Source organism: Tarenaya hassleriana, unplaced genomic scaffold (genome assembly GCF_000463585.1).
Source record: "Tarenaya hassleriana unplaced genomic scaffold, ASM46358v1 Cleome416, whole genome shotgun sequence".
NCBI lineage: Eukaryota > Viridiplantae > Streptophyta > Magnoliopsida > Brassicales > Cleomaceae > Tarenaya > Tarenaya hassleriana.
Window position 1 is genome coordinate 5620 of NW_010966962.1, and position 70844 is coordinate 76463.

The 70844-nt window shown below is 39.1% G+C and overlaps 8 protein-coding genes across 10 annotated transcripts; 5 read left to right on the forward strand and 3 right to left on the reverse strand.

Annotated features, from left to right (window-relative positions):
• Window positions 1-8091: 8091 nt before the first annotated feature.
• Window positions 8092-11361, reverse strand: LOC104824957 (ribosomal RNA small subunit methyltransferase H). The gene is made up of 5 exons (XM_010557156.1): window positions 10922-11361; window positions 10215-10445; window positions 10068-10136; window positions 9144-9336; window positions 8092-8718 (listed from the first exon to the last, which is right to left on the reverse strand). Exons 1-5 carry the CDS (start codon window positions 11279-11281, stop codon window positions 8300-8302), a joined length of 1272 nt encoding a protein of 423 aa, XP_010555458.1. The 5' UTR covers window positions 11282-11361; the 3' UTR covers window positions 8092-8299.
• Window positions 11362-12903: 1542 nt separating this feature from the next.
• On the forward strand, window positions 12904-15507 carry LOC104824958 (chorismate mutase 2). Of its 2 annotated transcripts, XM_010557157.2 has the most exons (6): window positions 12904-13027; window positions 13139-13370; window positions 14163-14249; window positions 14338-14481; window positions 14583-14675; window positions 15056-15507. In XM_010557157.2, exons 2-6 carry the CDS (start codon window positions 13152-13154, stop codon window positions 15290-15292), a joined length of 780 nt encoding a protein of 259 aa, XP_010555459.1. In that variant the 5' UTR covers window positions 12904-13027; window positions 13139-13151; the 3' UTR covers window positions 15293-15507. The 2 variants fall into 2 exon arrangements, with proteins under 2 accessions (XP_010555459.1, XP_019059439.1); XM_019203894.1 differs by lacking the exon at window positions 12904-13027 and having other exon boundaries at window positions 13034-13370.
• A 9077-nt stretch (window positions 15508-24584) lies between these two features.
• On the reverse strand, window positions 24585-25801 carry LOC104824963. Its single transcript, XM_010557163.1, has 2 exons — window positions 24730-25801; window positions 24585-24592 (listed from the first exon to the last, which is right to left on the reverse strand). Exons 1-2 carry the CDS (start codon window positions 25799-25801, stop codon window positions 24585-24587), a joined length of 1080 nt encoding a protein of 359 aa, XP_010555465.1.
• Window positions 25802-30077: 4276 nt separating this feature from the next.
• Window positions 30078-32943, forward strand: LOC104824959 (enhancer of rudimentary homolog). Of its 2 annotated transcripts, XM_010557159.1 has the most exons (5): window positions 30078-30177; window positions 30677-30779; window positions 31396-31516; window positions 32481-32602; window positions 32756-32943. In XM_010557159.1, the coding sequence occupies exons 1-4, from the start codon at window positions 30175-30177 to the stop codon at window positions 32578-32580; spliced, it is 327 nt and encodes a 108-aa protein (XP_010555461.1). In that variant the 5' UTR covers window positions 30078-30174; the 3' UTR covers window positions 32581-32602; window positions 32756-32943. The 2 variants fall into 2 exon arrangements, with proteins under 2 accessions (XP_010555461.1, XP_010555460.1); XM_010557158.1 differs by lacking the exon at window positions 32756-32943 and having other exon boundaries at window positions 32481-32744.
• A 2332-nt stretch (window positions 32944-35275) lies between these two features.
• LOC104824960 (ER membrane protein complex subunit 4) lies at window positions 35276-37574 on the reverse strand. Its single transcript, XM_010557160.2, has 6 exons — window positions 37313-37574; window positions 37101-37157; window positions 36699-36852; window positions 35985-36082; window positions 35792-35857; window positions 35276-35592 (listed from the first exon to the last, which is right to left on the reverse strand). The coding sequence occupies exons 1-6, from the start codon at window positions 37439-37441 to the stop codon at window positions 35554-35556; spliced, it is 543 nt and encodes a 180-aa protein (XP_010555462.1). The 5' UTR covers window positions 37442-37574; the 3' UTR covers window positions 35276-35553.
• Window positions 37575-40905: 3331 nt separating this feature from the next.
• On the forward strand, window positions 40906-41448 carry LOC104824964. The gene has a single exon (XM_010557164.1). It carries the CDS (start codon window positions 40906-40908, stop codon window positions 41446-41448), a length of 543 nt encoding a protein of 180 aa, XP_010555466.1.
• Window positions 41449-51387: 9939 nt separating this feature from the next.
• LOC104824961 (aspartyl protease family protein At5g10770) lies at window positions 51388-53869 on the forward strand. The gene is made up of 3 exons (XM_010557161.2): window positions 51388-51619; window positions 51939-52391; window positions 52824-53869. The coding sequence occupies exons 1-3, from the start codon at window positions 51460-51462 to the stop codon at window positions 53645-53647; spliced, it is 1437 nt and encodes a 478-aa protein (XP_010555463.1). The 5' UTR covers window positions 51388-51459; the 3' UTR covers window positions 53648-53869.
• A 14057-nt stretch (window positions 53870-67926) lies between these two features.
• Window positions 67927-69286, forward strand: LOC104824965 (guanine deaminase-like; the record flags this gene model as incomplete). The annotated part of the gene is made up of 4 exons (XM_010557166.1): window positions 67927-68032; window positions 68409-68599; window positions 68714-68818; window positions 68931-69286. Coding segments are annotated over 4 exons (591 nt in total), but the record flags the coding sequence as incomplete, so codon positions are not given.
• Window positions 69287-70844: the final 1558 nt, after the last annotated feature.

Here is a 70844-nt window from a genome sequence, read left to right on the forward strand (position 1 = left end):
TATATATATATATTTATATATATATATATTTATATATATAAATTTAAATACATGTATTTTATATATTTATACGTATATATATACATATATACGTAAATACATATACATATATACGTATAAATATTCATATATGTATGTGTGTATATATATATGTATATGTGTATGTATATATAAATATTTATATGCATAAATATTTATATATGTATATATATTAATGTTATATGATATCAGAAGTTTAACTTAGAGTAGTTGGATGATTGCCAATTAAAACTCTAGGGTTAAGGAGGATTGACTTGGAGCAGTGGAATGATAGGTAACCTATTGGGAAGTGAGTTCGGGGATTAAATTTCATAATTCGGGATCGGGATCGGGGTCGGGGTGGAGGTCGGGATCGAGAATATGTTTTGAATATTTCTTTGAAATATTCTAACTGATTTCGGTTGGAAATTCCGTTGGAAAATTCCAATGGATTGCGGTTGGAAATTCCGTTGGAAAATTCTAACGGATTGCGGTTGGAAATTCTGTGGATTGCGGTTGGAATTTCCAACGGAAAAATTCGTTGGAATTCCGTTGAAAATTCCAACAGTTGTCCAACGGACACCGATTTCTAACGACGAAATTCCAATGAATTTATCCGTTGGAAATCCGTTGGAAACATTAATTTCCAACGAATTTACCCGTTGAAAATTACCATTTTTTGTAGTGTTTGAAATTAGCAATCTAGTAGAGAATTGTTAAAGTTAGATTGCAAATTCATTAGTTAATGCATGAAAGTTGTTTTGAATTTATTAAATGAAACATCTTTTCTTTATGTAAAAAGAAACTTCGTGTGTTTATCTAACACTTCTTTGAAATAATAAGTCGTTCAATTCATTTAAGTAATTTTTAAAAAAAATATGTCTATATAAACCCATCATTTGGTGAGTTTGTATTATCAAGCAATCTTTTATCCATTCTAAAAAAAGGAAAAGAGTAAGATTAAGGGGGTTTTTTTTTTCCGAGTTTGCTTCTCGAGGAAGAAGCACAAGTCTTGTTGTATCTCGAGATTACTTTACCTTAACACGAAGCAACTTTGTGTGGGGATAAATATACTTTTTGAAAAGCGTTTAACCCGTGTCTCGAGACTTCCCACAACTTCGTGTTCATCCGTCTGTATTAATGTTCTTTCTTTTCTTTCGTTACGAAGCTATTTTTCCCTTTTTTTCCTAAATTTTTTTTAGCTTATTCAGTTTATTTATTTTTACGTATTCTATATTTTAAAATACATATTTTACTATATGAAAATAAAATAATAAGTGTAGATAACTCGAAGAATAATTCATGTATGTAAATATATGTATTTGATCTTTTAAACATATGATATTGTGTTTTATATGATAAATATTATTTTTCATTTATTTAATTACTTTATAGTGTGAGAATAAATATAGTTAAAAATAATACTTTGAAAAATAACTATGAAGGTAGAGATATTTAACTAATAGTTTCCCCCAAAAAAAAATAACTGTTTAGACTTCAGTATGAATCTACTGTCTACACGGAAGATTACAGTATTCTTTCGGGAAGAAAATAAAATATCTTATTTCGTCTTAAAGACAATATCAAGGCCCATAATAGACCCAGTAAAATTTGGGCCGATTGAATTTAAAAATATATATATTTATTTTGGTCGGAAACTATTCAGTATTTCAACATTTTTTAAATTAAAAAAAATAGTAATAAATATCAAACCGATCCAACCACACAAATGTCCATGCGTTAAGACAAGAATAAAAGAAAATGATTAATAAAAGTAGCAGAATCTGACAATTAAACCATAATAATTGTCCTTTTCCATCTAAATCTGCTGACTTGGAGTCTAATGTTTACTCTTTTTTAATAAAAAAAATAATTTATATTTTCTCTCTTTTTTATAACCTAATCTTAAAAAGTTACATCAGCAAAATTGTCGACCGTACTCGTATAATATAATTACCTCGTCATGCCTTCTTTTTTACCAATCATTGACCTTAGAAATTTCAATAAACAATGTATAATTCTCTTAAATTTAAATCCTATAATCATTCAAAAAATATCCATCATTCATATGCGCATGTACGTAATAATAGGTTTCTTATTTATATTCAAAATGTATAGAATTGCACGTACTACTCGAAGTTCAACTTTAAAATTGTATAAAAGGTTACATCATTAAAATTATCGACCGTATTCATATAATATAATTACCTCGTCATGCCTTTCTTTTTTACCAATCATTGACCTAAGAAATTTCAATAACCAATGTAGTGCATAATTACTGTTAGATTTAAATCCTATAATTATTCAAAATATTCATAACTCCCATGCGCTCGTACATAACAATATATTTCTTATTTATATTCCGATTGTGTATAATTGCACGCTACTCGAAGTTCAACTTTAATAACGTTCTGCTCACAAACACAAACATTTTTTGTTAGGTTGGAAACGCTGCTACCCAACTTTTACCAACGGAATCGAATTTGTCACAAACTGCACCTAATGATCTCAGAGACCTGACCACCCGATGTGCGTAACGCTCGACCACCACGAGATGGGTATAAGACGTGTGGTGTACGAGTCTACAACACACATTTGGAAGGTAAATCAGTCGTAACTTGCAGACGACAGGTGAGTGGGTAAGGAATCGAGCCTCCAACCTCTCGACATGTTGACCATGCTCATTACCAACTCACTTGGGGTTTATATACTATATTTGTCACAGAAAAAAATAATATGTAGTTGATGATTTAAAAGAGTTCAAAATTATTTTACCATGATTATAATTGTTGATGATGATAAATATCTCGTTGAGGATATTGAAGGAAAAGAAGTATGCACATCTGATCTGACAATGAAGAAATCTTGGAGAAACCCCAACTACGTTGCATGACTTGCATGGGAATGCAATCAAGGAAAAGGAATATGATACAACATGAAAAGAGGATGGAGAATTATTCCGAAGGATACGCATGGAATACTTCCCACACTACTTGCATAATCTCTCAATCAAGACTATATATATTTCCATATTGATTTCTTCCTATATTCAAAAGTGTAATAGCCGTTTCATGTAGATACATACATATCCCTGTAAATAAGTCAACCCATAAAATATATATGTATGTAATAATATACAGAGCATTATTCAGTAAACTCTGTTCCATTTTCTATAGAGGATCCAGGATCAACAAAAAATGAAAGGGGGGAAGAAGAAAAAAATCAAACCAATGGCAGACGGAGTTTGTTGAACTCCGATATGATTTTGCAAATTGAATTTGAGAGAGAAATTAAAAACCCAGAGAATGAGGAAATGTTTCTCAAATTATATATATATATATATATATATATATATGTATATATATAGTATGGAATGTATTGCATTGGACCTCATATTCATTCAGTAATGAAAATATACATTTCCTTACAAGGAATATATCTCAATTTCATTATCCTTCCTCTTAACATATACGATGAAGCTCAATTGCGAAACCAAAATGATATATAAATTATTAAATATCGTATATGTACGTATAAGTATATCTTGATATCTATTAGAAATTCAAATAGTAAGTAATTTGAAATGATTCTGAAAGTAGACAAATTATGTGTACAAAAAAAAGAGACCAAATCTTTAAATTAAACAAAATTATAAAAGACAAAATGACATTTAATTGGAGAATAAAAAATATATTTAAAAGGACAATTAATTAATTTGATATTATTATGCAGACGAGGTTGAAAGGATAGGAGCGAGCGAGGGTCCCCGCCACTTGCATGCACTTCAGTTTCATTCCAGAGTTTAGTCAATCTAATTAAAATTATATATATAAAGTACATACACATATTTTCCGAAAAAATCCAATAAAATTTTGTCGTAATAAATGATTGACTTTTCTTAAAAAAATTTGAATTTGTATAATCCAAATTTAGCGCCATAGTTTTATAATGCTATTCCTTATACGGATATATATATAGATATGTATGTGTTTGTCGAAATTGTATTTTTGCATACTCCTTATCTTAGTTATATACACAAAATAAGACAACATGATATATATATATATATATATATATGCGCAGGCGGATATATAAATATATTGTATGTTGGTCTCCTTGATTGTTCAACTAAAGATATTATTTCATGGACTTTATGTACATACATATATGCAATCAGATCAATCAAAGGCAAAATTAAAGGTACAAAAACAGATAATATAAAAAATATTAAAAGGATAAGGAAATTAAAAAAAAATGAATAAAGAGAGATTGTCTCCTTAATGATGCAACGACTTGTAGTTGGGAGATGAGTTAGCCATAACAAAGGAGATGGAACTGATCATGACATATCTGACGGCTGAGAATTCATTCCAAGTCAAATCGACGACCAGAACTCCATCAGACAGTAAATGGCTTCTGATTGTGACACGTTACCCTCTCTGACAAATCTCAGCCACATGTTTCGCTTACGTAGCCAAGCACCTCTCTCTCTCTCGGCTTTCTTGTTTTTTCTTCTCCAGTTTTTCTTCCTTTGGTTTTTCCCCGACACTTCACATTCTATTTCTAATTAGGAGATTGTCGATTTTTGGCTTTCATTTCCATGGGTTTATTTCTTTTTCATAAATCGCCTCGAATTCTTTTTTTTTTTCTAGAGTGAGAGGGGACTCAGCCGACACCTGTTTGCTTTGCATGATAGAGAGAGAAAACCCGAATCGGGGAGAAGAAGATGAAGAAAAATCGAGCCTTTTCTCTTTTTCCTGTTCCAATTCCGAGTTTATCTCCATCTTCTTGTTTCTGGGTTTTCGTTTTTGACCTTTTTATTCGAGATCTGAAATGAAAAACAAAAACCCTAATTTGCTTTGCATTTTCTCTTGATCTCCGTACTTTTAAAAATAGGGTTTTACAAGCTACTTTCCTTTAATAGACGGTTGCTTGTTTTCTCAGATCTGATTTCCAGTACGTTTTTTTCCTGTTCTTGTGTCTTATAGTACTGGTTTTATGTTTTATATTCGTGTTCTGGACCAGAATTTCATGTTACACACACATGTACGGCAGGCGTTCTCGTACATACACATTCACATCTGGATATATATATATATATATATACATGTATGAGGTTTTATGTATTTCCAAACTTTTCATGGCCGGTTGAAGTTTTTCAGATCTCGTTTGACTTGGTCGTGGGTATTTTTTTCCTGTCCAGTTTTGTGGCCATAGTATCTGCACATCCATACATATTCTAGTTGTTAATTTATGTTTACATATATATACACACATATATTATATATATGTATGTGTATTCAGGGGGACAAAGAAGTTGACAGAAGAGAGCGAGCACACAGAGGGAAGTTGTATAATCTGTATACTGTTGCTTTTGCGTGCTCGCTTCTCTTTCTGTCACATCTTCTCCCCCATGGATTTTCATCATCGATACTACTCATATTGTGTTTTGTATCTACCAAAATTATGTATATATGTGTATAATCATATGTTTTTTTTATCTATATATTATTGTTATTATAGTTGACTTGTGAAGTTCATCGAGAATTTTCCTCGTTGAAGATGCTAGATTTTGTGTTTCATACGTATAGTACGCATGCCGTATATGTGGACTTGCACATAGACATAAAAGGATTTGTCATATATGAGAAAAAGTACACATATATACATGATATTGTGTAAGTTTGACTTTTATGATTGATAAAATCTGCCGATTTATTCGTTGATATTTGGAGTTTGTGACTTTGATGAAGTGTGATTTCATCGGTTTAGTGTTCTTCATTCTTGTCAGTGTTAATGATATATGTTCATATATATAGACATGTAGGCAAGAATATGTATATTTGCCATATGTTTAGTGTATTACTTAACTTACTAGGGTGATATAATTAGCTAGTTAAATAGACGTGTGATTAGAGATCGATGCCAATAGAGTGTAAACTATATATGTCATGGTCCCTTGCATCATCCTTGGGTGCGCATTTTTCATACTGATATATATGTACGTACACCCAATTGATTATATACATAAGGCGTATACACAAGTCTAGCTTCTCGTATTGATATGCATGTTTCTTTTGAACCATGATTCCACATCATCATCATCATCACCACATCACCATCAACATCGGCATCACTGTCATCTTCTTCGTTCTTTTTCGTATCAAATTGAAAGGGTAAGTTAGATCCAATTCAGTTATTGAATATCAGTGTATGCTTGATGATGACATGCTTCTGATAACATGCATAATGCAAGTTGATATCCAATATATATGTGTGAAAGATTATAGGTTTATATATTTGGTTTGAGTCCATTTATAACTTAATTATCAATTCCTGTTCTTGAGTATATACATATACACTTTTAGATGTTAGATAGCATATAGGACAAAAAGTATGTCTTTTGTCAAAGGCATAGTCGGAACGCATGATATATATAAATGTTACTTTAGTTGGTTAAATAGTTTTGACATGATATGCCCTCTGTCAAAAGGCAGTAATTAAGGCATTTTATTGCATATAATATATTGATTTGGCTTGTAGTGTTGTAGTGTGTATATATATGTACATGTATCTTAGTATATGCCCTTTAGGCTCTTAGTTTGTCTATTTTTTGTTTTCCTTAATTAGTTTTTGATGCAATCTGATTATTATAATAAATCAATATATATATATTGGTTACAATATAACATAGAACACTACCAAAAGATACAGGAGATGTACATAACACCCATACTAATTTGTTGGGAGAGCCATATATGCACGTAGATTTGTGTTTATTATAATATAATGTGATCCACATGGATTTGTACATGTATTGTCTGTTAGTAACTGATGAAGTTATGGTCGGTTCGATCTTACTCTAACATCTCATCGATCCATACACAATATATGGAAAAGCTGTTGATATTCATTATGCCATGTTTTGTTCTTGTCAGATGTGGCTGAAATTCGAAGGCAGATCGATCTATACGAAACATTTGTTGCACCCTTTAGCGGTACAAGAGAATGTGGTTGAATTGCATGAGGCTAAATACTTCTGCACATTTGGTTCTTCGTTTCAGGTGTGACGACGTTTAATGGAAATTCAGATGATGGATTACTACACATGGTTTCTTATGCACCGGGGTAAGAAGTTTCTTCAAAAAGGTTAGAAATCCTTCCTGTTCAATGCTAATCTTTTTACTATATATATGTTACGGTTGGAGCTTATAGAACAAATCTCGGCTTTGAATTGGAAAAGCTAACCGGTTATGGTATTGGAATATATTAGTCTCTCTTGCAATCGGAATCTCGGGGGTGGTCCAAAAATGTTCAGGCAGTCCAAACACCAAAACAAGAAGGACCACCCCGAGATTGCGTGCGTGTGTGGTGAAACTGGATGGAACCTCTTCAAGAGGGGGAGGTGTTCTTCGCTTTTAATAAAGATTATCGGAAGACACTTCTTATTATATAACTAACAGAAAAGGCTATCTAACCTGTGGATCCATACGCATATCCAGTGGTCCCTCCGGAAGAGTTTTGATCGAGAAGGAGATGATTCGAAGATTCCGGACTCGTTGAAGTGCAGGAAAACACTCCGATCGGACCCTAGATTCTGTCGGAGTGAGAGTGGTTATGCCACTTTGTTGGTGAACATATATGTTTCCGCAATGCCAAATGCATGGCTCCAAGAATTTTGTGTATTGTAACTTCATTTAAGTCGAAGTCCAAATTGAAATCCGCTTTCTGGGTCACTTTTCTTCTGGCCGGTGAGTTGATCGACGCGGAAGGACCAGAGGACAATGATTGTTTCTGTTCCTTCTCTTACCTGAAACCTAGGGCTCACACAAGTCAAAAGGCCCATTAGAGGTTGCCATTTTCATCTCCCAATGCCATTACATCTGCCATCTGCTGACACTGCCAATGATAAAACCAAATCGAGATGGAATTCCTTTACAAAATAATGCAGCTTTCCGAATCTGATACAAAACAAAAACCAATATAAAAGCCGAGTACGATATCATTGCATAGCCAAAATCAAGATAATGGAATTGAATTTGCATACCAAAATCCGAAGCATTCCACCGGGAGTGGTCAAAAGGGTATTTTCGATATTTCCTACGCGAATGGACAAAGGGCCATTGGCATGAGATCGAGATGCAAACCAAAAGGAGAGCATCATCAAGATATGAAGCGTTTTACTTCAGAATTTGAAATCAATAGTAGCTCTTATACAAAATACAGTCTGATCTCTCTCTCGTTTGGAGATCTTCAAAAGAAATTTTCACCTGAAAACCAATCATGACTTCTGAATCACTCTTAGCTTAGCGCTCCGAGACCGCCTATTCTGTCTCTCTTCTTCTTCCGAAGGCGTTATCGGTCTCTTGGTTAGGATAATCCCGTTCGAGCTTCTTACCGTTTGTTTAATCCACGACTCGTTTGCTCCAAAATCCTTATCGGATAACTCTTCTTCGACATGTTTTCTGGGTTCTTCCGGGTTCTTTTCCTCTCGTTGAAAGCCGAGAATGTCGAGAAATGTTTGTTTCACGATTCGATCCTCCAAACTATGAAAAGAGATGACTGCAAGTCGACCCCCCGGTGCAAGAACCTCGAAAGATGCATAGATAGATTGTTGTAGGGTCTTCAGCTCATCGTTCACCGCTATTCTTAGCCCTTGGAACACTCTTGTCGCTGTCTTGATCCAACCTTGCCTGCCTCCTGAATCATTTGAAGGATAAAAAAGAAAAAAGATGCATAAAAAAAATTAAACCCGGGTTAAAATGGGTTAGATCGATATCATCCTTCGATTTATCAACACATAACCTTAAACTAAAGTATTCATCTATGTTCGGAAAAAAAACGTAATTCAGTAAATGCACCTAACTGAAAATCAGAAAATTCCAGCTTTCACAGCTGTGTTTTAATCTCTTCATGATTTTATTTTTACGGCAAAGGTTTAATCATCTGTTCTCTTTACAAAAGGAACCCATCTAACATAGCCTTAACCAGAAACAGCATGGAGTTTGCATAAATAGAACTGAATAAAGTGACAGATTTGACTTTTACTAGTGACTGGGTAATCCACCGGTATTATGCATAAAAATCACGTCCAGGATAACAATACGATGGGAGGATGAACATACCTCTGTTACCAGGTGACATACTTCGAATAAGATCAACCAGTTCACCGGTGGAATGTAGTCCGCCACTTAGTCGAGCCTTGATAATCTTATTCTGGAGTGAATACCAGTTGCTTTCTTCGCTATAATCCCGAAGGACTCTACCCAGTTCAGATTCTGGCCATGAATTCACTATGTCTTCTGCTTTCAGACTTGCCTGTCACATATCAACAGCAAATAGGTTTGGGGAACTTTTGCAGTCATTCTAAGCGATTCAGAGGCAGAAACAAGGAAGCTTTACTTGCGAGTCCTGTTTACATTGCAGCTCTTGCGTTGGTATAGGATAAACCATAAGATATATAAAACGTAAGGGCTGAAATATATGCCACAAATCAGCAGGTAGAATAAAATCTTCAAATCCAGCTTGTAGGGAAACAGAACCACATGCTTACATCTCAATAACCAATATCACAGTTCGTTAATGTAGTATTTTAACACATCACTACGGTTTCAACTCTAATGTCTTCAGCAGCCTCTTTTCCAGGTTCTTCCCTTTCAGCATAGGCATCTGGCTAGCAAATGATAAGAACCCCGTCTATAGTAGGCCCAGATCATTTGCAAAGAACTCACTCCTAGGAACAGGGCTATAATCGAGTACATAAGCTACCAACAAATTTCATACTTAAACAGTTGCATGAGAAGCATGTCATAAAATGGCTACAAGGGGATTTAATTTGTATATTTGCAAAAAAAAAAAAAAAAAAAAAAAATATCATAAAATGGCATAGGACAAACCCCTATTCGATCAATTCATTAAATGGACCTTAAGACCTTTGTCCTCTATACTCTTACTAGCATATGTTCCAGACTAAGTTCCTCACAGCTCAGTTAGTCAGATCAAGTTTCATTCACTTCTTATTATATAACTAACAGAAAAGGCTATCTAACCTGTGGATCCATACGCATATCCAGTGGTCCCTCCTCAAGAACGCTAAACCCTCTTTCTGGATTGTTCACCTGCCAGATAAAGCTTTCTCATGCCTGGTGAGAGACGCTAACACTGCAAAGCAACAGTCACATTCGAGATCAACATACCTGCATAGATGACATCCCTAGGTCCATAAGAATGCCATCAACCCCGATGTCTAACATCTCAGGATCTGTATCTGCAATAACAGATCTGATGCACTTGAAGTTCTTCCTAACAATAGAAGACTTCAGAGATGGATGCAGGACAGAATGAAGATGAACATGCGCCAGCTTGTGTGCCACAGGATCAACATCCATTCCAATGAAATGCCTCAGTTCAGGATGGTTCTCAATAATCTGAGAGACAAAGTACAAATCAAACGAGAAACAGTTCATCCCCTGCACAACAAAAACTTGTTCTGCCATTGATATTAGATAAAAACCTAACCCATGCAATCCATCAGCCTATTATGACAGTAGGCTCGCAAAACAACTTTCTAGAGATTCAGAAGTGACCATTCGTGGATTGAATTGCTCAAGACCCAATAGGTTCAAGAGTGCAAACCACGAACAAACACCGCCTCAAACGAAAAAATTTGGTTGAATTTTGATCATTCAGGTCATTGGCAGAGTACCTGAGCTGGCGAATTAACAACCAGAAGCAAATACAGGTTAATTTCATCAAACTAAGAATCTATGAAAGTTCAGCTAATCCATATAACTCAAAACGATGTCAGGAACAAGAGAATTCAGCAAGTTTTCTAGCTTAATATTATGGAATCCAACATTAAGAAAGTTTCGGAGTAAAGTGGCTTCATAGTCGACAAGCTTACAGCGTAAGAATGACCAGCAGCGCCGAGGGTGCAATCAACGAAACTGCGCAAGCGAATGGAAGACAAAACATCGACAACCTCGCCGAGCATCACCGGCACATGCGAAGACGGAGACTCCCCGTCGCCTGCGAGCTCGTACTCTCTGCTCGAACGTGTCCTCCTCTTCTCCTTCTTCACCACTGCTTCTGCCGCTGCTCTTCCAAGCTCGATCTCCTTTTTCTTCTTCCTCTTCGTGCTCTCGCTCGAGCTGATATCTCTCGCAATTACATTCACATTACCACGACAACGAAGCAAAGTCGTCTCATTCGCAAGAATCGATGGACACAGAAACAGCTGCTTCACCCTTATCGCTCCCGCCATTTCCCTTGCTCAGACCACTTTCGCCATTGCTGGGATTTTTCAGGGGCTACGACAACAAGGCCAGAAGAAGAATTCCCACATTGGGATTTGGGTCCTAAATTGATGTGCCCTAAACGTGATTCTTAATTGGGTCTTAACGCTCAACAATATTCAAATATGGGCCTGTCATTTCGTTCACGGGAAAAAACCACAACTTCCTTTTCCCTTTCTGAGATGCGAAATGCGCGTGGTTTTGTTTCCCTAAAACCGGCAGAACGTTAGATTTCATTAAGAAATCCCTTCATGGGGTGTGTGCGTATCAAACAAGGAGATATCAATCTAGATAGCAGTGGACATTTCGATGTAAAAATTAATTATTGTGCTTTTTTAAAATGAAAAAAATGGATTGAATTAAATGTAAAAATAAAAGAATGGAAATTTCTTTAAAAAAATTAAAATATTATCAATTAAAAAACCGAATCCGTATTTATACAAATAAAAATCGAATCGAATCAAATCGTATCTAATATAAAAATAGTATGGATACAATTTGTTTAAAACCCAATAAATCAAATTTTGGAAAAAAAAAACGAAAACTGAAATGTTCATCCCTTTTCATAAAGATAGGTGCCTCCTCCTAATATCTAAAAACTTCTCTCTAAATTTTGGATTTTCATTTGTAACCGAAATCAATTTTAGGTTCTAACCTTTTTTTTCTACTCATTTGAATAGACTAGAATTTTTTTAATAATACCGACCGCTGTATATTCATACGGTCGTAAATTATTCTAATAATACAATTTTTTTTAAAACTGTGACGTCGATTCATATAATTCTGAATTTTACATTGATTTCATGGCTTCTTGTAATGATTAATCGATTGGGATGGTGATCGTAAATTATTGTTAATACCAAAATTCCATCCGCTATTAAGATACAGAGAAAAATAAAATAAAAAGATTCTTCTATAACAATAACTGCTAGCGAACCAAGAATAGCCCGACACCTTAAAAATGGAGCGAGTTTGTAAATAACGAAAGGACATCCCCAGATTTATATTTATATAATTCTTTTGTCAGCAGAATTTTATATTATTTTGAAGAAATAATATTTTGTTGACTATTAGTAATAGTAACATTTCGACTTGCTTGTACGAAATTGAATACCTGATGTATACTCACATTTAATAAATAATATTTTACTGATTATTGATAATAATAGCTTTTATTTGTATATATATAATAGAAAATCGAATAACACGTTATTTTTCTAAATAAATTTACAATTGCGTAATCTTATTTTAAATAAATTTAATTTAAAAATTAGTTAGATACAGATTTTTTAAGTCAAATTTTAAACATAAAAATAACGAGCAAAATAATAAAAATATTTTAACAAAAACTTAATTCAAATTAAATTCGACCAGAGAAATAGGAACTAAAACGTAATTATTAGCCTTATTGACTTCAATGTGTACGCACCCTAGACTTGTCGCCATCAAGATGGGCCCACATCAGCCCAATTTCGTCCTTTTTTTTGTCGTTGCGTTTGATTTTTGCTGCAAAAAAAACATTTATTTTTAAATTTTATTTTTGGAAAAAAATAAACAAAAGGGGAATTTCTCAAAGGCGAATCCACCAACCAGTGATCGTTAAGGAAAAGAAAGGAGAACACACGTTGTCTCCATTACAGAATTTCCAAAAGCGAGAAAAAGGTGCAACAGGAAGAAGTAGAAGACGGAGAAGAAGAACAAAGAATCCACCCTAGGTAAGCTCTCGAATTCTCCCCGATCACAATGTCCGTCCTTCGTTTCGTGATGTTTACTTTGTTTCCGGCTTCGGTGACGATGATTTTGTCTTCGGCGTTTTGCCTGAGAAGCTGTGAAAACGGAATGGCGCGAGTCGCTGAGACCGGTTCGGGTGCACTGAGTCTTGACTCGATCAGGGACTCGCTGATTAGGCAGGAAGACACCATCGTCTTCAGCTTGATCGAGAGAGCTAAATTTCCCCTCAATTCCCCTGCGTACGAGGAATCTCGGTGTTCAGATTCTGGGTTTCCCGGTTCTATGACTGAGTTTCTGGTCAGAGAGACCGAGATTATCCAGGCTAAGGTATTTTTCGGTTGCATCGTTCGTTGTTCATGTTCTTTTTTTTCTTTCTGAATTTCCTTCCGGTTTTCGTGAGTTTCCCGTTATTCTTTGAAAGATTATTAGCAAATCAATTCAATTGATCCTCTCTAAGATTAGATACAACGACATAAGCTTACTACAAAGCTTTCTGGTACTATATCATCTTATGAAAATGATCTGAAGTTTTTCAGCACAAATTTCTGATTTTTTCTTCCTGAAATTCATCAGTACCACTTGTTTTTCTGGGTTCTTTTTAACCGCGTTCCTTGTTTTCCAAACCATTTGAATTGATCTGACCCGGGTTTTTATGCCCACCTCTAATCAACTGCCTGAGATAAATATCTCATGAAATTGGAACAACTGATCTTGTTTCGCGTGTTCATCGCTAAGGAGTTAATGTCTCTTAAAGATTTTGTCGCTTTAACTTGGCGTTTCTGCATCATAATCTCATGGAAAAAACGTGGAGTTGGGCAGGCTCGAGTATAGTTTGTCTCGATCTGTTATTGCACAGTTGCTTTTTGTCTAGATTTTGTCTGTGAATGTTGCAAATCAATTCGTTCAACCGTTACTTTCTTAGATTAAATCTTTTTGAAGAGTTGGATCTTTGTTAAACGTTTTGTCTCTTTCGGGACTGTCTTCCTGGGGAAATGAATGTCTATTTTGTGATTTGTTTATGGCAGTGTCTGCTGGAGATGGGGCATATTTCTTGAATAAAGGCTACATGCTTATGGTTTCACTTGAAAGTCTTATGAACTGTGCAGTTATGTTTCTCAGGTAGGGAGATACGAAAACCCGGAAGAAAATCCCTTCTTCCCGGAGAAAATTCCTTTTCCTGTTTGCCCGAAGCACAACTATCCACAGGTCGGTAGCGCGTCGAAGTTTTTTCTCTTACCTCTCGAGATTTTTCTTACATTCTAATCTGCAATGCTTGTAATAACTTAAAATTTAGGTTCTGCACCCTTCGGGTTCGTCCATTAACATAAACAATCGTATATGGGATCTGTACTTTAAAGAATTGCTTCCAATGGTTGCCACTGCTGGTGATGATGGCAACTATGCATCGACTGCTGCAAGTGATCTCGCATGTTTACAAGTAAGAGATCTTTGGATTCATGATCAGGTTTAGACGTATTAAGATGAACGAAATCGGTCTCGAATCTCGATAGATAGTCTTTGACGTTTAATCTTCTGCAGGCACTTTCTAGGAGGATTCACTACGGTAAATTCGTTGCTGAGGTCAAATTCAGAGACGCCCCACAAGATTACGAGCCCGCAATCCGCGCTCAGGTAACTAAATTGACAAATTGGTTCATTCATTACATAAGCTGTGAAGCTCTTATCACATCTACCCCTTAGTCTTTTGCTTTCTAACCTAATACGTCGAACTTCATTTTGAAACGGGTATAGCTCCAGATATCTCCGCAAGTCTTAGTTACCAACCAAGAATAACGAAGCCTTTTTCCTTTGGCCGTGTATTTGTGTTGAGTTCTTGATGGAAAAATGCTGTGGAAAGAGGCTCAACCCTTGCAAAGATTCATGTTTGATCTAATCCAAAAAATTCGATTTGATTTGATTATTGCAAGTTTTTTAAAAATATCCAGATATGGGTTATGTTTCATATCAATCAACCGAAATCCAACGCTTCTTATGTTTCTGGATCTTTGCAGGACAAAGAGGCACTGATGAAGCTACTAACGTTTGAGAAAGTGGAAGAGACGGTGAAGCAGAGGGTGCAGAAGAAAGCTGAGACGTTCGGACAAGAAGTAAACCTGTCTGAGACCGATCAAAACAGCGGCAAGAAGTACAAGGTCGACCCATCGGTTGTCTCTCGTATCTATGGCGAATGGGTCATCCCTCTCACCAAGGATGTCCAAGTTATGTATCTCCTCCGCCGCCTTGATTAAACCCGATGACAAGAAGAAACGGTACCAAAAAATGCTCTGAAAATGATAAAATTCCATCATATTTAACCATCGATATGTGAAAATATATGATATATGAACTCTTGTCGTTGATGTATTGTATAATCAGAATTGCAATAATCTTAATCTTTCTGAATCCTTAAGAGTTGCGGCTTTTCAGTTCGCAAATTATGTAAAGATTCAGTTCGGCGAGACCAGATTGGATTTGGCAAAAGTTGATCATAGCGTAGGAATAGTTATTTTATTACAGAAAAAAAAATCACCAAAATCCCCCAAGCCACCAACCGATCTTTCGTGGGATTCTTGTTCAAAACAAACAACCATGTTGTAAATGCATACTTTAGGACGTGTCGCTTGTACCAGACCAGAGAAGTCCAAGGTGCGCTCAACGTCACATCCCTAACCTGGTTCCAGACAGTTTTAGAGTAGAACTTCGACATAGGCGAGTCTTGTACAACCCATTGGTGTACATCAGCTATTCCCGGGGTAAGGACAGTGTCAACTATGTAGGTTACTAATCTCAGTTGAGCATCAGATCTGGGATTGGGTAGCAACCAACGATTATTCCTGTATATAGTTGAAACACGTGTGAATTTCGGAATTCCTAGTCCGCATGTCCGTTTTATCCCAACACTTCAATTAATCTACCAAATGGAGTCCAATAATCCAACCAGAAAAACACGTTTGTGCCATTGCCAAGCTTATAACGGGAGAAGTCTTTAGCTAAGTACCTAAGTTTAAGTAGTCTGTGAAAATACCAAGAATATCTGGCGAGTGGTTTGATGGCCCATATGCATCGGTTGTCAATGTAGTGTCGATGGATCCAGGCCACCCATAAAGAGCCAGAACATGTTAAGATCAACCATATCAGTTTCAATCCAATGGTGTTGTTCCATGAAATCAGGTCTTTAAGTCCTAATCCTCCTTCTTTCTTAGGTTTAGTTACTTGACTCCAAGCCACCTTGGTCCTAGAGTGCTTGTCAGGGTCTCCTTTCCATAAGTAAGCAGTGCAAAGTGAGTTCAACTATTAAATACAACCATTTGGCAAAATAAAGACACTCATCCAAAAGTTGATTATCCCCGAAATAACAGCTGATAGTAATTGAAGACGCCCCGCGAAAGAGAGATGCTTTGAAGACCAATGAGACATTTTAGCTCTAACTTTATCCATCAATGGTCTATAGTCTGTTGGACTCAACTTCGTGGGTTTAAGTGGCAAACCTAGGTACTTGATTGGCAAAGATCCCAATGATAGAATACGAGGGAGTAGTGATGCATTCACCAATAAGGTTGACAATGGAATCCGGCAAGTTGATAGCCCACAAGGTAGCCAGAATAAAGTCCCAACTGATAGAATCAAATGCCTTAGAAATGTCTATCTTGATGGTAGCCGCACAAGGGGAGCGGGGAAAACCGTAACCATGTATAATCTCGGCCGCTAGCAAACTATTTTCCACCATGAGTCTCCTTTGAATAAATGCTGACTGATTTTTGGAAATGAGATCAGGTAAGATTGGTTTGAGTTTCGCCACCAGAATCTTCAATATCACCTTGTAAATAGTATTGCAGCATGATATTGGTCTGAAATCACCGAAGGAATCAGCCCCTGGTTTCTTTGCTATTAGCACAAGTGCTGTCGAATTAATCCCCCTAAAAAGGAGACCAGTGCAGAAAAAATCCTGAATCGCAGCCGTACATTCAGCACCAATAAGTCCCCAAGTATGCCAGAAGAAATCAGCCGTGAAACCGTCTGGACCAGGTGATTTGTTACCTTTCAGGCCAAAGAATGAACTCTTTATCTCCTCGGTGATAGGTTGTGTGATCGTACTGATTACTGAATCAGGAATTCGGTAAGTCAATAAGTCCACAATTTTGTCAATGTGATGGATCCAATCTCTATTGATGTCGGCCAAGTATTGCTTTAAAATGCTCAATCCCAAGACCAATAATCTCGTCAAGCGCTTCTACTCGCTGCCCATCCTGATTCATGATGTATTTGATGGTATTAAAGGATCTTCAGCACGTCATAACTCGATGGAAAAAAGCCGTATTTTTGTCTCCCTCTTCAAGCCATTGAATCCGCGCGAACGCTGCTTGAAGAAAGCCTCTTCAACAGTCAGCAGTTGGTGGAGTTTGTCCAGATAGAACCGTTCCCGATTAAAGGATTGAGGGCAAGGGTTATTGAGGGCCTCGACCTGCACAGAAAGCAAACTATCATTAGGAATAATCACTCTCTTCTCTGTGTCACTATAAAGCTCTTTATTTAGTGTTTTAATAGGAAGTTTAAGGGATTTGAGTTTCCCTGAAAGCAAAGTGAGATTGGTTGATCGTGGATTAGTCGCATCCCACACCTCGGCCACCACCTCCAAGAGTCTAGGAGATTTAGTGAGGTGGTTAAAAAATCTGAAAGGTCTTGGGTTGAGAGGTCTGACATGGTTTAGTCTAATGTACCCCAGCGAGGAATGCTCGTTAGGCCTCCTTATCTCGTTAAAATCTCCAAATATAAGCCACGTAGTGTTAGGCCCCACAATGCTTCTAAATGTGTTCTCCAATTCCTCCCAGAGAGATTGTCTCCCTACTCGATCATTGAGGGCATAGACAGCTGAACAGATCACATCCGATTGATTCGGAAATCTTAGCATGATGGTTATAGCTTGGTCAGATTCTCCAAGTATGTGTATTGTTGCTGGAGCCTTCCATAGCAGCCATATCCTACCACTCGGATCACTCGAATAATTCACATGAGAGCACCAGTCCGGTCCAAGGCAGGACAATATATGTGATTGGTTTAGACTTTGGACGTGAGTTTCAAGAATGGCACAAAAAAGAGAATTATGATGAGCTAAAAGATTCCTAAGGGCTCTTTGTTTAGTGAGGGCGTTAAAACCTCTCACGTTCCAAAAGAGAAGATACATAAATTAATGGGAGAAGGGGGAAGGATCCATTTCCATGTTAAGTGGATTGGGCAACAAGGGAGGGACAATATCTGGGGGTGGAGAGGAGGCATGGTTGGATAGTAATGTAGGAGAATTAATAACAGGTGGATCGGCAGAGGGATTTAGATGTTGGATGGAGAGTTCAAAGGCAGAAGATGGTGGCTGTTTTGGGGAATGAGAGGTGAAGAGGGGGGCCATAGGTTCACCCGGGTCTTGGACGAGTTGACCAGCAGCAAGAGGAAGAGCACTAGAAGGTTTAGTATCACCAACTAAATGAATTGTGTTAGTTGATTTACCATGAGAGTGTTGGACATTAGCAGAGGAAGCTTTGATCAGTGAATTGTTGGTGGGGTTGACCTTAGAGCGGACTGGTACTGAGGGACGAGACTTTCCCTTACCCGTATCAGCTTTATCTCGAGTTGTATTCAAATGGCTAACACTTGGACAGCTGGTTTTTCCATGTCCAATGGAACCACAAAGAGGGCATGCCGAGGGAATCCAAAGATAGGAGATTGAGATAGTCTTGACTAGCCCGGAGTCAAATTGGACCTCCAACTCAGTGGAAAACTACTTGGTCAAATCCATCTGCACTTTAACCTCTGCAGAATTGATTCCGTAGATAGCTCGGACTTGCAGGGGGTTGCCAAGTATACTGGCGATATAACTCAGACCATTGATGTGGAGTAAATCAAACGGTACATTGTGGAGCTTGGCTCTAATAGGAGCTGATAATTATAATTTGAACTCCATTTCCTAGCCAAGAATGCTTGATCACCAATGTACCATAAACCCTGTTCAAGTATAGCCAATCTAACAGCTTCCGATTGTATGCGAACCAGTACTGAGTTACCGGGGAGAGAGTGGAATTCCAATCTCCTTTGCTTACCCCACAGAAAATTGAGAATTCCTTGAATTTTGGAGAACTTAGGCTTCATTCCGTAGAAGGAACAGACCACAAAATCTTGATGGATGCGTGCTCCTTCAACTAAAACAGATAAAGATTTTCAGATTAATTTAGGTTTGAAGAAAGAGGAAGAGGATTGAAGAAGAAGAAGTATGAGTTATGGAAGAGAAGAACCATACAGAAAAAGAAGGATTCCTCGTATATATTTATTCACAAAGAGACATTTACATAATATAGACTTTCTTAGTCTACAAGAAAAGGAAAGTTGACGTTATGTAATATACAATCGAATATATTTTTCCATATAAAAGAGATTGAATTATGCCTGAATATGTCATGTGTGTGTATTATGAAGATCCTCACGTGATTCTCTTCCATAGACTCCTTTTGATTCTGAAGGTTTCATTGGTTGCTTCTTGGTTAAGGCAACCACGTCGTCCTTGTCTTGGATGAAGCTCTCGGGTGAATTGTCTTCTTGCATGGTATGTCCGGTTTGTTCTTCAACATTCCCCCTCAAGATTGGTCGGCGATATTCGGTAAGACCAATCTTGAAGAGTACTTTGTTAAGAACAAACAAACTTGTTGCCTTGGTGAAGATGTCGACTAGTTGGTCGTGACTTCTCGTATACATCGGAGATATAGTCCCATTTGAAATTTTCTCCCTAATGAAGTGACAATCAACTTCGATATGCTTCGTCCTCTCGTGGAATACGGAATTGGCTGCGATGTGTAGAGCGGCTTGGTTGTCGCAATGAAGAGGAATCGGTTTAGTAGAATCGATTCCAAGGTCTTTCAAGAGTTGCTTCAACCATATGATCTCGCTTGTAGTATTTGCCATGGCTCGATATTCGGCTTCTGCACTTGATCTTGCCACCACGGTTTGTTTTTTGCTTTTCCAACTGACAAGATTCCCTCCAATGAACGTGCAATATCCAGTTGTAGATTTGCGATCTATCCTATCTCCTGCCCAGTCTGCATCACAATATCCAATGATCTCTGTATGCTTGTTGTTCCTCATCCATAGGCCTTTGTTCGGTGTTCCTTTTAAATATTTTAGTATCCGATCCACCATTTGCCAATGCGCTGTAGTTGGTGCATGCATCCATTGACTAACCTGATGCACAACAAAGCTCAAATCAGGTCGTATAATCGTGAGATAGATGAGCTTACCTACAACGCGACGATATTGCTCTGCATTCTCGAGTAATTCCCCCTCGCATTGATCTTTGAAATGTTCCTCAATAGGTGTCCGAACGGGTTTGGCTCCAAGTTTTCCTGTCTCACCAAGTAGATCAAGAACATATTTTCTCTGGGAAAGAAAAATGTCAGATGAATCGCGAGTAACTTCTATACCAAGAAAATATTGTAGAGGACCAAGATCTTTAATATCAAAAACGGTTTGCAAATATAATTTAGTATCCTCAATACCACGTGCATCACTTCCCGTAAGTATTATGTCGTCAACATAAACTAAGAGAACGGTGATACCTGTGTTTGTGTGATGGACGAATAAGGAGTGGTCAGAATGGCTGCGAGTAAAACCACGTGTGATGAGAGCATCATGTAGTTTTTGGTACCACGCGCGCGGAGATTGTTTAAACCCATAGATCGCCTTTTGGAGACGGCAAACGCGGTTGTCGTCGGTAAAGCCGGGCGGTGGCTGCATGAATATTTCCTCATCTAAATCACCCTGGAGGAAAGCATTCTTAACGTCAAGCTGTGACAAGGACCAAGATAAGTTAGCCGCAAGTGAAAGTATAATACGAATGGAAGGAATTTTAGCTACGGGAGCAAAAGTGTCTGTGTAATCTTCCCCGTAAGTTTGAGTAAAGCCCTTGGCGACCAATCGAGCTTTGTAGCGTTCTATTTCCCCGTCACTATGATATTTGATTTTGTAAACCCATTTCGAGTCGATGACTTTCTTTCCGAGAGGTAACTCGGTGAGTTCCCAAGTTTTATTACGTTTCAAAGCTGCGATCTCCTCGTGCATGGCTGTAACCCACAGTGGAGAATCTTTAGCTTGGTCATAATTTTGTGGCTCAGAATCCTGCATGATGGTGCTCCAAAAAGACACAGCATTAGGTGGAAAATCATTTAAAGAGACTAAGGGATGTATCGAATGAACAGTAGTGGAGAGATGACTTTCTGCATTAGCCAACACTTTCCACGTTGGCTTTCGATCTCGTGTTCCCCGACGTAAAGAGTGAATAGATGAAGCTTCCGGAGGACCAACATCGGAAAGCATGTGAGGGGACGACAAAGAATCCAAAGGAAGAGAGGGTTCCCCCTCGCACAAGGCATCCAAAGAGTGTCCAGAATTTTCTGGGATATCTTCGGACCAATCCGGCGGAATGATAGGCCCTGCAGTGTTAGTGGAATCTGATGGAGAAGACAAGGGACAAGGGTCAAGGGGAACCTGAGGGGATTCTTCCCCGATAGGAGACACGATTGGTGTCAGTGGCGGGTTATGATGTTCTCGGTGAAGTCTTGAGTATCCCGGTGGAGGACCAAGAATCGAAGGACTGTGTTGCATGGCAATATGTTGATATGAGGTACGTAGTTGATCAGGATATGGGTTTGAATCTGTGCCTTGCTCCACAAGTAAATCTAGGTCCTTCCGATCTTTGTCGCCGAAATTAGGGGTGGGCGATCGGGTCGGATCGGGTTATTCGAATTCGGTTATTTCGGGTTCGGGTTGTTCGGGTTTGGAATTTTCATATCCAATCGGGTATAAAATCTTAATCGGTTCGGTTCGGGTTCGGTTCGGATTTTTTCGGGTTCGGTTCGGGTTTATCCAAACAAATATTCGATTAAAAAAAGTTTTATGAATTGTTTTATAGAAAAATAAGAAAAACAACCTTTATAATGTCATTTGAACCAAAATCAATGTAAGTCCCATAGCAAAAAAGAAAAAATCAAACATAAAACGCTTTCCTATGATTCTTGAGAGCCGAAATGTGCATTCCATGGCCAAACTCTTTCTTCTACAGAAGCAACAATGGTGAAACAACAAAAACCAGAACATGGGTCCTATCTTTACATTCTACGTAAGAATCAAAAGGCTACTAAACACATTTGCACGATACCATTTACAATATACTAATATAGAAGGAAGAAAGAACAAACACAAGGATAAAGTTCACGTCATGTATGAAAAATACGAGCTCCTTTATCAGAAACTGCATGTCTAAGATACGGGATTGACCTCTTTACACCTATACATGTTTGAAATTGAACGAGTAGATCTAAGAACAACAGGAACAGAGCAGAGGAAATTGTTTAATATGATTCCTCACAAGATACTTCTTATCGAAACACGACATCCATCACTTGTAGGATCATGGAAGGATTTCTGCTTATTTTATCACGCAAAATGATTATCAACAATCAGCGCTACGACTACAGAATCAAAATTACTCCATTCACAGAGAAGAATGTCTCGTTGGAAATTGTTACACACATCGCCTCTACAACCTAAACTCGTTGGCGACAGCAGAACTCATCATACGTACAAAATTCAACCAAAAAAACCTAGAATTCCGCGTAAATCGAAGAAAGTAGACAACACAAGAAAAATAGAAGATAACACTGTTCCAGACACATCGATTATCCATAAACATCAACTCCGAGAACAAAAGAAAACGAAAGAAGAAGAGTCGAGAGATGGAAGGAATACCGCTGACGAAGAGCTTAGGAGATGTGAGAAATGAACAGTGACGAACCCAAAAGGACTGCGACGAGAGGCTGTTGGGTCCACTGAATATGCGCCGGAAACTGGAAAGAAACGCCATTTTCTCGTCGAAAAAAAACTTTCGCCGCAGCGGTATCGATCGCGGCTGCATTTTAGGGTTTTTGAAGGGTTTTATGATTGTAAGGTTCGAGCAAAAACTAGACACAGGGAGGCGAGGAGATGAGTCGAAGGAGGGAACAAACAGGCGAAACAACGAAGATCTTGGCGGATCAGGAGCTTGGCGAAACTTACCGGAGCCGGACGGGGTTGGCCGGAGCTGGCCGCAGCAGAAAAAGTAGAAACTCGACACAGGGAGCAAGAGTTTGGCGGAGGAGATGAGTCGAAGGAGGGAACAGACAGGCGAAACAACAAAGAGCTTGGCGGAGCAAGAGTTTGGCGGAACTTGCCGGAGCTGGACGAGGTTGGCCAGGGCTGGCCGGAGCTGACCAAGCAGAAACTCTGACACAGGGAGGCGACACAGGCCGTCAGGCCCTGTCGAAGACTCGAAGGAGAGAACGAAGTTACAGAAGCAAATCAGTAACCCTAATTAATTAGCATAAGTTTTAATTTAATTCGGGTTAATTGGATAACCGAATCCGATCGGTTATTTATCCGAACCGAACCGATCCGATCGGTTATGAGAATATACCAACCGATCGGTTATTTTAGCACAACCCGAACCGATCCGAAACCCGATTAATCGGTTCGGATTTACCCGAACCCGATTAACCCGATCCGGATGCCCACCCCTAGCCGAAATAACACAAGTGTTCTTCAAACTTTACATCTCGTGAGGTGTATATGCGTTTGGTTGATGGGTTAAAACACATATAACCCTTTTGATCCATTGGGTATCCTAAAAATAAACATCGTATGCTCTTGGGTTGTAGTTTATCCCTTTGCCTTTCATCTACATGAACGAAGCAAACACAACCAAACACACGTAAGTGTTCAAGTGAATCTTTACGATTGTAAAGTACCTCAAACGGAGATTGATCGTGGAGAACTTGTGTTGGTAGACGATTGATAAGATAGCATGCCATTTTAACGGCATCACTCCAATACGTTGTCGGGACATTCCGGTGATAGAGAAGCGTTCGGGAGACTTCCATTAAGTGTCGGTTTTTGCGTTCGGCCACGCCATTCTGTTGAGGCGTGTTCGGACATGATCTTTGATGGATAATACCGTGATTGTTGAGGAAGTTTCGGAATTGATGACTTGTGAACTCGCCACCGTTATCTGTTCGAAGATATTTAATCTTTTTGCCAAATTGGTTAGAGATAAAAGCATAAAATACCTTAAACGCATCAAACACATCGCTTTTGTGTTTTAATAAATAAAGCCAAGTATATTTTGTTTTTTCGTCTATAAACGTGACAAAATATTTAAAATGATCGCGAGAGAAGCACGGTGATGTCCACACATCCGAATGAATCAAATCAAATGGATTGTCATAAATTGTTTTTGAAATAGGAAAGACCGATCTACAATGTTTACCAAGCACACAAGCTTCACAAAAATCAAGATCAACATCATCCTTTGTGTTTGGAACAAGTAATCAGAGGACTTTATTATGAGGATGTCCTAATCTAGCATGCCAAAGAGAATGCGAAACGTAAAAAATAGAATGAGAGGAGCAATGCAAGTCTTCAACATAGTAGAGATTGCCATGCTTTATTCCTTTGCCGAACGTAGTATCCGACTTAGTATCCTGAAATAATACAGTATTAGTATCAAATATAATACGACAAGATGTGTCTTGAATTAATTTAGAGATTGATAACAAATTGGTGGTAAATTCTGGAACATATAATGCCGAGAATTCCATGCCAAATAATCGAACCATACCATGTCCTCTAATAGAGACGTATTTTCCGTTTGCAACAGTAACCATGCCAAATGAATTTTCAAGTTTAAAAAAGAGACTCTTATCGTGAAACATGTGTGATGTGGCTCCCGAGTCAACAACGATATGAGGGGTGGATAAAGAAGAAAAGTTACCACTTTCTTTGTCTTTCATAGAAAGAACAAAGTTTTTGAATTCCTCTTGGGTGAAAGAGATTGTGTTGCCGGCACTCATAGCAGCACCTTTCGGCTGCGATGTGTCGCGATACCTTGTAGGCTTGAGATGTGGATTAAGAATCCAACACTTCTCCTTGATGTGGCCGAGTTTCTTGCAATGGGCGCACGTCGGTACTCGTTTCTCTTTCGGAGTGGAGAGAATAGGCGGATGCCGGTAGCTATAGTTGGCCATTGCCAACGGACCACCGAACAAATTCCTTCCACCCTCTTCGCGGTTGACCATCATGCAAACCTCGAAAAAGGACGGAAGCTTGGATTGACGCAAGACATGATAGACCAAGTCATTGAATGACGGGTCTAATGCAAGGAGCAATCCGAAAACTTTGTCCTCCTCGGTACGTTCGAGACAAACTCTAGCATCAACCGTTGGAGGGCGGATCTCTTCAAGCTCGTTCCACAAAGCCGTGTACAGTCCTTGTAGTTTGGTGAAAGGGTTGCCTTGTTGTTGCAATTGTGCCATCTTCTTTTTGATTTCGTATATACGGCTTATGTTAGATAGATTACCGTATACTTCTTTGAGTGCATTCCACAACCCCTTGGCGGATTCCATGGAGATGAATGATTGCAAGACAGTCGCATCGAGGGAACCTTGCAAAAGAACCAAGGCAAGTTGATCATCTTGATGCCATTTTGCTTTCTCCTCATTGCCGGTTGGTCGTGGTTGAGTTGCATTCACCGGAGCCTCTCCTACAGTTTCGATATGTGGAGAAAGAGGTTCTCCATCGGTGATATGACTCCATAAACCTTTGCTACTAAATGTAGCTTTGGCGGCTTTTGACCAAAAGAAATAGTTTTCACCGTTTAGGGTGATCGGAATCTGTTTGGATACTGCCTCCATGATAGTCGCAGAGAGAACAAGAGAGAGAAAAAGCAGGGAGGAAGAAGCGACTAAATCCGAGGTTAGAGAAGAAACGAAAACGTGTATCGGATCTTTAACGCTCTGATACCATAAAGATTTTCAGATTAATTTAGGTTTGAAGAAAGAGGAAGAGGATTGAAGAAGAAGAAGTATGAGTTATGGAAGAGAAGAACCATATAGAAAAAGAAGGATTCCTCGTATATATTTATTCACAAAGAGACATTTACATAATATAGACTTTCTTAGTCTACAAGAAAAGGAAAGTTGACGTTATGTAATATACAATCGAATATATTTTTCCATATAAAAGAGATTGAATTATGCCTGAATATGTCATGTGTGTGTATTATGAAGATCCTCACATGATTCTCTTCCATAGACTCCTTTTGATTCTGAAGGTTTCATTAATTGCTTCTTGGTTAAGGCAACCACGTCGTCCTTGTCTTGGATGAAGCTCTCGGGTGAATTGTCTTCTTGCATGGTATGTCCGGTTTGTTCTTCAACAACAGATTCAGGAATTTTGATCCATGGCTTACCGGAGGAAGATACGATAGGCCTGCCAAGCTTGCAGAGTTGTCCAAAACGAGCATGCAGTCGAGACAATGGAGGACGGACACCTGATTCCGAATGGGGAGCACCGAAAATAGCTGCAGGAACCTTCGGTGATAGAGCATCAGCCGGCAGGTTGAGAAGTCTTTGTTGTTGCAATATACCTGCAGACACAGGGTCAGTTACAGCAACCGATCTCCGCTGAGAAGCTCTGGTGATCTCATTTGCTACCGGAGAAGAGGTCGGAGGAAACCCGAACACAGGGCCGTCGGGAGAAGAGGGAATCCCAAGCGAGGCGAAAGGGGACGAGTCCACCAGCTTGGAACCAGCTGCAATCGGACTTGTTACTAGGGAAGAAGCTCGGTTAGTAGCAGGGCTAAGGGGCGGAAAGCCAGATTCGGAGAGGGGAGGAAGTGGGGGTACGAGGTCTGATAATGGTGGAAGGGGGGAAGGAAGAAGAGGTGGTTGGGAGATTTTCTTGGCCAAGGGAATCGCCCGATAGGTGGTTGCAGAATGCTGGGGACGGGATTTAGCGTAAGGGGTGGGGGAAGATGATGGGGTAGTTGAAGAAGAAGAAGAAGAGGGGATAAGGTTTGGGCATTTTGGATCTGGGGGTTTCGGTGGCGGGATAGTGGCTTGGGTGGCTAAAGGTCCAGTGGAGGTGGGATCTGGTGGCGGCAGCGGTTCGTCGGAGAGTGGGCTGATCTGGAGTCCCCTCCCTCTCTCTCTCTCTCTCTCTCATCTCACTCCAGTAAAAAAGCCATGTTGTTCATCTTCTTTTGCTAAGAACACAAAGTGAGATCTTTTCTTGGGAGATTCTGAGAACAAAAACTGTGGAATCTAATTTGATGTATAATAAGATAACGAGTTCATTTTATTGATTCTGACATGCAAACCTTTGTTTTTTCCGAATTTACAATGTGAATAGTAACTCCTCAAATACGAACACATTATTTTGATTTGTGTACGCATAATCATATTTGACCGTAGCTAGTCTTCTTGTTCCTTGTGGCCACTAGTCCCTTGTTTGTCAATCACCCATCTTTTTATTCTTTTGTAATTAGTTAGAGTTTGTTACAGAATTTGTTATTCTTTGCTATATAAAAGTTCATCTACAGATCGATTTTTAATAACACAATTTTTTTTCAAATTCACTAAAAATATATTCTTTTAGAAACGAATAATCTGTTTTTGAACTGAACCCGATAAATACCAAACTCGGTAAGTACAAACCAAAACCGGAATTAAGGACAATGTACGAATATATATATATATATATATATGTAACAAAACTATTACAAACTGAACCGATATTAAAACTGTTGGAAATTCTTGTAATCTCTACAGCGAATCTAATTTCTAAAAGATAGATTTTAGGGTTTGCGTAGCTGATATAAAACAAAACAATTTCTATAAACCCTAAAACCATGCATGTATGATTTCGTAGAAACGTTAGAACACTTACCTCAATCGATCCAGAACATGTTTCAATTGATGTGTTCGTCCGATCACGAAGGCAGGAAGATTAACTCGCCCTCTACATGTATCCACATGACGGAAAGGATTCCAACAACTTGGAACTTATCTGCTAGGATTGAAGAACTCGTTCTCCAATGCGCCAGGGTTTCAGGGATATTTTTCAGGGTTTTCGGAACTCCAAAACCTCTCAAAAGGTCTGAGAAATCGTGCTCTCTCAATTAGGAGGCGTTCCCCAAGTGTTTGTTAACTTAAAATCCTAATTAGAGTGAGATAAGTAATTTCTGATGCCTGGACCGATCGGTCTGGAGCTTTTCGGGATCGAACAACCTTTGCTCGTTACCTTTGGACCGACCGGTCCACGCGTCTGGACTGGTCGGTCTGGGCAAGCCTAGACCGGTCGGTCTGGCCTCCGTGCCTCTGGAAATTTCTCGTATTTCTCGCGTATTTGTCCTTTCCTATGTGTGTGACTCCTCGGCTCATTCGATATAGAAGTATGACTCGAAATCTTCATTTCGGGTATACAAGTCATAGGCGGTCTCTAGCAAGACACTACGACTACCTATCTCGAATAGAGTTTGTTCATGATCTTACGAACGTCAGTGATGATTCCGGTTGATGATCCTTTTGTATCACGATATCATATGTCGAACATAAGGCATGGAGAAACCATCTTATCTGATTCGACTACTTTCTCGTTCACAGAGTTTGGCTGTATGAAATAGACGACGCCTGTCTATAGTGTGGCCACACATTTCTACAGTCTCGCTCACACGAGGGGCCCAGCGATATCTCTCTCTTTTACGAGAGATACAAATTCCATCTTGAATATCTCAATCTAGTACATGATTCGTGTCGTACCTGACACACTCCTTTATAGTCCTCCTGTTATGCATGACATTTGACGTATTCAAAGTACGCAACTTCTCATGTTGGATTCGTAGACATGTCAGGTCATAGGATCCAATCATGGAACCGTCATATGAGATTCAAGTCATGACGCTAGTCTATGTGACAATCTCATGCGGGTTATTCCAGTATTCCATTGTCCAACGAATACCTATGATTGTGATCGTATCCAATACCCATAATCATCTTTATGATCATCTATCACACATCATACTAGTCTTAGTACATCATTGTTCCCACAATGATATATGACTAGGGAGTTTAGCATTATTCATAACAATACATGGATTTCATAAGATATTAAAGTATGCATAACATGTAATATACAAACACTCATCCATATAATCATAGTAAATATCAATACATCAAATGTATCAAAATAAAACTCATATAACAGTACATCATAGAGCACTAAACCAACAAAAACCACACAGAATCGAGATCATCGTGAATTTTGGTGTGAGATGACGAGGGCTGGAAACGCTGCTTCTTAATGGCTTCGCCGTGTGGGTTTCATGGCGGTGTTTGGGTTTGGGATTATGCTACTGTGATTTTAGGGGTTTTTTTTGTTAGTTTTCTTTGCAATATGATTTGTTCACGGATTTGTTGATTTTTTTTCCTTAGGTTATATGGAGGTATAACAATGGCTCTGGACTTCTGAAATATTTCCACAACAAAAATACCCAAATTTTATAATAATTGTTTTAATAGCCGAACATTATTGAGTTATCAAAACCATATCATTTAGATCAATTAAAATTAACAAAAAAAAACTAAAAGAGGCCAATTTAAAATATTAAAATATCAAACGACATTTTAAATATTATAATAAAATTACGAAAATTTTGGTTATTAGGATAAACAATATACAAATTTGAACTATAAGACACTTTAATCACACTATAATTCAATTAATTTATGCTAGAAAGTTAGGGGTGTCAATTTAGACGCGGATTTCAGATTTAAGTTTTTTGGTATAAAAGAATCGGATTTTTGGACTGGTCTCGAATCGGATTTCGGATTCGAGTCGGCTGTCCCGAACGCCTAATATTTAAAAAAAAATTACAAAGAGAATTATATGGATTGGTCTAGTCCGATCTGATCCAATCTAAGTTCAGAATATATAAAATCAGGTTTCGGACTTAATTATATAGATCTAAAAAAAAATCGGATCAATCTAAATCTAAACCCGAAACGTTGAGACTGCGGACAGATCGGCCGGATTGACATCTAGAAAGCATACAATTTGGCGGCAGCAAGATACATGTGGCACGTGTCAAAATCAGAAACTATACGCCGCTTACGTTTTACTGTTTTGCCCCTATATATGCATTTGTAGGGTTTAGCAGCTTGTTTTCTTGGTTTTGTTCTTCCTTGGCCCTCGAGCTTTGCTGTTGAAGTCAAGCGATCAGCTGAAGATGGTAATCAGTGTGTCCTTTCTTCGATTTTTACATATTTCTAGGTTTTCCTTGTTAACTTTGTAAAATCTCTTAGCCTTTTGGTTCGATTTCGGCTTCGATTTCCTCTTTGTTCACGTAGAAACTAGGGTTTCGATGAGCTACGACTCCCGCGAATGGGATCGATATTCGACTGTGTATCAGTTCCTTATTTGTTTTCCAATGAATTCTCTTACGCGTGATTTCTTCGATAAATTTTATTCCAGGTGATTGGTATGATTCTTGGCAACTTTGGTATTCTTTTAGAATTTGTTTTCGTCTGTCTATTATCTGTTTGCGAGTTCCAAACGAAAAGAGAGAGAGAAGAGATGACATTATGGTAGAAGCCTATGAATCTATGATGGTTTTGTCAATATTGGTAGGGTTGATCTTTTGCATTGGTTATTTCATAAGGCATCCTTTGTTAGTTCAACGTGTGTATTGGAGATGAGCTGATTGTGCAGAACTCGTCTTTGTTTTGTAGGCTAATACGAACAGTAAGCACACTATCATCTTACTGCAAACATCTCCCAACAGAGCGACGAGGACATTTATGGATTACGGCTCTGTAAGCCAAGCTATGGATGGTAGCTAATAGATTCTTATCATCATTCTATAACCAATTTGTCAATGCTGATTGTTCGTTTGTTTGGACTTTGGATTTGGTCAATGTCGTGATTGACATGATGCATGATCGGAAATCATGACTCATGTCCATCTGAGTGTTTAGGAAGACCGTCTTTAAGGGAGGGAAAAGGACGGTAGTAGCCTTGAGAGCTTTTGTAATATTTTGTTCTAGTAAGTAGTAATTGATGAATATGCTCGGTGACTTGCAACGGGAAGTTTTCCTCTGTGCAGGCTGATATCTGGACATTTTGTACAGTATGTGTAAGGCAGGGAAGGAATGTGGGAAATAGAGCGAAGGAATGTGGGAATCTTTAAACTTATGTTCACAATGCTCTTATGTTCAATTTCAACTGGCTTGTTTTAGAAACTAGAGGGGTATAGAGCGAAGGAATGTTGGAATCTTTAAACTTAGTAACTCTGTTTTGATTGTTTAGGAAAGGAGGGGAGGTTTTTCCTACAGTTCTACAGCTACTGTGATTTTTTAGCTGCCATTATATATTAATATTCTTCATTCTGGGATCTGTATATTGAGAACCTGATATTCTTATTGTACAATGGATTGGCTGGGTAATACAGGTATTTGCGGTTTATACGAAAGAAAACTCAAGGAAATAAACCCAGCCCTCAGAAATATCTCATATGACATTGCAGATCTTTACAATTTTATTGATGGTCTGGCTGACATGAGCGCTTTGGTGTAAGTCTCTCTCTCTCTCTAGTTTTTATTTCTTCTCTTTCTCCCCCAAAATTATACTCACTGCTCAAAATTCTTGCTAACATCCATCACACGGCATGCAATCGTTAGAAATCTCGTTTAGGCAATAGCCCTACGTGTAGAGAACCTGAGCTGTGATTTCATCCTTGCGTTTCCTACATGCACCGTGCTTACTGTTGCTATTGAATGTCTTGTATTCTTGTTGCTGGCTTTTGCTAGTTGGTAACTGGAATGCTTTGATGTGGCACCCCTAGGCATGCATTCGATATGAAGATTACTTGTTTCTTTCGGACAAAACAAAAAACCCTCTTGACTTTTAAACAAACGCTCGCAAGTAAAACTGTAATCACTCTTGATGTGCCAGACGTGTATATTGTGCTATTAAGTTCGTTGCTACCATGATGCATGCTGAAAGCCATAAACTTTTCTCCAATCTATTGCATTTTTTTTTCTATTTCCTCTGTAACATAAGCATATGATCCTTTTGACCGTCCTCAATTATTTGTGTGTGGACTCATTCTGGATTTCTCAGTTGCATGACTAACAATGCCTGAGCCGTTTTGTCGTCAACAAGTTGCTTTGCTACTGCAACTTCTGGTGATAAGTGGGAACCTTTTCTTGAATCTATAGTGGCGCTATATAGCTCTCTTGTCTGGTCGTGTGATTGATGGAGCATTGGATCTGGAATAAAAGATTTCCTGCTTAAATTTGAAACGGCAGTAAAAAATGGTTCGACAATTCGCTGTTCCGATAACTAACAATCCGTAAGTTGTCTCGTTGTTCGATTGTTCATTTGAGTGTCGTGATTTCAGCCGAAAAGTTGAAAACTTTTTCTTCCATGTTTGCATAACCGATGCAGCATGAGATTAGGGAAAATACAATATGATTTCTTACGAAGATTTGACAAAGCTTTATGAAAACGCCCTTTTATCTGGTTCGTTTGCAGCTACGACCACTCGCGTCAAGCGTATCTCCCATACGACAGGCAGTGGATCAAGCAGAAGACATTTAACCACCTCAAGAGCCTTGCAAATGGACCTCGTTAAATGAACACACACACTCTATTTGGTGAGCTCTTTAAAATGTATTTTCTCTGCGTGAAACTTAGTTTCGTGTCGTGGAGACTGCTTATCGAAACTGCAGCTGCAATTTTTAGGATGTTTATATCCAGTTCCTTCTCAGATTTTAAGAATTTGATTTTATATGTATATATTATTTTAGTCTAAGATGGTTCAGAAGCCTCATGAGAGCCTAACGGTAGCAGCCATTCCTTGCTGGAGGATTGGTTTTTCTTGTCGGAAAGCATCCGAGCACACTCGGTCTAGAACCACGCACACCACATTCTCAATTTGTTGATTTTGATATGGTATTCTACCCTATCTATACAGATTATGCTGGGTTGTTTTTCATTTTCCTTTTTGGATACGAACTTTTAATTAATAGATAAATTCAAATATGGAGGAAGGGAGCTGGGTGGGATTTTGGGCGGAAAATCTAATGTGATTTTACAAATCAGTGGTAATTTCGTAAAAGTAAACGATTTGGAAACTATTTTCATCCATTTTAAGATATCGTCGAATCCGACATCTGGTTGGCCTTAACTATCAAGGATGGTAAACAAATATGAGTTTGAGGCCTTTCAGACCCAAAAGAAAAGGCCGAAAGAAAGAAAATTGGGTATAACACTTTGTACATATCTTTTACAAATGTTTCATTTTATGTGAATTAAGATGCTACTAAATATCAAAATAAATTGTTATCAAAATGTTTTTATTGATTTATCACAAGTTTATATGTTTTTATCTAACTTGATCGGTCATGTATGATCACATAAAAAAATCTAATACCAGCAAAACAATTCTAATTAGATTTTTATCAGATTAGATATCAAGATTGTATAAATTGTTTATATTAAGAATTAATTATATATAATATAATTTTAATCTCTGTCAACCAAGAAATCGCTCGTGATGTCTTCTTCTTTAGCCAGCCCTTGCTTGAAATCGTCCTTCTCTGCTTTGGATCCTCCAAACCCTAGCGTGCTCTTTGTCGATCTGAAACTGGGGTTTCCTAGCTGTTTTCTTCTTGTTGCTGTTGTCGACCCCCTATGGTTCGATTCGTATGATTAGCCAGGGGTGGATTGGGTCGACCTAATAACAACAATAATGAGGTTGAGTGTTCGATTACTGGCGGGTAGGGAGGGAACTAATTTCTGGGTTTATATGATCCATAAGACTGCTCCCGCACCGTAAGTTTACCTAGTCAGCGTATCCGAAAGGTAACAGCTAGGGGTCCTCACTTATTAAAAAAAACAAACAACAATAATGAGGTGGGTTGGGTCGATCCATTAAATCTGTTTAACCCATTTACATACTATTTATATATACATATAGTTATAAATATATATATATATAAAATAAGAGAGTGAACATATTTGACAATTCAATTCTATAAAAATATATAGAAATCAATTATTATATTATATTAAATTTTGTTTTTTATTAAGAAAAAGTATATTGTTTTATGATAATTTTCGATTTTTTTGGATTTTTTTAAAATTCGGTCCGATTCGATTCGATTATTTAGAAACATTACCATTCAATTTTTTGAACGATTCGATTTGGAAACAATATCGATTTTTTCGGTTCGATTCGGAAACGACACCGATTTGTTCGGTTCATTTCGAAAACGGTATCGAGTTTTTTGGTTCGTTTCAAAAACGGTACCGAGTTTCTCGGTTCAGAAACAATTTCGATTTTTTGGTTCGGTTCAACAGTGGTACCGAGTTTTTCGGTTCGATTCGGAAACGATTTCGATTTTTTCGGTTTATTTCGAAAACGGTAGCGAGTTTTTTGGTTCGATTCGAAAACGATTTCAATTTTTTTGTTTCGAAAACGGTATCGCTTTTTCGGTTCGGTACAGATTTTTTCGGTTTGTTTCGAAACGATACCAAATTTTTCGATTTGTTTTGGACACGGTACCCAAACATTTTGATTTGGTATCATATTTTTGGTTCGCATATATATATATACATATATTTATGTGTATATAGATATACATATATTACTATTTAGATATTTATATATAATAGTTTTAGTGACATATATGTAATGAGTTTAATGAATGTAGAGGGTTTAATGGTTTAACTCATTTAATTCATGGGTTTAATGGATTAAAAACCCGTTTAAAAAAATTACTTAAATGGGTTAACCCATTTGGATCAATAATCGGATTGGGTTGGATCAACCCACATAACCCAAAGTAGTGTCAATGTGGTATATGTGTTATGGTGGGGTTGTATATCTTGATTGGTTTGCTCCGAAGTTTCATATATTTTGGTCAAGAGATATATGTAGAAGTAGTTTTTAGCAAAAATAAATATTTTGGATAATGCTCCTTTTATAATCTAGGAATCAAGATTTCAATTGAAATTCGAATTTTTTTAAATATATATATATATATATTCAAAAGTTCTGATTCGGGGATTAAAATTTTGATTTCCTACTCCGTGTCATCGTTCGATCTTTGACCATTAGATATGCCGCATTTATCGGACTCCAAAATTCGGATACCCGATTCTCATCGAAGGAGAAGCTGATCGGATACACTGGAAAACTCAGTACTTAACCTATGCCCATCCCTAATGGCAGCATAGAGATGTGGAGAGTTCGGTCACAACTGGCAAGGGGAGCAAGCAGATGATGAAAATGCTAAGCCATGACCTATGAGATGGAACATGGATGACACACTAGAATGGTTCCTTTATATGCCCACAGCGCAATAATACACCATACTATAAATAGTCAAGGTGAACAATGTTACATCGCAAGGAAAGTGACTATAGTTTTCTCCATTTAGAAGCTAAGCTACAACGATCACGAATTAAAAGCAATTGATTCAGTGTTTTATGGCCAACAACACCCGCATGAGAGCGGGTTGAACAAATCCCTTAATGTCTATCGACGTTCTCTCACGGCTTATGAGACTCTTCCACAATACACAAAGAGAAGCAAGATCAATCAATGAAAAGTGATTCCTCCTCCTGAGTGTTCAACCTCCTGAAAAAAACACAGTGAATACACAAAATGTATCGGCGATTTGATCACAAGTCGAAAGGGAAGTTTCTGCTTCAGTGACAAATGATTCACACGGAAACAAACCCTTGCTCCAGAAACAAATTTTCTAGCATCGGAATAGACTATTCCCAATAGTTTTTTTTACTCTTAAAGGGAAGATATGAATTGAGGAGATACCAACCTGAGGAGGGGGTAAAGATGAAACCCAGTCTGATGCATGTGTTGGGAGAAGTCCCAGAGTGTTCAGCTGCGAAAGGGAAATAGATATGCTTATGAAAAAGAGACAGTATCTTCTGGTTGCATTGCAAGGCTGTGTTGCCTTAAAGGAGAAAGGGAGATAAGCAACACCGGGGGAAAGGAGAAATGCCTCTCACCTTCCAGATACCCAAAGCTAATCCTCCAAGATTAAGGGCGATAAAGACTAATTTAGGCATAAGCAGTTCCACCTTGTTATCCTTGAATGGCTCAAAAACTACAAACAAGGGCAGGATTACATGAGAGGACAAAGACATTGGTTCACTGTTCACAAAACAAAAGTTAAAACTAAAAAAAGAGATGCTTTGCAAAGTGAAAAAACACTACCGATTAGGTCATATAAACGCTAAAATAGTAGATTCCTTTACCAAGATCCTTGAGAAGCATTTCTTCCATCTCTTAAGTGGTTCTAATTATTTCCTACTCAGCACCTGAGTATACCAACTAAAACTAAAATTACATTTAAGATGGTTTTACACAGCAAGTTATCGAATCTAAATCAACTCATCTTCTTCCCCGTCGGTGGTTCCACTGCTGTAGAATGTGTACTTGAACAAAACAAATCATGTACTGCTGACGTTTTAATTGCATGTCATGATTGCAAGAACTGACTAGTCTTTTAAAAAAAACCCAAAAAAAAAGCTGCCAGAGGAAAGAAAACCGCAATATATCAATCATATCGGCTGGTCCAAGCCTTTCAGCGATCGTATACAGTCTACACTTCCATTAAACTTCTGCAATTTGACGTAAGACAACAAATATACACCAGTGCAGTACTCAAAGCTGAGAATTCGGACATTAGGCAAAGATGGACAAGCAGCGAAAGTGCTTACTCTTTCCAACGCTTTGGAGGGCACTGATAGGCTGCCACAGAGCCGAGAATGTGATGCCGATGCTAAACAGATGCACGGTGTTCCCAGCCATCCACATCATGAAACCCATCATCATCAAGTTCCTGAAAGGAGATTGCGCCACTTCCCAGGCTTTCTGCTCATTCACCAAGAAATCGAATCTATTTAACATTGCTCTAAATAGCCATTAACAAGGGAAACAGGAATTTTTCCTTCTTAGATCTTACTGAATTTACAGATAGAGATAGAGATAGAGAAGTCAGTATAACATAACTTCTACAATAATCTGAATCAACGGAAGCAAAATACGTCAAAGATCTAAATAAATGAATAGAGACCGATTGCGTACAAATCACGATAAAATTTTCAAATTAGTATCATTACCTGAAGCTTCCAATTCGCTTCAGCGTCTTTCTTTTGGCGGCTGGATGCTGAATCATCCTGAAATTCAGATCAACAACGACAACCCGGGAAACCCCAGTAAGATGCACATTGATTAGGGCAAATCGGTGTCGAAAATTGAGTTTAAACCGCAATAACACGAGAAGATTTTCGTAAGAGAAATACGATTGCATCCGATAAGATAAAAAGAAAACCTGTTCGGGAGAAGCACGAGAGAAACCAGGAGGATCGAGGATGTCGCGGGAAGATGGAACAGTGGAGTGATCGGTGAAATCTATGGCCCATCTCCGACCGGAACCCATCACTGCTTTGCCTTTGTCCATTGCCTCGTTCCTCGATTCACGAGCAGATCAAAAATCGGCGGACAGAGCCAGATCTCCCTATGCTTCGGCTGTTCCTTCCTACCTCTGGTTTGAAGTTGAGAGAAGCTAACCAAAAAAAAAAGCAGCTCCAGCCTCCAAACCCATTTTCTCGATCCGGGTTCGGACCCGGTTCATACTCGGATGCCTTTTCGTCATTTATAACATAAGGCCCATTATGAACCAATGGGCCGTACTGATATATCATCGATTTGACGGTATGCTTCGAACTAGCGTTGAGAATATCAAGAGGTATTTTAGAAAGAGAAATTTAATGGAGTTTATTACGTTCTTTTTTTAAAAAAATTATCTATTTTGTTGTTTAGAAATAAAAGATTAAATTAATTATCGAATGGAATGGTTATCTAACGACAATTAGTGGAGCTTTAATTCATAAAAAAAAGTACTTCATCATTCAAATTCATAATCATTATAATAATACATCATATTCGAGTGGAACAAAAGGGGACAAATAAATAGAATCGAATAATTAAAAAAATTGTGAAAATAAAATATATAGGAGAATAAAATTGAACTTCTTTTATTCTGTAACTGGCAAGAGGACAAGATTAAGCCCATTTTAAATATATGATTGGACTCATGGGTGATTCCCGTAATTTGGGGGGATTATGTTTTTTTTTTTTTTTTTTTTTGGTTTTTAGAGGTTTTTTCTAGGAGAATAAAATTGAACTTCTTTTATTCTGTAACTGGCAAGAGGACAAGATTAAGCCCATTTTAAATATATGATTGGACTCATGGGTGATTCCCGTAATTTGGGGGGATTATGTTTTTTTTTTTTTTTTTTTTTGGATTTTAGAGGTTTTTTCACTGGAATTTAGAGTGTAGAATACATTTTCATATGAGTATCCAAATTTTGAATACATGTAGAAATGTTAAATGTTCGGTCATTTATGGATTATACCCATAATTCACGTACCAACTCAATCCGTGGGTCAAATACCCGAATTTTGGATGTCCCACGTCTTCTAAAATGAGATTGGATATAATTTCTTAGAAAAAACAGGACAGATACATGCGAATACTCGAAAAATAATTAATTTACTATTTTAACCCCAAATTTTAACTAAATTACTTATAAAACTCTAAACCTATTACCATTTTATCTCAATCCATTAGTATTTTTTTTTTATCTTGATTGCAGTTTATATGTATCTTTTTTTTTATAACGATAGAAACTCGCATTCGATCTTTTCAGTCAGACTCTATAACACCTCACAGTTCATAGGGTCAGACGAATGATACGGTATCGTGAACGATAAACCCAACGGCCCAACGCAAAAGATGGCAAGCCACGTCGAACAAATAAACTAACTGAAACTCATGGGAAACTTGATAGCAAGAAGAATTGATTCGCTTGAAATTTTCAGAGTAAATATCAGAACTCCAACGAAAACGACGAAGAAGAGAAATTCCAACGATCACTCATCCCAGTCCTCGAAAGAATCTCTAGCACATTCAAAATCTACATTGCGAGAGGGATTCGGTGGCCACTAGATCTCTCGCGAATTTTTTTTCTTTCTAGAATGTGTTTTAAGTTTTAAAGACTTAAATCGGTTTAAAGTTTAAACCATTCCGGTTCGATTATTTATTTGGATTTTCAAATTAAATTACGTGGTCCACGTGTTATGCACGTGGTGTTTATCTGTCAAATATGACACTGCCATTTTTACATGTCAGCAACGGCGAACGGAATATAAACGACGTTACAGATGCTGGGTTAAATTAGGAGAAATCTGCAAATTCTTGTATTTATTTGGCAGCTAACAAATTGATGTATTTTTTAGCAAATTCATGTATTTATTTGGAATTTTTCCAAAGTAATGTAATTTAAATAGATAATAACAATAAAATATATTTTAATAACATTTTCATATTTATACTCTAATTTTCATTTAATATTCCTAATTATCACCGTCATAATAATTAGGATATTTATAATATCATGTTCAATGAGCTTGTCTCGTTAGGCTAGTTTTTTAATGAGTTGAAAAAAATCATGTCTTAGATCGCTCTTTTTCTGGCGAGCCACGAGACGGTTCACGAACTAAGCTCGTTTTGACACCCCTAATTTTAACCAATCCATTTGGTTTTCATCATATTTATAACAGTTTTGGGTTGATCCAACCCATAAATTCATGTAACCCAAATGGATTGTAACCAAATGGGTTGTGCTACCCAATTTGGCAACCCTAAGTTTATATAACATATTATAGTTTTATCTTTAAATTTCACATTTGGATATATGTAGATATTTGAAAATTATCTTAAGTACTCAGATTTTCGGGTGTCAGATCAAAACGAATTTGGATTCGGTATTTATTTCGTGCTCACTCCTAACGGTTGGGCCTCGTTCTCTCGTTCTTTTTGCCTCCTCGCTCTCCTGCTCCAAACCCTAGGATGAGATTCTCATGATATCGTTATCAAATCCGATCAGTGTCCGAAATTTAGGGTTCTTATATATCACTCTCTATTACATCGCCATTCGTAGAAACTCCACTCACTTCAATATTTTTCATTCAACGATTTTCTATGACTAAAGGTTGGTGTTTGAGTTTTATGATCCGAGCATGTCGTCCTTGTCGGTGGGATGCTCTCTCTCTCCTCCCTTTGAATTGTCGACCCGACTGTGTGTGTGTGTCTATATATAGGACATTAGGACTTACATGGTTAGTGTGGGAAAAATATTTCTTTAATCATCAAATTCCTATAAAATAAAATAAAAATATTATTAATTTTATGTATAGTATATCAACGTATATCCTACGAGATTTATTTTTCTGTTATATTCCCTGATTTGCAGCTCTTCTGTTTCTATCTTAGATCGCTTCTGTTTTTATATTGCAGTTGTATCTAGATTTAGCTTTATCTCTTCTTTTTCTGTATATATATTGATGTACAGAAGGTATAATAAAGTACAGAAAATTTCTCAATCTCTCTCGCTCAATATAGTATCAGTAAATCAAATTAATAATTGATATTCTTCACAATATTGTGGTATAATTTTTCTATATTTGTCTCTGTATATATATGTATGTATATTGTAATGTAATGTAATTTATAACAAGAAAAAAAAAACTAAGATGTTTCATTAGATCATGCGATTACTAATATTTCCTTTAGGCAACAGCTTGCAAATTCATCATCGCCTAAATTGAATTCAGTTGTTCCCTTTGATTAATTCATTTCCAAAATAACAAAACCTACAAGAATATACTATATATACATTGATTCTTATAGATAAGATTTTTAGATAACTTTTCACCGTAATTATTATACGTGAGATGGCGGTCCAACTATATGTTCATCTAATATTATATACTAATATATATGAGAATTTGTTTAAGAATTTTGATATATTTCTGTTTACTTTTCAATTTAGTTTTTTTAATTGTATTTCCTTCTTCATTATGTCTTCTCATTCGGATGCCGAATCTGCAACTGCATCACCGATAGTTGTAACACCTCCCTCCGTTTCTCTCGATTACTCCAATCCTTTGTATCTCTACGCTGCGGATTCTACCAGTCTTCTCTTGGTCACTGAGAAGCTTCTCGGAGATGCAAATTACAATTTGTGGTCTCGTGCCATCACCAAAGCACTGACGGCGAAGAATAAACTTGGATTTATTCATGGTACTATTTCCAAACCTGATGATGATCATCGGGATTATGGGGCTTGGCTTCGATGCAATGCCCTAATCTGTTCTTGGCTTCTGAATGCTGTGTCCTCTGACATTGCCAGCCAAGTTGTGTGTTTGGATGATGCACATATTATCTGGAAAACACTGGAAACCAGATTCAAGCAGAAGAATGTTGCCAAAATTTTCCATGTTCAACATCAGATTGCAATATTGCAGCAAGGATCGATGGATGTTGGCTCCTTCTTCACTAAGCTCAATGGTCTTTGGGAGGAGCTCAAGAATTATGAGAATTTGCACTTGTGGAGGCTGTAGCTGCAAGGCTAATCAGAATCTCATCGATCTTTGTGAACGGAGGAATGTAGTAGCATTCCTTATGAAGCTTAATGAGTCGTTCCATGCAGCTCGTCGACAGATCCTTATGCTTGACCCCTTGCCGTCCATGTCGAAGGCCTTCAATTTGGTTTCTCAAGAAGAGCACCAACGTCAATCACTTCCCGTTGCCTCTGACTCTGTTGTGTTTCAGACAAGTACTCAGCATTCCCCTCGACCTAAGTCTCATTTTCCAAAGCATTCGAAGCCTCGTCCCCTGTGCAGCCATTGTGGTCTTCATGGGCATACAGTAGATCGTTGTTACAAGATCCATGGGTATCCTCCGAGTTCTAGGAAACCCGTTTCATCTGGTTCAATTTGGGCAAACAAACCTCCTCTGTTGCCATCTCCTTCATATGACTCTGTTCCGAAGCCACAGCACATGGTTAATCTGGTTGGTTCAGATGCTACAGTTCTATCTAATCAGTCCACTATGGATCAGGCGCAGGCTCTGTTTGACAGATTTCAGACTCAACTTCATAATCTGAGCACCACTTCCATTTCCTCAGGCGCTGTTGCTTCACCATCTCAACCTTCTTCTTCAGGTACACCCTTTTCTACTTTTTCTGCACTTTCCGTTTTGCGACCTGGCCTACAGTTCCCTTCAGCCTTCTGGATCTTGGACACTGGCGCTACCAGCCATATTTGCTGCGACTTGATGCTATTCTCCGATGTTCACTCCATTTCTCCTGTCATTGTAACCCTTCCAAATGATTCAACAATTTCGGTTACTCAATCTGGAACCGTTCACCTTTCTTCCTCCTTGGTTCTGCATTCTGTTCTTTTTGTTCATGTTATCCGTTTGTCTCTGCTCTAACTCTTTCCACTCGATATGTTGTCTCTTTTTCTTGTGATTCTTATTTGATTCAGGATCCTTCTCGGGACCTGACGATTGGGAGGGGTAACCTGTGCAACAATCTTTATATTCTGGAGATGCAGAACACTTATGTGCCTTCTTCCACTATTCCTTCTTCCATTTGCACGGCTGTTACCACTGCTTCCATTGATTTATGGCACCAACGTCTTGGTCATCCTTCGTTTCTTAGAGTCCAAGCCCTCGGTCATTCTTCTCAACTTCAGTTCACGCACAATAAGTCGTCGCTTTCTCATTGTTCGATTTGTCCAATGGCAAAGCAACGCAAATTATCTTTTCCTTCTCTTGGAAATATTTTTTCTGTTCCTTTTGCTTTGGTTCATTTAGATACATGGAGACCTTTTCATATTTCTTCCGTCGATGGTCATCGTTATTTCTTAACACTTGTGGATGATTGTACGAGAGTTACATGGATCTACTTGTTAAAGAATAAGAGTGACGTCCTTGTTAAGTTTCAACAGTTCTTGTCTCATGTTGATACTCAGTATGGTTTCAAAGTAAAAGCTATTCGCTCGGATAATGCTCCGGAATTATCCTTTGGTTCTCTTCTTGTCGATCGAGGCATCACTCATTTTCGTTCTTGTCCGTACACTCCGCAACAAAACTCAGTTGTGGAACGCAAACATCAACATATTCTCAACGTCGCTCGGTCTCTTCTCTTCCAATCAAATATACCCTTATTATATTGGTCTGATTGTGTTCAAACCGCGGTTTATTTAATTAACTGTGTTCCTACACCGCTTCTTAATAATCGATCTCCACTTGAAACCCTTACTCAAACTAAACCTCAATACAATCATTTACGTGTCTTCGAGTGTCTTTGTTACGTCTCAACTCCTATTAAAGACCGACACAAATTTTCTCCCCGTGCTACACCTCATGTTCTCCTTGGTTATCCTTCGGGTGTCAAGGGTTATAAAGTGTTGGATCTTAACACCAACTCTATCTCCGTTTCCCGGGATATCGTCTTTCACGAAACAATTTTCCCTTTTCGTTCGAAGGCGGTTTCCTCCCATACTTTCAATTTTTTTCCCACTAGTCCCCATTCATCATACGCTCTTTTTGAGTCTGATCAGTCTCCCACTATCTCTCAATTACCTTCTACATCAGAATTCGCTTCCGATGATACCTTCCCTGATGTAGATCATGTTCTCTCCTCTGTTCCAAAGTCTTCACTTCCTGTTGACGTGTCATCGGAGAATGTCAGAAAGTCGCACAGATTGACCAAGCCACCAGGATATTTATCCCACTACCACTGTTATTTTTTAACTCACAATACACCTCCACCAGAAACTTCCATCACTCCTTATCCAATTTCTTATTTTCTGGATTATTCCAGACTTTCTCCCACCTACCGTAATTTTGCCTTGTCTATCTCTACGGAATCTGAACCTCGCACCTTTACCCAAGCTCTTCGTTCTGAGAAATGGAAGGAAGCAATGATTCTTGAGTTGGATGCTTTAATCTGTCAACAAACTTGGCAGCTCTGTTCTCTTCCCGTCGGCAAAAAGCCAGTCGATTGCAAGTGGGTTTTCAAGATCAAGCATAATCCTGATGGCACAGTTGAACGATACAAAGCCCGGTTGGTCGCTAAAGGTTATACACAACTGGAGGGCATCGATTATCTAGAGACGTTCAGCCCTGTCGCCAAACTCACGACTGTCCGAGTGATTTTGGCGTTAGCAGCCTCAGAACTGGCTTCTCCATCAGATGGACGTGTCTAACGCGTTCTTGAATGGAGATCTTAGCGAAGAAATCTTCATGACTCTTCCTCCTGGATATGTTGCGCTTAAGGGGGAGCAAATTCCGTCTGGTTCTGTCTGTCGGCTTCAGAAATCTCTGTATGGCTTGAAGCAGGCCTCACGTCAATGGAACTTGAAGTTATCTCGTGTTTTACTTGATGCGGGCTTCACCCAATCTCATGCTGATAACTCCTTGTTTACTAAGATGTCTGATCAGGGATTTGTTGCAGTGCTCGTCTATGTCGACGATTTGCTTCTCACAGGGGATTCCTTTTCGATGCTCTCTGATACGAAGGCGATTCTGAGCAGTAGTTTTCAGCTTAAGGATCTCGACGAACTTCGTTTCTTCCTGGGTTTGGAGGTTGCACGCTCTAAACAGGGTATTCACGTTTGCCAACGCAAATATACGTTGGAACTCTTAGATGATTTCGGTTTTTTGGGTTGCAAACCTGCTTCTACCCCTATGGACATCCGAGAGAAACTTGCAGCAGATTCTGGTGACTTGCTTGATGATCCTAGTCACTATCGCCGACTAGTTGGGAAGCTTATATATCTTTCTCTTACGCGTCCAGACATTGGATTTGTGGTTCAGAAACTGAGCCAATACATGGCTTCTCCTCGAACATCGCATCTTCAAGCCGCTCATCGTGTTCTTCGCTATTTAAAGTTTGCCCCATCGCAGGGCATTCTATATTCTGCAATTTCCGACCTTCGTTTGAGCGGCTATACTGACGCAGATTGGGCTGTGTGTCCAGATTCTCGTCGTTCGGTTACAGGTTTCTGTATTTTTTTAGGCTCTTCTCTTATCTTTTGGAAGTCTAAGAAACAACAGATCGTTTCTTTTAGTAGTGCTGAATCGGAATACCGCGCTATGGCACAGACGACTTGCGAGCTTGTTTGGCTTGATAGTTTACTGCGTGATCTGCACATTACCTGTCCTCGTCCGATTACTTTGTATTGTGATAGCCAATCGGCAATTCATATTGCTAATAACCTGGTCTATCACGAAAGAACGAAGCACATTGAATTGGATTGTCATTTTGTACGTGATCAGCTTAAATCTGGCTTCCTTAAACCCCTACACGTCTCTTCCCGGAATCAAGTTGCGGATGCCCTCACCAAACCATTACCGGCTGAACAGTTTCGATTGTTGTTGTCCAAGATGGGAATACACGATTTGTATTCGCCATCTTGAGGGGGAGTATCAACGTATATCCTACGAGATTTATTTTTCTGTTATATTCCCTGATTTGCAGCTCTTCTGCCGTAATACATATAACTATGAATCTCTTGAGAAATTAATATTAAACCCCATTCATTTACTCTAAAAATACCAACACCAACTGTTCGTGAGTAGAAACATGTTGCGTAGCAATGTTGCCGTGATCCAAATGATGCCGGAGATAGTGACAATCGACTTCGATGTGTTTGGTTCGTTCGTGATACACATCATTAGACGCAATGTGCAATGCCGCTTGACTGTCACAAAAGATTCGCATTGGAGCTGAGTGATCCACGCCGAGACACGAGAGAAGACTCTTGATCCAAACAAGTTCACAAGTCGTGAGCCGCATCGCTCGATACTCGGACTCAGCAGAAGACAGCGCCGGGATTGTTTGCTTCTTGGTCTTCCATGAGATCGGCGAAAGACCTAACTAAATAAACCACCCGCTGAGTGACTTTCGTGTAATGGGACAAGCTGCATAATCGGCATCGCACCATGCTCGTAACTGCAGATCGGAGTATGCTCGAAAAACAATGCCTTGACCCGGATCATGTTTTAAGAAGCGAACCACGTGAAGAGCTGCGTTCCAATGATCGATGCGCGGTTGTTGCATGAATTGGGACAGAATGTGTACGCTGTAGGAGAGTTCGGGTCGAGTGACGGTGAGGTAGATAAGACGGCCAACAAGACGGCGATAACGACCGGGGTCGTCCAACAAGGGGCTTTGAGACAATGAGAGCCGGTGATTCTGCTCTAGAGGAAAAAATGTCGGTTTGCAGCCAAGCAATCCAGCCTCGGAAAGGATGTCTAGAGCATACTTCCGTTGACAAACATGAATGCCAGTCTTGTTGCGAGCCACCTCTAAGCCAAGAAAATACTTCAAATGACCAAGGTCCTTCATACGAAAGCACGAGCTCAAATACTTTTTGAAAGCATGTAAAGCCACGGTAGAGTTTCCGGAGATAATCAAATCGTCCACATACACAAGAACACACAGTTGGACATTCCCATTACGAAAAGTGAAGAGAGAATGATCCGACTGCGATTGAAGAAAGCCATACCGTTCAAGAGAAGAGCGGAGCTTGTCGAACCAACAACGTGGAGCTTGGCGAAGACCGTACAAGGATTTACGAAGTCGACATACCGTATTAGGGTCATGTTTGTCGAAACCCGGAGGAAATCGCATGTAGACTTCTTCCCGGAGATCACCGTGTAAGAAAGCGTTATGAACGTCCATTTGATGAATTTCCCATCCACGAGTCGCTGCCACCGCTAGAAAAATACGTACGGTGACCATCTTAGCCACCGGGGCGAACGTTTCACCGTAGTCCAACTTATCCACTTGTCGATTACCGAGGACGACTAGCCGAGCCTTGTACCGTTCAACCGAACCATCGGAACGATATTTGATTTTGAAGATCCATTGACAACCAATGGCTTTCTTCCCTGGAGGAAGAGACGTAACAGACCATGTCTTATTCTTCTCCAAGGCGTCGATCTCAGATTGCATTGCCTCCAGCCATCGAGGATCGCAAATAGCATCCTTATACGAACGAGGTTCTGTATCAGCTGAAATGGATGTCAGGAATGCACGATGTGATGCCGAAAAATTAGTACAACCCACCACCTGTGAGATGGGATACGGGCTGCCCGGTGTGACGACCATGGGCTGAGGGGAGGACTCACTGCTCAAGACACGGACTGTATTAGTGACATGGTCCCGAAGTCGAGTAGACGGAAACTTGAGCCGTTTGCCTTTCCCAAGTTCGGCGGCTGGCAGAGACCTAGAAGCATCGGCCGATGAATCAAGTGACAAGCCCCCCCTGTCGTTGGACGCCTCAACAGACGCGTCGGCATCAGCACCACTAGATAGCATCGCATCTAAAGGGGCGGAAACAGGCGACGATACTGGGTCAACGGGTCGAAAGGAAGCCGATAGGAGATCATCATCGTCGGACGGAAAGGGAGACGTACCGGGAACGAGCCCGACATCCGGCACAGGGGAAACAACTGTGGCATCCAAGAGGGGGTATTGATCTTCACAAAAGTGTACATCACGGGAGATCACAAAACGACGATTGTCGAGATCGTACAAACGCCATCCTTTCTTGCCGGAAGGATAATTGCGGTTGGTTGCGGTTCAACCAGTCAGTTTTTCAATCGTCCGCAACCGCCAGAAATCGCAACCGCTCCATTTGCGGGTGACGGCGGTGCAACCAGTCGGCCCCTTAATGGTATATAAGTAAGTAATATAGAACTATTTTACCTCCCACACGTGTATTGTATCCTTTGGTGAGTTGGCAAGGAGCATGGTCAACATATCGAAAGGTTGAGGGTTCGACTCCTTACCCGTTCACCTATCGCCTGTCAGTTACGACTGATTTACATCCCATGTGTGTGTTGCAGGCTCGTGCGTGTGGGCTTGAGTTTACTCGGTTAACGCACCAAAGGATAGCAGCCGGGGTTACCAATGTATAAAAAAAAAACATAGAACTATTTTGTAGGAAAAAAACCGAAAGAAAATATTATAAATCAAACCACACTGTACATCACGCTCATAAAAAAGAAAAGGGTACAATTCCCTTTCAACATACGAGCGAATAAGCACAAAATATTAAGAGTGATCATTTTAGTTTGGATAATATAAAATAGAATTATATTTTCATCGAATTTGATCAAATTGATTACAAATATTTGTTTTGAATCAGATTTATCTAAAATTAATGAAATTTAAATTAAATATAAAAATAATCAATAAAATGAATATATAATAAAAAAGTATTTTTCAATGAAAATTGAAATTCAAGTCTAAATCCGAGTAAAATCGAATATATATATATATATTAAATTTTGAAATAATCAAATTTGAATTGGCCCATCCTAATAGGTATATGAAGACTAACAATATATCGCGGAGATGATAAATATAAATAGAAATTAATATTGACAATAATAACATCATTTATCTTCATGGATTTTGTTTGTTCCACCATATATATATATGGACCAAACCTTTTTTCCTCTTCCACTATCTTATAAGTGGAAATCATATTAATTTTATATTTCATAGTGGCATATCAATAAAAGAAGAAAAAAGTCCATGATATTACGTCACTACTCACTATAGGAACAATGAAGTGAAATTCAGTTACAAAGAATAATCATTCGACAGCCAAAGTCCGTTTATAAAATGATTTCGATTTACGCCATTAAGTTATTTCCTTTCCATTCTTTGTCCTTTTGAATAAATCCCAAAACATTTATTACAACAAAAAAAAACAAACTCTATTTTTGCAATTTTGTCTTGAACGAAGTTTTGTTTGGCCTCGAGCGTTCTGTATACATAGTAATACCTCTAGATCGTGGAAAAACGAAATGAAAAATGGAATAAAATGGTCCAACATCAACCTCGTTTTTATCTCATAATCTTTTTTTCCTAAATTATATATATATTTGGATTTCAACATACAAAGTTGAATTAAATCAAGTCTAATATATATATAATTTTTGTTAGAAATTGGGAATACAAAAAGAACATAAAAATAAATCGGAAACCAGATAACTCTTCAAGACGTGCATATATTTTTTGAAAAACGTTATTTCGTCCTATACAAATAAACGATTTTTCGGAATATGCTTTTGAGATACAATGAAGACAGAAGTGATCTTTGTCTGCTATACTAAGAACACAAACACAATAATTTGCAAGAAGAAAATGAATGAAAGGCTTTTGTGAGTGTTTTGCGAGAACAAACACAAAAATGCTCTCAAATCTCTCAAAAAATAATTGAGATGTGTTATATATATTACGTGTTAGGATATTCAGTAGTGTTTATAAACACTCCAAATGTCGAAAGGTATGAAAAAATCGAAAGTTATCTGTGTACAGTTGTGATTTTTCGCTTATTTTTTAATTGTTCAGAAAAAAGCGGGCTATCCATCCGTTTTTATGAGTTACAGTCTGATTATGAAATCCAAACATTATTACTCAAAAAAAGGGACTACCCGTTCGTTTATTCGAACTACAGCCCGATTGTCAAATCCAACCTTTATTTCTCAGAAAATAGGTTACCCGCTCGTTTATTCGAACTACAGCCCGATTTTTCTGAGATCACGTTCTATACGGAACGTAACCCTTTTCGACGAATTCTTAACATTTAACCGATTCATGACAACATCTTTTCTAACCATTTTATTTTTCCACCATACTCGTAATACACATAAAAATATAAATTCTTTGGGGATTCTAAATTTTCATTCATTTACTCTAAACATTACAACAATTGTATCTAAAATATTTTTTTCTATCTAAAATGAATTTTTAAAATCAAATTTAATTAATATAAAATAATTAAAAAAATAAAAAATTGTATATTTTTAAAAATAAATATTTTATAAATAAGAACACATTTCTTTACACGCGATGAATATTTTTTTCAAACGGAATGAATATATATATATATATATATATGTGTGTGTGTGTGTGAGTATTATATATCATTCATTTACATATTTGTGAGTATTATCAACCCGTGATTTGTGCCATATAGATGGAAAGTAAGGTTATCACCATTCATTTTATTCCTTGCATGGATAAATTTTATTTTCTGACATTGTATTCATATTTGTGTGTGAGTATTTTATTTTTCCTTCTTTTTTTGTTAAAGTATTCACAATGGTGTGGATCTATATATTAATTTGATCTGTTACCTTTTTTTAAAATCGGAACGATATTTTTTTTATACAAATATAAAGTTTGTAACAGAATGAAGAATATATATTTATATATATTTACGTTGAAAAATCAATATATAATTCAATAAAAATGAGAATAAGATAAGGAGAGTAGTAGGCCATGTGTCACTTTCTAGAGGTTTTAGAATGGGACAGACAGATTCCAGCTTTCTTCCACCATATTACAAGATTCTTTTTCGTCCGTTCCCACTTCTCACTAATCAAAATTTCCTAAAATTAATCATTTTTCTAATGAACATATTATTATAACATTCGCATGTTTTCGTTAGGACCACCCGATTTCATTCAACATTATCTTTCTTTAATATGAATAACGTAAATATTACATCTACGGAATTGATTGTGACGTTAAAGAAATATGAATTACGACGTTTAGGTAAAACATTAATGCAAATTAGTATTTTGAGTTGTAATGGTCAAATCTAAAACAGATGAGACAAGAAATCACTATATTTAACATTACAGTTATTTAATAACGGTAGTTCATAAGATTTTGTTATCTCAATCAATTCAACAGGATCCACCTAAAATGTTTCATATACATTTATCTATATAATAATAGTATTAATATTAATATTATGTGTGATTCGCACTTACACATATATGTATGTATATACAAGCAATTTCGAGAGAGATGAAATGTGGGTGTGGATAGAAATGGGTTGCTTATCTTGTAATATTATAGTTTTATTTTGGTTAATCGTCACTTTGCTTGCAATTATAAAATTACAAGTTTTCACAAATGGAGTTTGGGTGGACTCCTCAATTATTTTTGTGTGGCGTTTGGTGATTTTCCATCACATCTCTTTTTTATTTTCTCTTCCTTTTTGGATGTAGCGTTAGATATAATTGAGGCTCTTTCTACATGATCCATGAGATCATCATCACCATCATCATCATCATCATCATCATCATCAAATGGGGATTCATTTTTTTGACCAAAGAAGGTATCACATAACGAAGGCCATTTTGACACATAATTGGTTTACTTCTCAATCAATCAATCATTTAGTAGAAAGATTAGGGACACACCGGGAAAAAAAAAAAGAAAACAAAGGAACCTTAATGGTATTGACAACCAATGTAAAAAAACCTTCATGGGCCAAGACAAAACACGAAAAGACAATATTACCCCTTTGCATTGCTGACGTGTCCATATTGCATTGGTTTTCCACTCCAATGGAACATATGCCCCCACTCTCTCGTATATGGGATGGCTTGTAAAGCTCGACAACCACAATTGGAGACTCTCTTTGGAAAATTGCTTATAAAGGACCAACCATTGCCATGTTCATGAGCACCCAATTTTCTCTCACACACAGAGAGAGAGAGAGAGAGAGAGAGAGAAGAGGGGCAAAATGGGCATAACAAAAATTTTCGTGAGTACAATTTTGCTTAGTGTATGCGTTTTGGGAAACGCGGTTCATGAAGAAAGCAAGAGATACGAGGCTGATTTCCATACTATTGAAGTCAGCTCTCTCTTGTCTTCTTCATCTCCTTGTGTTCTTTCTCCCAAAGGTGAGAGACTGTACATGTGTGTGTATATATATATATATACTTACAACATTTCTTTTATCTTTTGTTGACATGTATACATACATATATATATATATGTTTGTCGGGCTAATTATTAACATATTGAACCACATATGAATTTCCAGTTGCATGCATATTTATATTTTAGTTGTAATAATTTTTATTTTAACTTATGCAATATTTTATATCTAGTGGTTGAACCTGAATGATATTTAAATAAATAATAACCATAAAAACAGTAATTTTATTCTTTACATCTGGAAAAACCCTTAATACCTTGCATCTCCAATTACAATTTCAGCATCCAAAACCAAGTCATCGCTGCACGTGATGCACGCGCACGGCACGTGCTCGCATCTCAGTAGCGGCAAAAACGCGATTCCAGACCGCGTTGAGATTCTGAAACGCGACCAGGCGCGTGTGGACTCGTTCCACGCAAAGCTATCGAAGACGACGAAGACCGCGACCAGAAACGCCGACAGGGTCCGACAACGAAAGTCGGCGGATTTGCCGGCGAAGGACGGAAGTACCATCGGTTCCGGGAACTACATAGTGACTGTCGGAATTGGGACACCGAAGAAGGACCTGTCTCTGATCTTCGATACAGGCAGTGATCTGACGTGGACGCAGTGTGAGCCCTGCGTCAGGACTTGTTATTCTCAGAAGGAACCCATTTTTAACCCTTCTTCGTCTTCTTCCTACTATAACGTCTCCTGTTCTTCCGCCGTTTGTGGTGCTCTCTCTTCTGCCACCGGTTAGTTTCTACACTCTTGGGTTTCCGGTTCGATTTCTATGTTCGGTTTCCTGGTTCCGGTTATCAGGATGGTTATTTTCGGTTAATGTTCAGATTTGTTTGATTATGTTCTGATTTGAACTTTTCGGTTTTACTATAACTATCTGAATCTTATATCGGATTTGTTTTGATTTAATTTTTGTTCGATTATGGTTTCTATTTATAAAATATCCATTTTTAAAGGAATTTTCAGTTTTTTTATATTTGATTCGGGTTAGATTCTAATTCCGTTATTTCAATTTCAGTAAAATTACATCTTTAAAATTTTATATGGAATTTGATTTGGTTCGGTTACCGAAATCATCACACCGGTTGTTGAGTTGGGTTCAGCCCGGTTTTCGTGGTTAATTTCCGGTTATGTGTTTCTACATTTTTTATTGTGAAATCTTTCAGGGAATTCGGGAAGCTGTTCGTCTTCGACGTGCGTCTACGGGATCCAATACGGCGACCAATCCTTCTCCGTCGGATTCCTCGCCAGAGAGAAGCTAACCCTAACGAGCTCCGATATCTTCGACGGTTTCTACTTCGGCTGCGGCGAGAACAACCAGGGTCTCTTCAATGGCGTCGCCGGACTCCTCGGCCTCGGTCGCGACCAGCTCTCCTTCCCTTCTCAGACGGCGTCGCGCTACAACAAGGTCTTCTCCTACTGCCTCCCTTCCTCCGCTGCCACCACCGGTCATCTCACCTTCGGATCCGCCGGTCTCTCCAGATCCGTCAAGTTCACGCCGTTATCCTCTGTCACCGACGGTACCTCCTTCTACGGCCTCGACATCGTCGGGATCTCCGTCGCCGGCCAGAAATTGACGATTCCGTCTACCGTATTCTCCTCCGCCGGAGCTCTGATCGATTCCGGCACCGTTATCACCCGTCTCCCTCCAAAGGCCTACTCCGCGCTGAAATCCGCGTTTCAGGCGAGTATGTCGAGGTACCCGACGGCTCCGGCGGTTTCGATCCTCGACACGTGCTACGATCTGACAGGCTACAGGACGGTTGCGATTCCGAAAGTAGGGTTTCTGTTCAGTGGAGGAGTGGATGTGGAGCTGGACGCAACCGGGATTTTGTACGCGCTTAAGATATCGCAGGTGTGTTTGGGGTTTGCGTCGAACAGTGACGACAGTAGCGTTGCGATCTTCGGAAACGTGCAGCAGCAAACGCTGGAAGTGGTTTACGACGGTAGGGGCGGCAGGGTGGGGTTTGCACCTGGAGGGTGTAAATGAGAGATTAAGGTTTTAAATTTGGATTAAGATGGTGTAATTAAGGATTTGGCACAAAGGGCCTTTTCCTTAACCATCTGTTTAATTATGGTTAATCGTAATATGATTTGAAGCAATTGTACAGTGTAATAAGCTGTGTTGGTAAACGTCAAAAGGGCCATACGTCGCCGTGTGTTTGTGATTGAAAATATTTATGAAAAGAGAAAATTGGAAATATCTGTCGAATTTCTTTTTATAATTCTTTAAATTCCATTTTCTTTAATTGTCCGGTTGCATTTACCTAATACAATAATTCCCCGCATGTTAATGTTATGCCCATTTGATTTTTTATAACCCAACTCATAATATGCATATGCTCATATAATATTCTAAAATATTGTGCTATTTTTTTTTTTGGCATATCTATAGAGTATGAATCTAACCTAGACATATAAATGTAAAAGATACCCAAAATTAGGGTGAACATTTTCGTTTATATATGTATGCATTAATTCATATATGTATATAATTGAATGGAATGTAAAAATAGTTGGCCATAATTTTTTCAAATAAAAATAAAATCAACTCAAAATAATAAAAAAGAACTCAGAAATAACTGATTTTTTTTAAAATATAAATGAATATTAATCTCAATAAAAATAGAATTGGAAAAAACCTAAAGCATACCCAAAATTTAATATAAAATAGTGAATAATTATATTTTTTTAAATGGATAAAATTCCATAAAAATATCTCAATTTATTTAAATATATCACATAAATATATCAATATTTCAATTTGGTCAATATGTGTCAAATAAATACCAATTTGAGATATATATATTTGGCACAAATTAAAGTTAATACAAATTGATTAAATTGAGGTATTTATATACAAATCTGAAAATTAATGTATTTATATAATACATTTAGATAAATTTGAGTATTATTATCGAAATTTTCTTATTAAACCAAAACAGTCCAATATTTCTATTTTATGCGGCTTTTTATATATCCCCCTTGTTGCATAAAATGTGTGTGTATATAAAACCACACACCCCACAAAATAAACACTTATTTGCAGTTTTTTTAGTAACATTTAAATAAGTACCCATCCATGCAATGCAATGGAACCTTCTTCACGTGAGTTAGTCTATCCCTTCATTTTTATAATTGTTCATTGATTTCACGTGATTCATCGTGTTCACAGCATATTTAACTCTACAGAATGTTGAACATATCAAGAAATAAAATCATCGTTGACGTTTACACATCAAAATATCACGTGACAAGCCTCAAACCCTTCGGATTGTTCTTTTTTTTAGTAGAGACATCGAAAAATGACAATACTATCCTTTCGGACTGAGGTGTCGATTGATAGCGATAAATATAGGAGTATGCTTGAATTAAATTCAACGATTTTGAATTCAAATTGATTTGTAATCTTTCATATCTTTGTGTTAGCTTTAGCTATATATATATATATATCTTTTTTAAATTTAATGAAAAGAGAATAACAAAGATTTTATCAAAATCCTAAAGTGTATTATGGTATCAGAACCCAACGTCAAAGGATTCTAATATCTTTTTTGGCCACTACTGTTATTGCTGCGGCCGCCTTATTGCTGTCGCCGTCGCCGTCGCCGTTCAAGTCGTCAGTATGATCTCTCTCAACACACCCACAGATGCTCCCACCGATGCTCCAGCGAACAACACCACCGCCCCTCGAGCCAATGTTCCCGTCGTTCATGGTCTGATGTCACCATATCCAATCTAATCAACGTCAATGTGACCAATGTGTCGAAGCTCACGACATCCAATTATCTCACGCGGAGCATTCAACTTCGTTCGAGCCCTATTCCAAGGCTATAACTTGGACGCCTTCCTTGATTCCGATAATGCACCGCCGCCCACCTTCATTGCCGACAACGCCATCATCCCAAATTTGGCATATCCTCTGTGGTTCGTCAAGATCGACTCGTCTTTTCGGTGCTTCTCGGCACCATCTCCACGCATGCCAAGCTCTTGTTGCCACGACGAAATCGACAGCCTCTGCGTGGACCACACTCACCTAAACATATGGGCGTTCAAGCCGTGGTCACATTAAGCAACTCAAAGAGCAGATCCGTCGATTTACCAAGGGATCCAAATCCGTCAATGAGTACCTTCAAGATGAAGGCCGACGAACTTGCTCTCTTTGGAAAGCCCCTAGATCCCCGAAGGTCTCATCGATCTCATTCTCGGGGGACTTGGTGACGAGTACAAACCGATCAAAGATGTCGTTAATGCTCGGGACAACACCATCTTCTTCGTGGAACTACAAGAGAAGATTCTTACTCATGACGTCGACCTTACTGCCGCCCCACTTTCGGAAATTCCGATCACGGCACATGTTGCGAACCACGACCCTCGCTCCTCTCACCGCTTTCTGCAAGACCGCTTACCGAGCGGGCAGTCCTTTTCGCCCCGGAACTAGTCTCGGGACCAGCCTCGGGATCAAGTCTCTCGTCCACCCTCGCGTCTGTTAGTTTAGTGCTCTATGATGTACTGTTATATGAGCTTTATCATGATACATTTGATGTATTGACACTTACTATGGTTATATGGTAGAGTGTTTGATTCATTACATGTTTTGCATACTATAATATGTTATGAAATCCATGTATTGTTATGAATAATACTAAACTCCCTAGTCATATATCGTTGTGGGAACAATGAAAGACTAGTATGATGTGTGATAGATGGTCATAAAGATGATCATGGGTATTGGATATGATCACAATCATAGGTATTTGTTGGAGAACGGAATACTGGATTGACCCGCATGAGATTGTCACATGGACTAGCGTCATGAATCTCATGTGATGGTTCCATGATTGGATCATATGACCTGAGATATCTACGGAATCCAACATGAGGAGTTGCGTACTTTGAATACGTCAAACGTCCTGCGTAACAGGAGGACTATAAAGGCGTGTATCGGGTACGACACGAATCATGTGTTGGATTGTAGATAGTCAAGATGGAATTTGTACCTCTCGTAAAAGAGAGATATATCATTGGGCCCCTCGTGTGAGCGAGACTGTAGAAATGTGTGGCCACACTATAGACGAGCGTCGTCTATTTCGCACAGTCGAACTCAGTGAACGAGAAAGCAGTCGAATCAGATAAGGTGGCTTCTCCATGCCTTATGTTCAACATATGATATCGTGATACAAAAGGATCACCAACCAGAATTATTACTAATGTTCGTATGATCACGAACAAACTCTATTCGAGATAGGTAGTCATAGTGTCTTTCTAGAGACCGCCTATGACTTATATACCCGAAATAGAGATTTCAGATTATACTGCTATATCGGATGAGTCTACAGGGTCACAGGGACAAATGCGTGAGAAAAAGATGAGAAATTCCCGGTGGAACGGAGGTCAGACCGACCGGTCTAGAAGTCTGGACCGATCAGTCTAGCCTACCTAGACCGATCGGTCCAGATGCGTGGACCGGTCGGTCTAGAGGTGGCGAGCAAGAGTTGTTCGGTCCGGAAAAAGGTCCAGACCGATCGGACCAGGCGTCGGGAATTACTTATCTCACTCTAATTAGGGTTTTGGGTTAACAAAATCTTGGGGAACATCTCCTAAACTTTGTTGAACGAACTCTTAAGCATTTTCAGAGGTTTTTGAGATCGAAAAACGAAGAGAAAGATCCCTGAAACCCTTGCGCATTGGACAATGAGTTCTTCAGTCCTAACAGACAAGTTTCAATCCGTTGGAATCCTTTCCATCGTATGGATGTAGAGGGCGAGGTAATCTTCATGCCTTTGTGATCAGACGAATACACCAATTGATACAGGCCCCGGATCGATTGAGGTAAGCGTTCTAACATTTCTACGAAATCATGCATACTTGGTTTTAGGGTTTTATACAAAAATTTTGTTTTACATCCGCTGCACAAACCCTAGAACCGATCTCTTAGGAATTAGATTCGTTGTAGAGGTCCCAGGAATCCCAACACCATCCGCATCTTGGCAAATGCCAACTATGCGACATACAAGGCCACAACGCTCGCATATGCAACATGCTATTGTCTTCCTTCTCACGTTCGTCACAGCCGCACAACCCGACTCAAGGAAACTCTGCCCGGCAACCTACGGTTCACGCAACTGCTGTCTCTCCCTCGTCGGCTTCATCATGGCTGATGGATTCCGGGGCCTCACACCATATGACATCCGACTTGGCCAATATGTCTCTTCAGCTCCTTATCATGGTGGTGATGAAGTCATCATTGGCAATGGCTTGGGTCTTGCCATCACAAACACCGGTTCCTCCTCTCTACCCTCATTCTCTCGCCTACTTAACCTTCATAATATTCTATTCGTTCCCTCCATGCACAAAAATTTGATTTCTATACATAAGTTATGTCAATCTAACCGAGTATCTGTGGAATTTTTCTCTCGTTTCTTTCAGGTGAAGGATCTCACCAGGGGGACAATACTAGTAACCGGACAACTTAATAACGGTGTGTACGAATGGCTGGTTGTCCCACCTCTTTCTTCATGTTCAAATAAGCCCTCGTCTCTTGTCCTCTCAAGTGTCAAGACATCCATTTCCGAGTGGCACTCTAGATTAGGTCATCCCTCACGGGAAATTCTAAATTCAACTGTTTTTCATTTTTCCCTTCCACTATCTAATTCTTCAAGTTGTTCCTCTCATTGTGAACTTGTCTTATTAATAAAAGTCACAAACTTCCTTTTGCCTCTTCTTCGGTTTCTTCATCTCGTCCTCTTGAGCTACTTTATTCGGATGTTTGGACATCACCTGTCACATCATTTGACGGGTTTAAGTAATATGTTATCTTCGTGGATCATTTCACTAGGTACACGTGGTTCTACCCCATACGTCAAAAATCACAAGTCTCCACCATCTTCGCTTCAAAACTCTAGTCGAGAACCGGTTTCACACAAAAATTGTCACCTTATTCTCGGACAACGGTGGTGAATACCTCAGCCTTAGAGACTTTCTCTCAACCTAGGTATTTCACATCATACCTCTCCTCCTCATACTCCGGAACACAATGGTGTCTCGGAGCGTAAACACCGTCATATTGTCGAAATTGGTCTCACCCTCCTCTCTAGAGCATCCATTCCATTAGATCTTTGGACTTTTGACTTCCCAACGACGGTTTACCTAATCAACCGTCTTCCCACATCCATTCTTCAACACAAATCCCCGTTTAAAATCCTCTTTGGTTCATCCCCGAACTACTTGAAACTTAGAAGCCTTGGTTGTTTTTGTTTTCCATGGCTTCGACCATACTCGAGTCACAAACATGATGCTTGGTCGGCTCCTTCTGTGTTTGTTGGTTACTCTCTAACACAAAGTGTCTTCCTTTGTCTTCATGTTCCCACATCTCGCCTTTATGTGTCTCGTCATGTAAAGTTCGTCGAAAACGAGTTTCCCTATCCATGTCCGAGGAGTCCACTCCCTCGTACACTCCCTCTGCCTCTCGTGTGTCCAGTCAGAAGCTGTTGTCACACTGTCGCCCGTGTTGTCCCCTATGCTGGATCTGACGCCTCTAAGCGATGAGCCCCACGATGCCTTGCACCATACGCCGCCAACATCTTCGGCCTCTCCCACTCTACCCCACATCACACCACATCCATCCCCCTCACCTGAACCTATGCCATCAAACACCACACTCACTGACCCATTGCCACCGAACCCATCTCGAAACACTCATTCCATGACCACTCGCTCTAAAAATAATATCTCCAAACCCAACCAAAAACTCACCTTAGCCACCGCACTTCACCAAAATAGGGATAAGGAACCGACGTGTGTGTCTCAGGCACTCAAAGACCCAAAAATGGCGAAATGAAATGGCGGACGAGTTCAACGCTCTACTTCGGAACAACACATGGAGTCCTGTTCCACCTCACCCATCACATAATGTGGTTGGATGCAAGTGGGTTTTCCGTACTAAACGTTTGTCTGATGGCTCTATTGACAGGTACAAGGCACGTTTGGTTGCAAAGGGATTCCATCAACGACCGGGTATCAATTTCAACGATACCTACAATCTTGTGATCAAACACGCTACCGTACGTGTTGTCTTGAGCATTGCCGTTTTCCACGGATGGCCTCTCCGCCAACTCGATGTCAACAATGCCTTTCTTCAAGGCTCACTTGACGAAGATGTTTTTCTCGCACAACAATTGGGGTTCATTGACCGAGATCAACCCTCCTATGTATGCAAGCTTCATAAATCTCTTTACGGCCTCAAACAAGCCCCTCATGCATGGTACACCGAGTTGTGTCGATTCCTTCTACAATCCGGGGTCGTCAACTCCCTCTCCGACACATCCTTGCTTATACTTCGGCGTGATGATGTTATCATCTATATACTCGTCTATGTTGATGATATCATCATCATCAGAAGCCACACGAAGCATGTGGAAGAATTCATTTCATTGCTGGTCCGTCGGTTCTTCGTTAAAGATCTCGGTCCCCTCACTTTCTTCCTCGGAGTCAAAGTCGCTCGATCGACCAACGGGCTCTTGCTGTCCCAACGCCGATACTGTTGGGTTTCCTGTGGGTTCCTAGCATGCGATCTCATCGCTCTAGAGTTTGGTTTCTAGGTTTCACACAAAACTAATTGTGCAATAACCCGAAAGAACGTGTATATCACCGTGGGATTCGAATACTTACCTCGTTCTATCAAGATTTGGAAGTATCAATTGATCCAGGGCCTGTTTTAATCACCAAGAGATGAAAGTACAACTCCTCTACACGTATCCACACCAGCGGGATGAATTCCAACACTTTGGAACGTATCTGCTAGGATTTGTGAAGAGAAAACAACGTCTTTGACTTGGAATCGATATTCCAGGGTTTAGAACTCAAGAGAAAGCTTCTCCAAGGCTCTCGAAAGTGTCTAGGACGTGTTAGGTTGATAACCTAGGGTTTGTGGCGTCTCCCATGATTAATAGGATTACCTAAACCTTAAAAACGCGAAAAAGGAAATTTTCCCAAAGTCAGACCGTTCGGTCTAGGTCTGGACCGGACGGTCTAACCCCTATGCGGAACGGATGGTCCGTCTCTACGCAGAACGGACGGTCTGGCCGTCTGGAACCCTTCCAGCTCGTTCCGTCGTTCCTTCTCGCGTCGTTCTCTTCATGTGTGATCCATCCCTAATGGTGTGTGACCCTGTAGTCCCATTCGAAGTGGTCGTGGCTTCGGAAACTCTTTCCCGAACCACAAGTCATGGTTAGCCTCTAGCAAGACGCCATGACCACCCACCTAGAATAGAGTTAGAGGTGATCTAACATAGCCATCAATAGTTCGAGTTCTGATCCTTTGTCTCACGATGTCATATGTTGAACAAGGATATGGTTTGAGCCAACCTTCAAGTTCAACCGCTTACTCGTCTTGGCAAATCGACTGACAAAATAGATATAACTTCATCTATAGCGTGGCCACACATTTTCACAGACTGATTTCCACAAGGGGCCCAGCGACATCTCTCCTGCTTAGGAGGTGACAAGTCCCGTATTGCATGTCTACTATCTACATATGATTCGTGAACGTATCTGAGCAACGTCGTTACGATCATCCGGTTAAAGACGACGTTTGACGCAGTCAAGACACACCACTCCTCATATCAGATACCCTAGACATCTGAGGTCTGAGGATCCAAGAACGAACCGTTGTATGAGATTCAAGTCATGACTCATGTCCATATGACGATCTCATGCGGGTCATCCAGTCACTCGTTCCAAACGAGTATCCATTATTGTGATTTGCATCCAATGCATATGATCATCATCATCAATCACACATCATGCTGGTTTTAATTCATCATTGTTCCCACAATGACAACTGACCAGGAAATTTAGAATCATCTGCAATGATTCAAGGATATCTACCGAAACATAACAAACATGCCAATCATATAACGGGAAAAGTAATGCATTCATAAACCAATGAATCAATACATAGTCAAAATGTTATATCACGGATCATCTTAGAGCATTACAACCAACAGATACATCTCGGACGTCTTATCCCATCACCATATGGCAGAGGCAAAGCCTATTCCGACACCATTGCCATCCACCGCTGATCACCGCCTCTCCTCCGGCACGCCTCTTGATGATCCCGCCGAATACCGATAAATTCTGGGAAGTCTACAATACTTGCTATTCACGCGGTCTGACATTGCCTATGCAGTCAACAAACTATCCCAATACATGCACCGTCCAACCTCCGATCACTGGTAGGCACTCAAGCGCGTTCTCCGTTATCTTAGCGGAACTCGCTCTCATGGTAAATTTCTTTCGAACTCATCCCCTTTGACTCTTCATGCATTCTCTGATGCAGACTGGGGAGGTGACTTGATGATTTTACCTCGACGGCTGCTTATATTGTTTATCTTGGTCGCAATCCCATCTCATGGTCGTCCAAGAAACAACGGTTTGCGGGAAATCCTCCACCGAAGCCGAATATAAATCGGTCTCCACCACTGCTTCCGAAGTTCAATGGCTGGTTTCTTTTCTCTCAGAACTTGAAATTCCTATCTTCACGATACCAGTCATATATTGTGACAACGTCAGTGCTACCTACATTTTTGCAAACCCGGTGTTTCACTCGCGCATGAAGCATGTGGCCATTGACTACCATTTCATCCGCGGTCTTGTCCAAGCACACAAACTCCAGGTTCGGCAATGAGTTTCTTCATCTTCTATCTTCACGTCAATATTCTCCAAATCTGAAATTAGCTTCTTGAACTCGCATATGTTCTCTGCGATAGTTTTTCCCTCATCCATACGAAACCCGTAAAATTTCTGTTTGAGGTAGATTCTTTCCGGTAATGCTTTCTCCATGAATTCTTCCTCAAGGATTTTCCACATTCCCGCTGCAGTCTTCTCTTTGATAACGCTTCTTAAAATTTCATCTCCTAGACATAGAATCAGAGTGTTCCTTGCTTTCTTGAACACTTCTTCCTTTAGTTCTTCTGTATATGTAGCTGGAAAATTCGGTTTCAGCTTCAAAGCTTCGTCTAATCCTAGGTTTCCAAGGTATGCGACCATCTTCTCTTTCCAAAGCATGAATTCCCCTTTGCCATCGAACCTTTCGATTTCTACCTTTACTGTACTCATTTTCCTTTTCTGTGCAGTCTTTACAAGCTCCACCTTCACCGTTACTTGCTATCCCGAGGCTATCTCTAAACTCAAATTCACCTCTGTTTTCCTTAGTTGATTTTCTGTGCTAATATTTTTTTAGTTTTCTGTTCTTGCAGGTTCTTGTCGCTCCAACAAGCTGTTGCCTCCTCTGTTTCTTACTGCTCAAGAAACGCTGATAACCCACGGTAAGTTCTCCGTAAATCCTAGTTCTCAAAACCAGGCTCTAATACTACTTGTAGTGGGTCAGGCCTCAATTCCGTATAAACCCAAATCCTTTTCTTTGGCACACCAAAGCCCACTTCCTTTTATGATTGTGTCTTGTTCGAAACAAAGCTTACGATCGAGAAACTTCTGTCTCTTCCCTGCAACAACCACACCTTTGTGGTTTCCTACACAGATCCTCTGAATCTCGAACCTCCGGCCACCGAAACAAACAGCACCGCCTTCGAATCGACAGAATACGACCAGAACGAGGTTAGTCTTGAATTTCTGGTTGTGGCAAACCAAAACCGATAAGGCTTCTACGATCCGAGATGTCTGCGATCTTGACGACTCTTGAGGAAGACGAAAGGAAGCAAACCTACACAGCCACAAGAAGAGTATACGACAGATTCCGATCCAAAAGCTAAGTATCTGAGAAAATCCTTATCTATTTCTTGACAGATTTTAGGGGTTCTTCTTACTTAGGTTTAGGGTTAGATTATGGCTTGATTTCAGGATGTTTACAAGTGTATTGGGTAGATTTGAACATAGAAACGAACACACATGCACACACTCTTGCACAGTCTGATTACGAGTTCGGATCACTCGATGTTAGTGAACCTACGTCTCGGTAGGGTCTTTAGCCCTAGGATCAATTCACTATACTCGTTTATACACGAATACAACCAGAGAATACACCTCTCTTGTTATCCACACACATACAAAAGAGAAATCCAAAGGAATAGGAACTTAGCTTGTGTCATGTGCACTGTTCTTAGACCTTTTCTTGGATCCGAAGAAAGATGACTTTCTTCTTTTCCTTTTGCAGTGAGAAACAACCTCTCAAATACCATGATGAAGCAAACGTAGCGTGTAGCTTTCTGTGTAATTTTCTATACTTCATTCAACCCTTCATGTAGACCTTATATATCCTCTAAAATCAGGTAAGTCTTCTTCTTGATCTAGGAAAGTCTGTTATTTGAGCCTTCTCCGTTTTAACTGCAATATAGGTAGCAACACCTCAACACTTAGGGATATTCAAGTCATTCCAATAATCTCCGCCTTGACTTGGAGATCCATAGTTGAATTTTGATCCTAGAACCTTTGCTAAAAGACCCCGTAATTCTCAGACTTCTTAGTCTGCCAGTTTGAACAGGTTCATTACTTCTTTGAACCTGCCCATTTTTGAAACCTTTGTTATCAAACCATTCACCTTGGTTTCAGCTAGCAATCCTAGCCTTTCAACTTGTTCCACTACTGATTGTAGCTCTTCACAATTTCCTGAACTTTCCTTAAGCTTCTCAGAAATTTTCTAAATTCTTCATGCAGATTGTAGTGCCTCTAATTTCACCTTAGAGTCATCAACACATTTCTCAATTCCTGAGAAACACTTTACATTGTTCTCCAAACCCAATTCAAAAGAGTTAACATCTCTTTGTCACTGTCATTCCCTGTAGCATGTATAACCCGTTTTGCAATTTCCCTTGCAAAACCTTCCTTGAACCTTTGTAGACTTGTAAAACTCCACCTCTAGATCTGTAGGATAACCATTTTCTGTCTAGACAGCTGAGAGAAATAAGAATTCTCTTCAGTTTCGGAACATACCTGACCTGTTCCAACTTCTTTACCGAGCCATCCGCCACTTGAATCTGCACCGATCCTGTTCCTGTGACTTCACGAGTGCTGTTGTCACCTAGCAGCACTTTTCCACCATTTATTTCCCTAAAGTCTGAAAGTACTTCCCTTCTTGATGTCATGTGATAAACACAGCCCGAGTCTAGTACCCAACCGTCTCTTGAATCCTCTTTAGAAACTGTGAGAACTTCAGTGTCTAAAAAATTCCCAGTTGCTGTAACTGTTTGTGCATTCCCTTGAGCCTCTTGATGCTTTTTCCCAATCTACAATCTTTTTTAATGTGTCATTCTTTCCTAAAATACCAACAGATCTTCTTTCCGCTATTTCCAGGTTGCATATTTGTCTGTGAAGTCGAGTTATACTTGCTGTCAAATCTGTTCTGATTTCCGGAATTGTTACTAAACCCGCCTTTGACCATCAGTCCAGCCCCTTGATTCTGATTATGTGCTCCTGATGCTTTAAAATCTAACTCCTTTGAATATGCTGCATTAATCACATCTTTCAGTGTTAATATGTCCTTGCTAAATCTCAATGTGTCCTTAACGTGTTCAAACTGGTTCGGCAATGAGTTTAGCAAGTAGATTGCTTTGTCTTCATCTTCTATCTTCACGTCAATATTCTCCAAATCTAAAATTAGCTTCTTGAACTCGCATATGTTCTCTGCGATAGTTTTCCCCTCATCCATACGAAACCCATAAAATTTCTGTTTGAGGTAGATTCTTTCCGATAATGCTTTCTCCATGAATTCTTCCTCAAGGATTTTCCACATTCCCGCTGCAGTCTTCTCTTTGATAACGCTTCTTAAAATTTCATCTCCTAGATATAGAATCAGAGTGTTCCTTGCTTTCTTGAACACTTCTTCCTTTAGTTCTTCTGTATATGTAGCTGGAAAATTCGGTTTCAGCTTCAAAGCTTCGTCTAATCCTAGGTTTTCAAGGTATGCGACCATCTTCTCTTTCCAAAGCATGAATTCCCCTTTGCCATCGAACCTTTCGATTTCTACCTTTACTGTACTCATTTTCCTTTTCTGTGCAGTCTTTACAAGCTCCACCGTTACCGTTACTTGCTATATCATCCGGTTAAAGACGACGTTTGACGCAGTCAAGACACGCCACTCCTCATATCAGATACCCTAGACATCTGAAGTCTGAGGATCCAACGAACCGATGTATGAGATTCAAGTCATGACTCATGTCCATATGGCAATCTCATGCGGATCATCCCGTCACTCGTTCCGAACGAGTACCCATGATTGTGATTTGTATCCAATACATATGATCATCATCATCAATCACACATCATGCTGGTCTTAATTCATCATTGTTCCCACAATGACAACTGACCAGGAAATTTAGAATCATCTGCAATGATTCAAGGATATCTACCGAAACATAACAAACATGCCAATCATATAACGGGAAAAGTAATGCATTCATAAACCAATGAATCAATACATAGTCAAAATGTCATATCACGGATCATCGTAGAGCATTACTGTGACACCCGCATCCCGCTTACGCTTGTACCACGTGGATAAATAAAATCACGATTGAAAAATTTCGAAATGTAAAATCGCGGGAAGATTAAAACATTCATTTTAATTATAATACAGCGGAAGACATTATAAAATACAGAAATACATTTGTACACGTACTTGAAGATATCAGTATATAGTACGAATGGTGAATTGTATAATACAAGAGTCTAAAGATCACCACTCTTTATTTTAAAAAATAAAGTATGACAAAATAATTATACATGATCTGGATAGTCCAATTGTCACCGGAACCCACGTCTGCCTCAGTTACTACTGTTGCTCACGACCTGAAACGTTGCGTAACAACGTCCTAAGCTATGTGCTTAGGGAGGAATTCGGGTGTAACCCGAGATTTCTATTTTTATTGAAAACGGCCAAGCAATATAGTCAATACTATAATATACAAGCGACGAGAAATATCAATCAGATCAATCATCGTGAAAATCAATCAGCAATCTCAAACAAATCCGTCAATCGTCTCTACGTGTATCTCACACGTAGGTAATTCAACAACTCATTCATGCCTGTGTCGAACACGAGGCGCAACAGTCCAAGCAAAATCGTTTGCGAGGACCTCAAGTGATCTTCATACTCCTCATCGGTCACCGATATCACGGCTCTCGGTACCGGTCATCTCCATACCCACTCCAGACATCGATCCCCGATGCCGCCGACTGCCGGGCGAAGCAGCTCTATGCTAACTCCCCCTTGCCGACCATCAGCCTCGGAAAATACTCATCAGATTCGAGCTCAAGTCTTTCAGAGTATATCCGTACCACCTCGCCGGGGGACACACGCAACTACCCGGGTCTCAGGTTTATTTGCCTATCAACGGGTGACACACGCAAACCCGAAGTCCGTTCCATGGCCAATGGAACGTTGGCGCGGTTACCAAAGAACCGTACTTCCTCGTCACGTATTCGGGTGACACACGCAAACCCGAATAAGTGAATCGTAGGATGCCATAACCGTTCTTTAGGGAACGATGGCGCGATCGAAGATCGTCACAATCACAATCATGTCTTTGCGGGATAATAATCGATCCGGATCGAATATCATTCCGCGAAGATTTACAATCAAGGCAAATATCGTGATATAACTGAAAACCCATCTACAATCACGCACTGAACTTTACCCGAATCCATCCGAGTAAGGTCAATGCTATGCCATCTACCCTGACAAGATTCCCCAATCACACGCAGTCATGCATTATTACTTACCTACACACGGTCAAACATAATTTTTTTTTAAATTTGTTCTTATTTATTTTACTTATTTTTTTTTTTATTTTTTAATATTTTAAATCATCGGTTCGATCAAACTAGGTTCCGGCCCGTCCGGATTACCAGTTCGGTTCATTTCACCAGATTTTGATTCTGGAAGTTCCAGTTCGATTCGGACAATTTGCTTATCAATGGTTAAATTTTTTGCATGAAGATGAAGGAATTCGCCCTAAATTTAACAAAAAAACATGTTATCAGTTACTAATGACAGGACACATGTGAGAGATTGATTACAAGTGTTAGTCATCACAGGTTTTTAATAGATCAGCAATTAGCTTAGAGACATGCCTTATCTTTTCTTGTTCCTCGGTGAAATTTCCCTTGTAATGCCTCTGAGCTGTTTTACTCACTTGCTCCACAAGTAATATTGTATGTCTCTGTGATCAACCATGGCATGTTGATCATGGATGTAACAGCGAATACACCACAACCGCCAGTTGTTTCCGATGTCTTTGTGTTTGAACTTTGAACACCCATCCAAGATATCTCATTTGCTTTGTGCTTGAACTTTGTAGTTGTGGAAGCAAGCAATGGGACCATCTCCGTGGCTTCTGCCTTTGCCGGTCACCAAGAAGGTATGGACTTTTAACATTTGACGAGACCAGTGAAACGGGTAGGGTTTGATACAGTAGTTATAGCGATGATATATCATCCCAATTCTGTTTTTGGCTGAAATTTCGGAGCTTGATATCATGTGTGTACTACTTTTATCACGGAATATCAGTTGTTTATCTTGATTGTTACATGAAAGAGTCTGCATTGGTTTATGTTTAGTTCACCAAAAATACTGCTCGCTAATTCAATCATCGAAATCGTTCAAGTTAGCAGATCGAAATGTTCATCCCGTCTTAAACTTATGGCAATCTTTTGTTTCGCAATATGCCCTTATCAGTAGGCAAGGACTAGAGTTACTAATTGCTCACGTCTTGCCTTCTCGTTGTTTTGAATCAGTTGTTCAGGACAGCGACCATAAATTTGTAACTCAAGCTGTTGACGAAGCCTATAAGGGAGTTGAGTGTGGTGATGGTGGCCCATTCGGCGCGGTTATCGTGCATAACAACGAGGTTGTTGTTAGCTGCCACAACATGGTTCTCAAACACAAGGACCCGACTGCCCATGCCGAGGTTACGGCCATTAGAGAGGTTAGCTCAAGAAACAAAATGTCTCTGAACCACTGTAGCTTTAGAGAGTGAATTCGTCGGCTGAGCTGCTTTATCTTTTCATTATTTACTTTCTACGCCTCACTGAAAATGCAGGCATGTAAGAAACTGAACCGGATAGAGCTATCAGAGTGTGAGATCTATGCATCTTGCGAGCCATGCCCCATGTGTTTCGGGGCCATCCATCTATCGAGACTCAAGGTAAGCCCGTTAAAAGACACCCATCTGAACAAACCGTTTCTTTTCATTCGCGTAACGCAAGAAACCACTAGATCTTGGTCTGAATGAAGAACGTCTGGTGGTTGTGGAACAGAGGTTGGTCTATGGAGCCAAAGCAGAAGCAGCCATAGCAATTGGGTTTGATGACTTCATAGCCGATGCTTTGAGAGGGACCGGGTTTTATCAGAAGGCTCAGCTTGAGATCAAGAAAGCTGATGGCAACGGAGCTGAGATCGCCGAGCAAGTCTTTGAAAACACCAAGGAGAAGTTCAATTTGTATTAAGCTTTTCTCCCTTTTCGCCATTTCCTTCTTCTTCTTCTTCTTCACTAGGACAGATGGGAAAGAGGTTGAAGAAGAAGGAAATGCAGAATATGCAAATGCTTTAACTCAATAAATTCACTCTTGTGAAACTGTTGATTTGGGTAATTATCTGATGGTTCCTTCGCTCTGTTCATCTCCATGGCTTAATTGTAAGTACTCTGTTGTTTCTTCCTTGTGGACTTAAACCATCTTTTCTAAATTGCTGATTGATCCATGTTATTTGAATATTTACGATTATTCTTTTTATGTTCATGAATAATTATGTTGATTGAATTGTCCATTAATTGATGTTCAAAAGTCTAGATATACATCATGTATAAAAAAAAGAAGAAGAAAATTTATTATAAATAAATAACTAATTAATAAATGAATAAAACAACAAGACCGAACGGTCTAAAAACTGGATCAATATAAATAAAATATATATATATATAAAACAATGAAAGAATAAAATAATAATAATAATAATAATAAAATAATAATAAAAAAAATAAATAACTAATGAGATAGATGATCCCGAAATTTGACCGAGTCGATCTAACCTTAAAGCCAAAATTTAACCAAAATATGACTAAATTTGGTTCGAACCGGACCATACATAGTTCGGACCAATTATATGACCGGGTAAGTATTAATCTCGGGACGAGCCGAACTGGTAATCCGGACGGGCCGGAACCTGACTTGATCGGACCGATGATTTAAAAAGATTAAATAAATCATTAAAAAAAATATAAGTAAATAAGAATAAATTTAAAAGAAATTATGTTTGACCGTGTGTACGGTAAGTAATAATGTATGACTGCTTGTGATTGGGGAACCTTATCAGGGTAGATGGCATAGCACTGACATTACTCGGATGGGTTCGGGTACTGTTTAGTGTGTGATTGTAGATGGGTTTTTGAATGATATCACCATGATTGCATTGACTGTAAATCTTTGTGGTATGATATTCGATCCGGATCGATTATCATCTCGCGGAGATGTGATTGTGATTGTGGCGATCTTCGATCGCGCCATCGTTCCCTGACGGACGGTTGTGGCATCCTACGACTCACATATTCGGGTTTGCATGTGTCACCCGAATGTGTGACGAGGAAGTACGGTTCTTTGGCAACCGCGCCAACGTTCCATTGGCCATGGAACGGACTTCGGGTTTGCGTGTGTCACCCGTTGATAGGCAAATAAACCTGAGACCCGGGTAGTTGCGTGTGTCCCCCGGCGAGGTGGTACGGATATACTCTGAAAGACTTGAGCTCGGGTCTGATGAGTATTTTCCGAGGCGGATGGTCGGCGAGGGGGAGTTAGCATAGAGCTGCTTCGCCCGGTAGTCGGCGACATCGGAGATTGATGTCTGGAGTGGGTATGGAGATGGCCGGTACCGAGAGCCGTGATATCGGTGACCGATGAGGAGTATGAAGATCACTTGAGGTCCTCGCAAACGATTTTGCTTGGACTGTTGCGCCTCGTGTTCGACACAGGCATGAATGAGTTGTTGAATTACCTACGTGTGAGATACACGTAGATTGAGATTGCTGATTGATTCAATGATGATTGATTTGATTGATATATCTCGTCGCTTGTATATTATAGTATTGACTATATTGCTTGGCCGTTTTCAATAAAATTAGAAATCTCGGGTTACACCCGAATTCTTCCCTAAGCACATAGCTTAGGACGTTGTTACGC

What these genes read in the sequence shown, in the direction of transcription:
- LOC104824964 (XM_010557164.1), top strand. Translation starts at nt 40,906, where the DNA reads ATGTCTTCTCATTCGGATGCCGAATCTGCAACTGCATCACCGATAGTT.
- LOC104824963 (XM_010557163.1), bottom strand. Translation starts at nt 25,801, where the DNA reads ATGGAGGCAGTATCCAAACAGATTCCGATCACCCTAAACGGTGAAAAC.
- LOC104824960 (XM_010557160.2), bottom strand. Translation starts at nt 37,441, where the DNA reads ATGGACAAAGGCAAAGCAGTGATGGGTTCCGGTCGGAGATGGGCCATA. An exon ending in CTCGTGCTTCTCCCGAACAG is followed by an intron (nt 37,158 to 37,312) that starts GTTTTCTTTTTA and finishes TCTGAATTTCAG; the next exon opens with GATGATTCAGCATCCAGCCG. An exon ending in CCTCCAAAGCGTTGGAAAGA is followed by an intron (nt 36,083 to 36,698) that starts GTAAGCACTTTC and finishes CCTTGTTTGTAG; the next exon opens with TTTTTGAGCCATTCAAGGAT.
- LOC104824957 (XM_010557156.1), bottom strand. Translation starts at nt 11,281, where the DNA reads ATGGCGGGAGCGATAAGGGTGAAGCAGCTGTTTCTGTGTCCATCGATT. An exon ending in CTGCTGGTCATTCTTACGCT is followed by an intron (nt 10,446 to 10,921) that starts GTAAGCTTGTCG and finishes TTTGTCTCTCAG; the next exon opens with ATTATTGAGAACCATCCTGA. An exon ending in TATGTCACCTGGTAACAGAG is followed by an intron (nt 8,719 to 9,143) that starts GTATGTTCATCC and finishes CAAATGATTCAG; the next exon opens with GAGGCAGGCAAGGTTGGATC.
- LOC104824961 (XM_010557161.2), top strand. Translation starts at nt 51,460, where the DNA reads ATGGGCATAACAAAAATTTTCGTGAGTACAATTTTGCTTAGTGTATGC. An exon ending in TTGTGTTCTTTCTCCCAAAG is followed by an intron (nt 51,620 to 51,938) that starts GTGAGAGACTGT and finishes TTACAATTTCAG; the next exon opens with CATCCAAAACCAAGTCATCG. An exon ending in TGCTCTCTCTTCTGCCACCG is followed by an intron (nt 52,392 to 52,823) that starts GTTAGTTTCTAC and finishes GAAATCTTTCAG; the next exon opens with GGAATTCGGGAAGCTGTTCG.
- LOC104824958 (XM_019203894.1), top strand. Translation starts at nt 13,056, where the DNA reads ATGTCCGTCCTTCGTTTCGTGATGTTTACTTTGTTTCCGGCTTCGGTG. An exon ending in CGAAGCACAACTATCCACAG is followed by an intron (nt 14,250 to 14,337) that starts GTCGGTAGCGCG and finishes CTTAAAATTTAG; the next exon opens with GTTCTGCACCCTTCGGGTTC. An exon ending in GTGATCTCGCATGTTTACAA is followed by an intron (nt 14,482 to 14,582) that starts GTAAGAGATCTT and finishes AATCTTCTGCAG; the next exon opens with GCACTTTCTAGGAGGATTCA.
- LOC104824959 (XM_010557159.1), top strand. An exon ending in TGTAAGCCAAGCTATGGATG is followed by an intron (nt 30,780 to 31,395) that starts GTAGCTAATAGA and finishes TGGGTAATACAG; the next exon opens with GTATTTGCGGTTTATACGAA. An exon ending in GCTGACATGAGCGCTTTGGT is followed by an intron (nt 31,517 to 32,480) that starts GTAAGTCTCTCT and finishes GTTCGTTTGCAG; the next exon opens with CTACGACCACTCGCGTCAAG.